The following is a 72,089-nucleotide window of genomic DNA, read 5'->3' on the forward strand; positions in this document are numbered from 1 at the left end:
TTTGGTATAATTAAATGTAAAAAAATTAGTTCTGCACAATTGCATGTCAAACGATAATTTGTGTAATTACATGTCACTGAATACGATCATTTGGTATACGCGCTCGAGAGACTTGAACCTCAGCACTGAAATAAATAGGACATGCTGGTGGGACAGATTCATAACCCAGAGGCTCCCTTCACTCTGGAATAAAATCCCAGTCCAGGTTAGGCAGAAAAATCTGGGATTCCCTGTATTAGCTTACTCCACTCATCACATTTTTTTTAACCTCTGCAGCAGAGGGATCAGAAACTCTATCCACAAGAGAATTTAAAATCTAATTTTTCACATCTTCTGAGAGGTTCTGAGAACAATCAGCTTTCTTCACAAAACAGTACCACTGGCCATAGCCCTTGAAGAATAATAAACAGAATCATACACTTTAAAGAATGAGTTGCGACCTGTGAAATGGAAGAAGCTTAACTATTTAGAGCAGATTTTTCCTCAAACTGCAGACAAAACATTCCTCATACTTTCACAATTAGTCAGAATAAAGTAACATGCAAGCCTGACAATTCAAAATTTAGAAAATTAAGTTGCAGAAGTAAACACTGCCCCCTCCACATACTTAATCTTCCCCTCATCAAACAGAGTAGGATTAGAATTAACTAAATGTTTAGCAGCAGTAGGATTAACTAAAGACATAGCTGCTATGCCAGTTTTTGGAAGGAGTGTATAAAAAGTTAAGATTAACTGACTGTACAATCTGTAACCAAACTAAAAACAAATCAGACCAACATGGCAAAGCACATAAAAGGAAAAACTATTTAACAAAACAAAACCAGTAAAACAGGTTAGAGCTTTCACAGTATAAACTGCTTCTTCAGACATGTTACATAAGAGTAAAATACACTGGATCAATCAGAAAAGCGGCATTAACCACATGTCCATTCATTCATAAAAATCTACCACTCCAATTAATGTAGTAAACGCCTGCATTTCAGGATTGGCTTAAGGGATACACGCCCATTCAGGCCTGGAAACTTATCGGCTCTTAAAGTAACAATCCATTTTAATTCAGTAATATTAACAATATCCCCAAGTCCAAGGGTCTCATGGACAGTTTCTAAGACTAAAAATTAAAAGAATGATTAGCTAGCCCCATACTCAAAAACATACTTGGCCAAGGCATTAGTCAATTTACATTTCCTGATATCATTAACGTGCTCCAAAACCCTCTCTCTCTGAAGCTGCAGTTGGCCTTGCCAACATAGCATCCACATGCAGAACAAGCAGCTTCAATAAACAATATTGTATGTGTTGCAATCTACATAAGACAAAATAAAACTTTCTATTAATGGTACTCACAAACTAGTAGTATTATGAATGAACCTACAACTTGAACATGTACAGCATGCAGATGTGCCCTTTTATCAGTTACCAAACAAGGTTTCAAAAATTATTCTTGTAGTAGAGCTGCCGTTTTAAAGAAAGGTTATTTCTGAAGCCAAAACTAGGGGAAGATGCAACTACATTAGCCACATCGTCATCAGTCACGAGGACAGGCCTATTCTTAATCACACTGCATACATTTCCTATATTGCTGGAAAAAGTTGCGCCATTCTACATGTACGATCTTTAGAATCTTGTGAAGGTTCCTTAGAAGAGTATGCAAAACAGGGATAAGCACTAGTATCTCTCAACGATCTAACAGACTTAGCAGTTGCATTAATCTCAGCTCGGGAATAACCCCTATTTTAAAAAAATCATTGGCTACTTGATCCATTGCTACACATGGCTTCACTATCATCATTATGCAGTCTCATAGTTCTAAGAGACTGACCTCTTAGAACATTCTTAGAGACATGTCGTGAGTGCATACTCTATTTCTGTAGTATATTATTCCGTGTACATGTTTTCCTATGTATAGCAGTACTATCAACCACCTTAACGGTAACATCTAAAAAAAAAAAATTAATCTAAGAACTTGAATGTTGACAACTAAACTTACGAAAACTAGTTAAACGAGGATAATCAACTGAAGAACCCGTTGCTCAGAACCTCTCCATATAAAAAAAAAAAAAAGTAAACTAAACGCTTATAACAAATGTTCTCATAAAAATTATGTACATGTTTCAAGCTCCTATTGAGCCAATACAATGTTTGCATAGGAACTGGCGCAAACTGTAGTTTGGTTATTTGTACATTATTGGACTTTTATCCATTTGAATACATCTACTTTTGAACTTATACAGTCTTGTCTTTTTTTTTTCTGGCTATCAGGAAGATTGCAGGCCATGGCACACATCCTCCAATGCTTGCAGCACAGGAGGTATGCAGAAGGTTATGGAAATTCAATTTGTAACAACTCCTAGTATTTTCTCGACTGAGAAGGCTGTGTTCTGGCCATGGAGAAAAGAAATCCTCATAGGGAGGATTAGATACCATGCTCTCCTCTGAATCAGAGATCAGAGGAAAACCCTGCATCTGTCCCTTCATCTTACTGTCCAGATTCACTCTTGAATCTCTTCAGGAAAAGAGGTATCCCTTTTTCTTTTACCAGGAACTGTCTTAAGGTTCAATAGCTTGAATTAAACCCCAAGCCAGACAAACTACTCCAGTCGAGGGAAATTTGAGCAGATACATGTTTAGTTTTCATTCCGATAGGAAAAGTGGGGCCAAAAACATCACCAATGGCAGCACCTTCCCCAGGTATGGGCACAACAGTGAAGTTTTCCCTGTCCCTCTTCTAGGACCAACAAAAGTGGTTCTCCTTTGCTCACTAAGGGGACTCCCAACAGCCACAGAAGGACATGGCTATCCCCAGTTCATAGTGGCTGTAGGTGCCACACCAGAGGGATCCTGCCTAACAGGAGTGGGTCTGAGGAACCAGCTCTGGCCACAGCAGTCATCCATCCTGTGACAAACTGTTAAGCAAACAGCCTTTGTCACCACAGCAGGTTAACTTTGTGTGGCTGGAAGTACAGATTGCGAAACCAGTCGTATGGTTCCATAGTCAAGCCTAAAATCATGCTCTTTTCCCAGGAAAAACAAGCAGCACAATCTGGTAAAAACTGAAGGGTGTAGAATGTCACTTCTTCCAGCCCTTTAATACACTGCCAGCCCCAAAAGGTACTTAAAAACTTCTCCAGAGGAAAAATGTTTTTAAACGGACAGAAAAAACTGCACTCCCATTTAAAAGCAGTTACATCAAGACAGTCAGTTAAAACAGACTCCTAGAAGGAAAACATTCGTAACCAGGAAAGTGTGATAAAACCTTCCACATTTACATTTATTGTTTACCCTTCCAAAGGAAACTTACCTGCCCAGCAACAGAACAGTACAAACAGTCAATCCTCGAAAGCCTGCAGGGGAAAACTCTTCAGGAGTAGGAAAGCTCTGAAATGCTAGATACTCATATCTGTCTCGGCTTGAGCACGTGGATAGTGCACTGAAGCTGGCTGACCGTTATATTATGTGCAGGCTATAACCCACATAGCCAAGGCTACTGCAGCAGAGATGAATGTAATGAACATCCTGAAGTGCCAGTGGCTAACTGCATTTAACACTGTAGCATAACCTGTCCAAATCAGATAGTTACATCTGTCCTTTAACTGAAAGGTAGGTAAGGGCACGACAGTACTTTGATTCCAAATATCTGCCTTGTTAAGACTTCTGTTTTGTAACAAAGTTATATTTGGACTAAAGCAAATCACATGTACTGCCTTGTGTCCAAGCTACGGCTAAACAAGGTAATTGAAGCTAATTCAGAGACTCTTCAGGACATTTAGGTCCTGAAACTGCAAAATTAAAAATGGATTATGCCCCTCAGCAAGGCCCACGTGATTAGGTAAGAGAAAGGTTAACTTTTTAGAAACTGAGAATGGGATAGATTGTATTCTTATTCCTGGAATTTACAGTGTTACAGAATATTATGCCACAAGACAGTAGAAAATTAAGTTCACTCAGCAAATCTGGCCTAGATGGATTCGTTGGTTCAGACTAGGTCTGCAGAGCTTAACTCCTTAGTGGACTACAAGTTTATAAGACTAACAAGCAAGGCAGAAGTTGGTCAATCTAGAGTTTCGGAAGGAGATTTAATAGGTCCAAGCCCAAACCTGGTTTTGCCTCAATCGTCGCTAGTACTTTGTTATGCCATTTACTGCCATAGATTCAGCAGTAGTTGGATGAAAATGTCAGTTTAAATATTTTTATACCTACAAGGAAAGAATTTTGTAGGGTCATGGGTCATTTGTTGGGCATGTTACAGTTCATATATATATATATATATATATATATATATATTTTTTTTTTTTTGGGGGGGGGTCCTACTTCAGCTGACGATCTTCCATGCAACATATCTGGTTAAAACATAAAAATTACCTGGTGGGTTATTTGCCCTAAACTTGACTATGCATCTCAAACTTGGAGAATTCGCTTCTGCTGGTTGCTTAAGCACACTACCAAAAAGAAGTCCACAACTCCAGACATTGCTGAATTAAACTGCATTTACAAATGTCCATGCATGTAAATACATAGAACCTGAGCAGAAACTAGAAATATGTTTCAGCAGTATAATGTTACACAGTTAAGGCTCCTATATGTAGTACAATTCAATTATTTTGCATGGATCACCTTCCGATTTTAAGGACATTAAGTTTTTAATTCAATAAAGTTCTTGAAGGAAAGATATGATCTTGTTATTTCAGCTCAAAGATCACTGCAGAGCTCTACACGTAATCCCAAGCACTTACTGGGAGTGCAGTGACTTACTAGCAAGGGTGGCTAATCTTAGAAAGAAAATGGGGTTCTCTTCTCATCAAACATCCATCATTAGAACCAATGTAACAGAAATACAGTACCTGTAACTCAATAACCCAGATTCCATTGTTTCTCACTGGAAAACAATGGATCACAGCTACTTTGGAAAAAGAAAAAAAAATACTGGTTGTGTTTAAACCACATCATAGGCAAATTCACAATACAGCCTGCATCAGCAAACATACCACCAATCTTTAGTTTACTGCATGTGAACAGTTTTAGAAACCCGTTTTACATAAGAGTATTGCTGAGAAAACCATGTTACTTAAATGGTTACTTTTTGAGGGAGGATGGTTTCAAAGCAAAAAACAAATGCCCACCACCAACTCAATGGCAACACCATAATTTCATGAAATTACACTAAACCGTGGGCAAGTAGCAAATGTCTAATCCCTTTGGCGTTTCATTAAAAGGCAACATGCTTTTGGAAGAAATAAATATGGCAAGGTTAGCAGTACGAGAGGCTCAATTACTAACAGGAAAGGAGACAAAAAATGGGGATGTATAACCAATCCACAGGAATAAATGGTATCCCTGTGGAAGCTAGAAGGGGAAAAATGAAAGATCTGGAAGATTTTAACAGTATTTTAAGAGGAAGAGAAGCACCAACATTCTGGAAGAAAGTGATGGTAGCTGTAATACCTAAACAGGGTAAAGATCCATCGGATCCAGCTTCATACAGGCCCATTTCAATACTAAACCATGATTGTAATGTTTATGTCTATGATGGCCAAAAGAATGACAAGAGAGAGATCTATTCATTTTGGCATCAGTGTGGTTTTGTGTAGGGGAGCCAAACATTTGACGACATTAACAGAACAATGATTATTTATAGGGAAGCAGAATGCAAGAAAATATCGTTATTGGTGGATCTTTATGCACAGAAAGCATTTGACAGAGTAAGTTGGGACTTTGAGCAGGGCAACGGAAGCATTTGCATTTCCTGAAAAAAATTAGGAGGATATAGGCGAGGCCAGAGGTCAAAATTAAAGTGGGTGGGGTCCTCTGATAATTTGAGCAGAGCCACCAGACAGGGGGTGTCCTTTATTTGCATTATATTTGGAACCACTGGCAAAGAAAATTTAAGGGACTCAGAAATTCAAAGATGCAATTGTTATGGTAGCAAAGAAAAGTTGGCTCTATTTGCAAATATTTTATACCTGATAAAACCATAAAAGGACATTAGTGTTGTGGAACATCTTAGTTTCAAATTCTTTGGGGATAAAAAATTAATGAAGGTAAAACAAAGGCTATAGCAGTAAATTAAGTACCCACACACAAACTTGTTCAACATCCATATTTATGGTGACATATAAAGTGAAGTATTTATGATTGGGAATTAAAAATAATTCTGGTGTGGCAGCCAAGGATACGTGGGAACAGACTAAAAAGATACAAAAAACTGAGAAATTGGAAAAAGTTGTCTTACATAACATTCCATCTGTGTTGTAGATTTGTTCATTACAAATAGGACTTTGGTTCCATCCTCAGAACCGATACGGCCATTCCCAAGCTCGCGACAGCCAAAAACTCAAGACCCACCCACAATGCCCCTCTCCTAGTTACACCAGATAGAGTTTGCCTGCCCCTATATAATAGAGATAGTAATAGAAAAATAGTAGAAGGCTGAGCAAATACCCTAACCAGGAGTTCCTAAAGTCCACCAGGAGTACAGGCAGGGGGAAGGAGGGCGGGAAGTAATGAATCAATAAAGAACTACAACACAGATGGAACATTAAGACATAACTTCATCTGATGTTGTAAATCTTTGTTTATTCATTACAAATTGGACCGAATTCCCAGCTACTTGAGTCCCTGCTGGGTGGCCCTAAGGAAGGATATTCCTGAGTACCATAGAACCAAAAGATGCTTGTCCCCTGAAGGCCAAATCCAATTTGTAATGAGGTAAAGGTACGAGGTCTTGCCCAAGTGGCTGCTGCGCAGATATCATCCATAGAGGCTCTGGAATTAAATGCTACAGAAGTAGCCTTAGATCTGGTAGAATGAGCCTTTATTCTGGAAGGTAAGGGTAGCTTATTCTGTTGGTAGATAATGACATTTCTAAGCCAGGAGGATAAAGTCACTTTGGAAACAGGTTTATCCAATCTGGGTCCTGCAAAGGCCACAAACAATTGATCTGTTTTCCTGAAAGATCTAGTCCTGTCCAAATAACAACGGAACTGCTAATGCACATCAAGGGTGTGCAAAAGGTACTCCCCTCTGTTAGAATGCTGAGGGAAGAAAACTGGCAGGTCAATAGATTGGTTAATGGAAAATCCAGAAAGGACAGGCAAGAAAGAAGGGTCAGTATGAAGGGACACCCTATCCATGTGGAAAATAAAGTAAGGTTCTCGTCACTCAAGGCCTGCAGTTCAGATACTTCTAGTAGCACTTAGCTCAGCGAGAAGAGTAAGGTTTTCAATGGCAAAAATATTTAAATCACATGAATCAAAGGGCTTGAAAGGACGACCTGTGAGAGACTGAAGCACCAAAGTCAAGTTCCAGGGTTCTAAGGGAGGCTTGACTGGAGGTTTAATGTGTAATCCTCCTTTCAAAAATGTCTTACATATGCAGTGACATAATCGAAGAATTATCAAATCCATTATGAAAACTGGCGATAGCTGCTAAATGTACAGTGATGGTCGATGCATAGGTTCCTGCATGTAAAAAAAAAAAAAAAAAAAAAAAAAAAAAAGTCCGGTATTGAAGGATCTGAGTAGACAGAGAAGGGATCCATGTTCTGATCTTTGTCCCAAATAGAAAACCTAGTCCATTTACTAGAATAGACTTTCCTGGTGGAAGGTGTGTGTGAAGCCAGAAGAATTTCACTAACAGGAGATGTGATGTCAGACAGCCTGGCAATCACTGGAAGTGAAGGAACCAAGCTGTGAGCTTGAGACTGTGGAGATTCGGATGAATCAGTCCCCGAGGATGCGATAATAGGTCTTGGGAATGATCCAGGATCCACGGGCTGTGAATCAGAGGAGGCCATAGAAATTGGAACCAGACTTGATGGGGCCCAATAGGGAGGGGCAATGAGGATCACTTTGCTTCTCAACCTCTAAGCTTTTGGGAGAAATTTTGGAATGGAGGGGGAAACTGGGGAAAGGCATACAAAGAGACCCGGGGGCCAATCGTGTGTTACAGCATCCCTCAAGGGTTCCTCCCGTGAGGGGGGGGAAAAAATCAGGGCAAAGTAGCTTCTGTCTGCATTTGTTGTTTAGGCGGGAAGCAAACAGATTGCAGCAAGGCTTGCCCTAGCATCAGAGGATCCGATCCGCTGTTACAGGGTTGAGGGACCACTCATGAGGCATCAGGATGTTCCTGCTCAGATTGTCCGCAATAAGGCTGGAACTCCCGGGAATGTGCATTGCTATAAGAAAAGTGGTTGGAAGCCATCCCCCAGTACCAAATCCTCATGGCTTCCAGACACAGGGGTTAACACCAGGTTCCACCTTGCTTGTGGATATACCAGACGATCGACATGTCTGACTGAATTGCAATGGTCCCAGAAGGTAGGGATGCATGGAACTGCCCTCAGTTCCAGGACATTTATGTGCAAATTGGCCTCCATGGGGGACCCGGTGCCTCGGACCATCTTTCCCTAGAAATGCCCCCCCCCCCACCCTAACAGGGAAGCATCCATGGTCACCATGGCCTGAGGAAGACAGAATGGTCAACACCAAAGATTCGTTTGTGGCTTCATCCACCATAGCATTTCTTCCTTGCAATGGTTTGTACGATGTATCATGTGGTCTAGTTAGAAACGACCATTGTGCGGAAAGGAGGCACTGCAGGATTCTCATGTGTAGCCTCGCCAGTGGTACTAACGTAATGGCAGCCACCACTGAGCCCAAGAGTTGCAGTACCAGGTGTGCTGGTACATAGGTCTGAGAGAGAAGGTCTTGGATTTGAGGTCTTATTTTTGAAAGACTGTGTGTGTGTGTGTGTGTGGGGGGGGGGGGGCTTGACAGGATGTTGCATCGAAGACCGCTCCAATAAATTCCAGTGTCTTCATTAGGAACATTTGAGATTTATCCTTGTTGATTGTAATCCCCAAGCGGAGAGAGATCTGAGTGCAAGAGGATGCGGACTAGGAGATTCCTGGTCAGAGTGGTAAGGAGCCAATACGGAAACGCCTGGAATCCTTTTAGTCGAAGATGAGCTACCACAACTGCCATACATTTGAACACTTGGGGGGGGGGGCTGTCAAGAGACTAAATGGCAGTGCCCTGAACTGGTAGTGATTGGCTCCCAGCCAGAAGTGGAGAAACCTCCGGGAGTGGTGACCCATCTTTATGTGGTAATACAGGTCTTGGAGGTCTATATAGAGCACATCCAATTGTCCCTCCCTAGGAAGGGGAGAATGGACTGTACTGTGACCATCCAGAACTTTTGAGGTTTGATAAATTTGTTCGATAGGCTGAGATCCAGGATTGGTCTCCAGTCCCCTGTCTTTTTTGGCACTAAAAAGCGAGATCTGGAGTAACTAGGAAAGGGGCATTATGGGCAGGTCTTTGCTGGGAGTTTTTGGCTGGTGCAAGCTTGGAAACTGCCATATTGGTTCCGAGGATGGAGCCGAAGTACTGTTTGCAATGAATAAACAAAGATTTACATCAGATGCGCTGTTATATGGATATCGACATTAAGGTACAAGCAGTTAATGTTTTAGTCCCTTTAGTCTTATGCACAGGTCAGGTGTATTTTTATTAACCAAAAAACTTGTGGATACCAGTTAAGAGATGAAGGATTTTATCTGGGAGGAGAAGGCAAGAGTCAAGTGAAAGAAGATTCTTCTTCCAACACAGTGGACTGGGATTACCTCATTTGAAGGGGTCTTTCAGAGTTGCACAGTTAAGGCTCCTATATGCAGCACAAGCAGAAACCTATAATTCAAAGTGGAAAGGAATGATGAAACGGGGGGGGGGGGGGGGGGCTCAAGAATCAAGGAGAGACCGATTTTGAATGCTGACTTATGGAAAACAAATCGGACAGAATATTAAAATTCATAAAGTAGCAGAAAGTATTCCAAAAACCAAGCCAACATGTGAACAGAGAAAAGGAGATTGTGCTGACAGGGGTGACTGCAATTAGGGATACAGACAATAGGCAAGAGGGGGCTGGAATTTATTGGAGAAAACTGGCAAAGGAACCAAGGTACTGGGAGCAAAGGTAATAGAATGGGAAAATGCCACAAATTTATTTGGATTGCAGGTTAGAGATTGCCTTCCCTTATCAAGAACAGTACAGGCAAAGAGAAAGAGACAGAGGGGTCTTAAACAAATGAACAGCATTGGTAGAGTTCAGTAGAATCTAAAACAGAAGCTGCTGTTAAAAAGGAATTAATAGGGCTTACAAAAAGCTGAATGAGAAACTAAATCAGTTTGAGGTTAGCAAGGATTGGGAAGAGACTAATTGCTTATCCAACAGGGGATATATTGGACTCCCAAATTTGCAACAAAATATAGAAGATTTAGGATGTTTGCTTGGAAATGCTTACACAGAGATTTTTATACCCCAAGTATACTCTAGAGTAGTCGCTCAACTGTCCACATTTTTTTCAGAATGTCGGGATTTTTGCCTCATCTTTCCTCAGACAGGCAGCAAATGTTGAAGGTGTGATGGGGAAGATAACTGGGAACATATTTTCTGGGAGTGACTTTAAAGATTCCCTGCAGACTACTCTATCAGAGATACTGGGTGAGAAAATTGGTCTAACTAGGGAAATGATTTTGGAGTTATGAATCAGAATTGTCTAGACATAGTAAGGGCTTGCTGTGTCCAATTATGGCGACTGCCCCAAACAAAAACAGCATTTACTAGAAAACAAACAAAATATATAGGAAAAAATGGAAATGTGGGAATACACAAAGGAGAGGAATGAGGTTTCAAAGGAAGAATTTGAATGAGCCGTGTAAGGTTTGACTGACTGGGTAAGATAAGTGATGTATAATGTTTACAACTAAAGTGACACCACTACAGTCTATGTAAAATGCTTGAAACTAAAAACAGTCAATAATGGTTGGTTTCTATTTATATAAATGTAGGACTGCCTAGGTCATAAGATGCTTCTTGTTAAAAGTGAATACACGAGTGACTTAATGAAATATCCATAGAACAATCTTGATAAAAATACTGATGCATTATTTTCCTACACGCATAGCTCAGGTGGCTTCTGTCATTTAACTGTAAACTGCACTCACGACAGGAGTGAATCCGACTGCAAGGACAAATCCGTAATCCTTCTCAACCAGCACTGCCTGGGATTAGGGTCCTCGGTAGGATTTTCATTGCCATTTTCCTCAGTTCAACAGGACGACGTTCAACCATCCCAAACACTAGCAGTAAAAGGGCACTGATCTAAACATGCAGCAATTAAACCTTGGTACTGGCAGGCTGGGCAAGTAACGAAACCGCTCTGGCAATTACATCCAATTCATCTCATCTAATGGAAGCAATGCTGCTGAAGAGACCACACGACACATGAACCTTCATTACAACGATTGCAAGGAAATTTGTACCGACAAAAAAAGTTGAACCATAAACTGGATTTTCTAGTATCGAGCTACCATTTAGTAAACCCACAGCCATATCGCTCAACTGTCCACATTTTTTTCAGAATGTCGGGATTTTTGCCTCATCTTTGGTCTGTTACTCATAAAATGTGTGGTTTTCTGGCAAATCATTCAGGACTGAAGTCACTAAATATTACATAGACATTCTAATTTCAGAATTTATATCCTTCAGAAAATACATAATGCAAAGCCTATTATAGCAATGTTCAGTTTATAGGAGCAATATTTAAAATTTGTCCCTATTTTTGGGCCTTTGTTACCCCATTGTTTCAGGCTTTGTCCAGATTTCTTGTTCTGGGTGGTTGAGAGGTATGCTCACAACTCAAATTTTCCAAAAGAAGTTGGTGATTCGCGTACTCATTTTTTTTCTGGACTTCACTTAACCATGTGAAAGCCTTCTGAAAGCAAAGATCCAGCACATTAAAACAATCAGTGAATCTTCTATTCATTCAACTTCAAATCAAGAGTACCCCAGGGTATTTGCACTGAAGGCTTCACTATTACACTAGAAGCTACTAGTTACCACTTGGGACCCCTTTAAACAGGAAACTCAAAACTGTTTAGCTACAACTCACTGGTGTGACGTGCCCTCTCAGCAAGGGTCTCAGTTGAAATCAAAACTCATTACCGTTTAAGTGATACCACTAGGTCCTACTTTAACTAATCCCAGAACACAATCCTTAGCTGGTCACTTACCTTGGCTACTTCTCAAATAATGTACATATATATGCTAGAGTTTGTGCTACATGTTAAATAATAAGAAATAAACCAGTTTCCTACATGGCCAGTTCTGTACCACAACAATTAATACAGAATTCAGACTTGTCATGCCCTGGCAAAGGCCCAATTCTTGGCAGAATGGGAAGTTTTGTACCATCTGATCTCTTCTGTTGGACATTACTAGAACAATGAGATTCCCTCCAACCACTCCCATCTACGGTTTTAACCTGACCATGTCACTTGTGAGACTGCGTCAGGTCACCCATGAAAGACAGGCACATGTGCATTGTGGGTTTACCCAGTAAAACAAAGGCTAAAACTGACAGTACTTCTTGTCCAGATTTCACGTTACAAGTTTCTCACAGGGTGACCCACACATGGATCTCAGTGGAAACATCCTAGAAAAATCATCCTTTGCTCACATATGCACCTACCACTGCCAAGTTCAATTAAACAGTGTTAATGAGAGCAGACAGTGGCAACCCACCACTACCACCATCTTTCATAAATGCCCCCCCCCCCCCCATTTCAGATGTCACAACTTGGGCACCCTCCTCCAATTCTACAGACATCCTTCCTCACGACATCTTCTAGATGATAAACCCACTGCAGATGGCAGAATTTACACACAAGCTACAGAAGGATCTGGGTTCAATACCCATCATCTCCTAGAGCTTCAAATCTAGGACATGAGAATTCAGCCATTGCCCCAACTTCACATGCAAAGGCACCATGACAAGGGCTGATCACAATCTTCCTGCTCCCATGTTCACCTGCCCAGAATAGGTAGCAGGTTATATCTTCAAAACTGGCCACTACCTGCCCCCCTCCCCCAAAAAGAAAAAAAGGGTGCCTCAGCAGTTGTCAGAGTTAATCATTCCTTTGAACAGTTAGTGGTGACCAGGACAACTAAGTCCTGTGTGGCCAAATATGAACTGGAAATCTACTCAAAAGAACTTGGACTTTCTTCATGACAAGAAATCCGCTTCTTAAGGGACCATACTAAATCACAACCCATACTACAAACTGCATAGGCGCACACACTGATAATTCTCCCATCCAAAATGGGAGTCTGACTCATACAACATAAAAATAACTCTTGTACTACAGAAAGAGTCAGACACATGAAACAGAATAGTTTATTAACAGAGAACAGTCAAGAAATTTTCACAACACAGGTGATTAAGACTAGACTGTGGGACATGGTATACGGACAAGGTTACAACTGGATAAAGCAGCGGTGTCTCCAACAGCATGGATCTTCCACAATACACTTCTGAGAGAGTTTAGGACTACCTCTACTGTAGTTGCAGGACTATAGACATTTCAGAACTCATCCTTTTAAATCATGGAGCCACAGGGTCCAGACTAGAGGTGGACGTTCAAAATGCAGCAAGTTTCCCAAAAGCATCCTCCAACCTCCAGTGCATACCTATGAAATACCACCCCCCAAAGATCTTGATTAAACACAACAGTCCCCCCCCCCCGTGTTGATCTGTTCACTACTTCTCTAACATACTTGTAAAGCCAGTCAAAATGGGAACGTTTCTATTTAAAATGCATCACAGACCTGTTGTGCCTTTGACACATCAGCTGATCTTCCAGGTATAGTGTACACTCCTTAAAACTGGTTCTTTCCCCACAATGGGCCCAAAAAATTATACCACAATATGCAAGCTCCAACAGAAGAGTTGTAAAAATCCAACAAGGGCACAACTATGGCAGAGAATTAGCGGTGTGATATCAGGGCTAGACAGTAAGCAGCATTGCCCCATTCTGCTACCCTGAGTAAAAACAGAATTTAAAGCAACATGATCCTTCCATCTGCCTACCAGATCAGTTCCCACTTCACCCCACCTGCAGCTTTGCACAAAGTTTTCACTGTCTTGCATTAATGATGTTAATAAATTCTGGTTTCAAGGATGCTCCACCAACAAGGAAACCATCAACATCAGGTTGGGAGGCCAGTTCTTTACAGTTAGCGCCAGTAACTGAACCTAAAATAAACAAACATTGCAGATGAAAAAAATCACTCAAAACTTTAAACATACAAACCTACACAAAGTGTTACTGTCCTAGACACATTTAATAGAAATGCTTATAAAGCTTGCTACAAAATTCTGAATTCTACATTTAAGGATGTAATCCCTCCCCACTGGAAAACCCATCCACCTGGGCCCCAAAGGAACATGTCTCCACTCTTCCCAGGTCCGGCTTGCTGTCAAAACTCCCAGCACATTGAGACATTTATAAATATGCAGATGCTAAGACATGAGAAAAGCATAGCGATTATGGTCCAAATACAGAAAATGAAAGTCACAAGTTCAGCAGATGAAAGCAGGAGATGAAAGTATACTTTTTTTTTTTTAATGGGCAAAACAAGCAACTTACCTCCATAAATGATGCGAAGACTATTAGCCACATCCTCGGATACGTTTTTCTTTACCCAATCACGCAGTGTATGGTGCACCTCTTGAGCCTGAAAGAGACAGCAGGATAAAATGTATTAGCTGCAATGGATATACAAGATACCAACTCATTTCAGACAGACAAGTAAGGTAGCCCCCATAGTTCAATGCTTCTTTAAATCATAAAATCTAAAGATACAGAGAAAGGACAAATTCACCAACTGAAAGCCAGTCGAATCAGTTCACTTCTGTGGCCTGCTGATGCAAGAAGGGACAAAATACAAACCCATTACTAGCAGGTGCCAAGAAGTAAAGTATTACTCTTTGGATGAAGTGCAATGGAGAGAGCCACACCCCCCCATCTTTACAGCTGGATTAGTGTTGCGCATAAATTCAGGTGGTCTCCTTATGGGCACTGGGACTTTGTACCTTTGCAATAAGAAGCAACAGTTTGTCATCCAGTAGTTGTCTACGGGTCTATATCAGAATGTCGACATTTCAAAATGTTGAAGCACATTTATTCGAAACATAAATGTCGAATGTGGACTTTGTCAAATGGCCAAAACAGGAGTTTGAGTTAGCATGATGAAAATTACAAAGGACATCTGCTACTGTAAACGCCAGCATTTTTTTCCACTTGTGCCTTAGTGTTTTTCAGCCCCACAGGACAACTCCCTGTTCAGCAAACAGTAATACAGGACTGTCGCCCCAGCCGAGAAAAATCAGACGATTATCTGGAATCTGTCCAGATACACTGAGCGTTGCTTCACTAAGTTCTGCAGTAGAAACTATCACTTGCAAATAACCAAGAACGCATTCCTTATGACAACTTCACAGGGGTGAAATTATGTAGCAGGAAAGTTCAACAAAACAGCAGCCAAACCAAAAAACACTCCTACTGAAGCAGTTGAACTTGCAGCATCCATTAATGTGCAGACAACTCCTTGATTAACCGAGGACTATCAGCTCCGCAGGGTACAACTCGTCTCCAAACTACAGAACAGTATGGATTCATAACCTCGTGTGTTATTCAGTTCCTAAAAAAAAAAAAAAAAAAAACTGGACTGTGAACTTATATCAGTGTTAGAATTCTGTTTCTTAGTACTCAGCACAGAATTCCAATTCAAAAGACACTGGGTCTTACCACAGGTGATGTAGATTTCTTTTGAGGACAGATGCACTACAAAAGAAACCACCACATCAGTTTTTAATCAAGGCATGCAGATATGTCACTTGCGGCCTAGCACAAGGGTGCGGCTGCAGAGATTTATAAAAATCGGCTGCAGTGAAGGCCAAAAATTAGCCACTGCACTGCAAAATAAGACATGAAAACATCAGACATTAGGTATACTGCAAAACCTCTAGGCACTTCTGCTTCTCTTAATTTGCAAAGCAAGGCCTACAAATCTACTTATAATTACAAACGCTACTATTAAATGCATCTTAGTTTATAACTGCTGTGAAACTAAAACCCTGGGGGGGGGGGGGAACAAATGCCATTCACTTCAGATTAAAGGGGAGGGGGGCATTAAATTGTTTCCTCTCACGGCTCATCTGCCCACTATGCAGACAAGCTGGATCGGTTAGTGGTACTCCGCAGTTGTGTTAAAGCTGCTTGAAGGATGGTCTATTTTGTTTTGCTGCCAAGTGAGATTTTATGACATTGTTTATGGGGACAAAACTGGCCAAACGTTGCTTTTTCCGTGGAGCCCCAGAAGAAAATTGGAGCTTCAGACTTGAAGTGACAAGAAATCCATGCTGCTTTTATGCCCTGTTAAATGTTTGGAATATGTGAACACATTCCTGTCAAGTGCTCCAACTTTACACCATCACAGGTTCGTAGGATAGCCTAGTATCATCCTATGAACCTATCTGCCCTGGGGCATTTATAAGCCTAGCCAGAGTGTGTTTGGCTTTCACCACCCTTTTAGATTTGTAGTGTGTGCCTATGAATTGTAGGTCACAGAATATAGTCCCTTTATGGTTAGATTATTGTGCCTCTGTCTAACAGGGACCCAGAAGAGATCCTGGGAGTATACTTACGATCTCCCATCCACTCGTCAAGATTTCTCTTGAAGAGGGTCAGTGAGGGGCTCTGCCTAACCTGGACTGGGATTTTGTTCGAGTTATGGGAGTCTCTGGGATATGAATCTGTCCCTCCAGCATGTCCTATTTATTTCTGTGCTCAGGTTTTAAGTCTCTAGAATGTGTAGCTCTAAGGGATTTCTTGGGGCATTGTATTCAATTATGGGCCTGATGAGTGATGAATAGAGTGGCACAAAGACCTCACTTGATCTAGATGCGAAACCTTTCATGATGAGGTGGGCTATATAGAAGGTCTTTCTAATCACTTTGGCAACGTGATTGTCAAAGGAGAGATTACTATCTACTTGGGTCCCAAAATCCCCAATTACTTCCTCCATACTTAATGTGTTACCTCCTATGTGGTAGTCTGTGGGCACTTTGTTTTTTCCAAAGGGGAGGACTATGCATTTAGCTTCAGGCCAAGACTTTGGCACCAGTTATCTGTCTGAGACCCTTTTGGAGTATGCTGGTGTCAGCCAGAGAGTCTTTACCATGTTGTGAATAGCAGAAACGAATTCAGTGTCCTATCCATTTTGAAATGGTCTGCTTTGATCCTTGTGATCCTGCAGCATATGACACAAAGTTGCTCAGTCTTTCTGAAAGTTTTCGTTTTGTCCAAGTAGAAGTGTAGCTGTCTGTGTATGTCCAAAGAATGCAGAAGTCTCTCCCCTTTAATTCTGTGGGTTTGGGTAAAAAGTAGGCAAATGGTTTGGTTAAAAAGTAGGCAAATGGTTTGGTTAAGAGCCACACTGGACACTACCTTAGGCATAAATGTTGGGTTTGCCCTTAGAGAAACCCTGTCTGCATGGAAGATAAAAGGTTCCACAGCCATTAATGCCTGTAACTCAGACTGTTCTTGTTGAAGTTATTGCTAGGAGCACAGTTGTTTTCCATAATTTTATGTCAGCTGTATTGGCTGGCTCAAAAGGATGCATTATGAGTTTTTCCAAGACAAAATTGAGGTCCCATACAGGTATTGGTGCTCTCCTTTGAGGTCTTATGTTTTTGGCCCCCCTGAGGAATTGCCTAAGCAATGGATATGAAAAAATAGGTGGGTCTGTATTGTAATGAGCTGAAATGGCACAGGCATGGATCTTAATTGATGAGGATAGGCCTTTGTCCAGTATCTCAGATATTGTAAAATCTGAGTAATATTTGGAACAAGCATGTCAATTCCTTGTGCCTGGTTCCAAGCACAGAATCTCTTCCATTTTTCCGCATAAGATTTTCTGGTGTTGGGCCCCCTGGCCTTCAAAATGACATCAATAACCACTTTAGACAGGTGTAGTCTGAATGGTTACAGTATCCTCCATGCAGCTAGATTTAGAGTTCCAAGATGGCTGTGCAGGATCTGACTGTTTTGTTGGGTCAGTAAATGAGGAATTTGAGGCAATGTCCAGGCTGGGCCTTGGGACAAGCTCCTTAGGATTGGGTACCAGTGTTGGCATGGCCTATCGGTATCATTTGTGGCCTCTCGTCTGACCTTTAGGAGTACCTTTGGAAGGAGAGGCAGTGGAGGAAAGGCATATACTGTAAGGTTGTTCCATCTGAATGACAGGGCATCCACTTTCAATGCTTGTGATAAGTCCTTGTGCAGAATCTCTGAAGTTGGCAGTTGTGCGGGGATGCAAAAAGATCTATGTCTGGGCGTCTCCATTTCCTTGTCATCACGCTGAAGATTTGTGGATCTAGTTTCCACTCGTGAGGGTCCATGAGGTTTCTGCTTAGTCTGCCAGAGCATTTGTTTTTCCTGGCAGGAATTGTGCTTGCAGGTGTACTTGGTAAGTCAGTGCTGTGTTCAACAAATTCAAGGCTTGTCTGCAGAGGGGGTAGGAATGTGTGCCCCCCTGCTTGTTTATGTACCACATGACTGTGGTGTTGTCAGTCTAAATCGGCAGCTGTCCTGGATGAAGTAGGTCCTTGAAGGCTGTCAGGGCATTTTGTACAGCTAGCATCTCTTTTTGATTGATGTGTAGATGCCTTTGGCTTGGGGGCCATGTGTCCTGAATACATTTTCCTGCCAAGTGGGCCCCCCAGGCATAATCTGATGCATCTGTTAGGCCTATGCCCACCATCGAAACTCCTGTTGCAGGCAGGGAATGAGTGAAATTAATTATTCCAGGCTGTGGCAATGTAGAGTCCAAACACTTTTTAGGTACCATTGTAGTTTCCTCATATGCAGTCTTGCATATGGAATTAGCAGAATGCAAGAGGCCATGTAGCCCAGAGCCTGCAGAATTTCTTGCAGATAACTGGGTCTTTGTTTTCGAAGTAAGAAGTCAGATGCCTTTGTCTGGCGTGAGATAAGCCATCTGGGCAGTTGTATTTAAGCTTGCACCCAGGATTATCATCTCTTGAAAGGGTACTAGTTTTGATTTCTTTTCATTTACTGTGTACCCTAGGCAAATTAGTTATCTTTTTACAAATGCCAGATGCTTTAGTAGAATGTCTTTGTCCTCTGCTTGAATAAGGCAGTCGTCCAAGTAGGGATATATTTGAATTCCTTTTGTCTGCAAAATGCAATTACTGGTCCCAGGCATTTTGTGAAGACCCTGGGCGCAGTAGATAAGCCAAAGGGCAGTGCAAAGAATTGGTAGTGCTTTGAGCCAGCTATGAATCTTGAGGTATCTTCTGCAAGACTGTCTGAATGGGACATGCAGGTATGCCTCCGAGGTCCAAAGTTAGAAGCCAAGCCTTTTTGCTCAGCATGGGCAAAAGATGCTGCAGTCTCAACATTTTGAATTTCGGAACATCCAGAAAAGTATAGACCGGTCCAGAATCCGTATCCACGCCTTGTCCTTTCTTGGTACTAAGAAAAGTCTTGAGTAAAATCCTTGTCCCTGCTCTTGTTGTGGCACTGGCTGAATAGCCCTCATGTCCATGAGGGATGAAACTTGGTTTTGTGCCTTTGCTCACCGATTGTGTGGCAGGTCTGGCATGCCTTTTGCCTTTGGAAGGGTGTGAATGTGGAACCTGTAAGCCCTGAGAGACTATATTTAAGACCCATTTGTCCTGGGTAATCATGTGCCAATTTTGTGAAAAAAGTGCTAGCTTTCCCCCTAAAGGTGCTGCCAAAAGATAAATGCTTGGCATTAGCAGAGGAAGTCATTGGGGCTGTTTCCTATATGGCTGTGATTTGTCTTCTCCGCTTTTGGAGGTAGAAGCACCCCACTGTTCGGGTCTGTATGAGCCCTGGGGCTGTTATACAGACTCCCTAGAGGCAGACCTGCCTCTGTGGCCTGTTGAGACACAGGAAAGAACCAATTCTTAGAAGGCCACTTCCTGCTAAATCTGGGTGGCTGCACCTGTAAGAAATCCTTCACTGTCTGCATAGATTTAGTTTTATCCTCCATTTTCTTCAACACCTCTTCTGTCTTAACACCAAACAAAGTATCATGCTATAATGGAGCATCCAATAATTTTGCTTTAACATGATCAGGCAGAGTCTGTTCTTTTAACCAAGCATGCCTTCTAATGACTGAGCCTGTTACAGCGGCCCTGCAAGAGGCCTCCAGTGAATCATAACCACATTACAAACTATGTTTTCCCACTTGTTCAGCTGCATGCAATAAAAATCCTGCAATTCCTTGTTCTCAGCACATTAAATGTTGACAAATTCAGAATGTTTTAACACATTAAATATTGCTGATATTTAAGCATATGAAACTGACCCCACCTGTCCAGTGCCCTAGAATCTCTATCTGAAGGGACAGGGTTTTTTGCAGTAGCAGCTTTGACCCCTTTGGGACCCTGTGAAATAGTTTCTGGGTCAGCAGCAGGGTTTTTATATAGAAATTTATGAGAATCTGGAACCCTGTAGTATCTGTCAGGCTTAACAGGTGCAGGAGGGAGGAGAGTCAGGAGACAGGCCTGACTCTGAAAAGACATCTACAATGTCTAGAACAGGAAGACTAGCAAGAGGTCTGTGCTGAGGAAGTAAAAGAAAGTCTGAGCCTTTCCTTAGACTCTGAATAATCTTGGCTCTCCCAGTGGAAATTTTCCCTCATTGTATGCAAGGTTTCCCCAAATGAGTAATCCTCAGGAGGAGAGGCTGAAGGAATGGATTCTTCAGCATCAGAATCCTCATAGGGAGGAAAAGAGTATCCCTGTTCTGAAGAGGAGTCAGAGGAATCATATTCAGTGTCTTGCCTAGGCCTCTTATCAGGAGGGGGTTGGGAGCCCCTGATCAAAGTCTTCGGCCATTTTGAGCATCCGTTTCTTAGGCATGGAAGTCTGTGGAGAATGCTGTCCTTGTTTTCTTGTCTTTAAAACGGTTCGTCTTTGATGCTGAAGTTGGCTTGATATAAAGCTGTGTAGGTCTGAAAACACCCTCAGAAGCAGATGCCTGCTCAGCGGCTCCGGACCCATCTGAGGGATTACTTTCCGAAGGCTCAATACCTTGAGTATCCAGAGGCCTAGCTGTCTCCACGTGAGAGTCGGAGGCAGCCTGTGGCTCTGAGGTAGCGGGTGTCAGGGGCTGCGAAAGCGCCTCACTAAGAACCGGCGACTGGCCTAGAAGAGGCTTCATAGTCGGTTTTGGACCTCGGATGCCTGGCCTTTTTTCCCCTGCGCTTTTTATGAACTCCGGTCGTCGGCTACTCCGACGGCATTATGTAGTTAAACCTTCGGCCAAAGTAATGAAAAGCAAAATCGAAGAGACGCTTAATAGTACGTTGGTTAAATCTAGCACAAAACCTACAACTAGCAACATTGTGGTCAGAGCCTAGGCAAGGGATACAGTAAGAGTGAAAATCCTTATGGAGGTATTTGCTTCCCACAAGAAATACAATAACTTTTTCTGACATCGGACTGGAGCAAGAAAAAAAAAAAAAAAAAAAAAAAAGCGAGTTTCCCCAACAGGGTACTTAGCTTTATTGAAGACTTCGGATCTGGAATTCAATTTCGAAAATCTCAGAGGAGTCGGCAGACTGGCACTTGCCCGAAGCAAAAGCAGTTACCACGTGGCAAGAAAGACTGAAGAAAATTGTGTCGGCTGCATCTTATACCCCTGGCACACTGACGTCAGGGAAGAGGTGACAGCAACAGACGCCGGACCAAGACTTTGGAATTCAGGTCGACTGCGGGTAGCCTGCCAGCAGGATAACCCAAGAGTAATGACTGCAACAGTGAAACACGATGATCATCAGGTAATCTGCCCCTTGTACGAAATGGCAGTGATTTTCTAAACTACTGAGGTGAAGGAGTCAAAGTCTCATCAGTTGTTTATTAAAAAGTTGCACTTTATGCAGAGAGGGACAAGCCATATCCTAGATTTGGCATTAACACATTAAAAGGCAATTGACAAGCATACTTTTCTTATGAAGGAATACAATTCTCTTGTGACAGAATATGATACATTGCAGGCTAACTTGTGTTGGTGTAAAACTTTAGAGGTGAAAGTACAGTTGTGTACACCTACCATAAATGTAGATGTTAAGAGTGTCTTCACTGTTGCAGTCATGACTGTAGGGTTCTCCCCTGCCGGCAGGCAGTCCTCGGTCGGCCAGAATCCCAAAGTCTGGGTCCGGCGCCGGCAAGTTCTACCAAGCTCTCTGACGTCAGAGTGCCAGGAGTATAAAGCTGACAGCCGACACCATCTTCTCCAGTTTTTCTTGCCCCAGATGTCAGGAGTCCCAAAATTAAAAAAGGTCCCATAACCTTTGCAAATACACCTCAGAAGAATGGTGAAAAAAGGAACTACACAAAAGTAAAAATAAGAGGGGACAGGAGGGAGGGAGGGAAACGCAGACTGCAACAGTGAAGACACTCGAACATCTACATTTATGGTAGGTGTACACAACTGTACTATGTTCATAGTGTTTCACTGTTGCAGTCATGACTGTAGGGTAGAATCCCAAAGCTGAAAGAAAGGGAGGTGGTCAGAGAAGGGGAGGCTAAAAGGCCCTTCAAGACTGCAGAGGCAAAGCCTGCCCTAGACTTAGAGTAGAGAGGTAGATTGTAGTGCTTAGAAAAAGTATGCACTGAACTCCAAGTTGCAGCTCCCAAAATGTCTTTGGTAGGAACTCCCCTGAGGAAGGCCGCAGAAGTGGCAGCAGCTCTGGTGGAATGAGTCCGTATACTCCCTGGGATTTGCTTTCCATGGTGTGAATAACAATCTGATTCCATGAGCAATCTATTTAGAAATGGTCCGTTTTGAAATGGCTTTACCTTGGGAACTTGAAGCATAGGAAACAAACAATTGTTCTGATTTTCTGATGTCCTTGGTTCTGTCCAGGTAAAAACGTAGTTGTTTGTGTACATCCAAGGAATGCAAGATCCTTTCCCCTTTATTTTGAGGAGTGGGGAAAAAGGTTGGCAAGTGGACAGTTTGATTTAAAGCCACTTTGGAAGCCACCTTAGGCATGAAGGTAGGATTAGTCCTCAAAGATACCCTGTCTTGATGAAAAATAATATAAGGTTCCACAGCCATAAGAGCTTGTAACTCTGAAACTCTCCTGGCAGAGGTTAAGACTAACAAGATAGCGGTCTTCCAAGATAAAAACTTGATGTCAGAAGAAGCGGCAGGCTCAAAAGGAGGCAAGGTTAGTTTTTCCAAAACATAGTTGAGATCCCAAGCAGGAATGGGAGGAGATCTAGGAGGTCTTAAGTTCTTAGCTCCTCTGAGAAACTGTCTCATGAGCTGGTGGGAAAAGATGGGAGGGTCTGTATTATAATGAGCAGAAATAGCAGAGGCATGTATCTTAATGGAAGAGAAAGAGAGACCCTTATGTAAGGGATCTGTCAAGTAAAGTAAAATTAAGGTAATGTTAGGAAGAGGATCAGAATCCTGAGCCTGCATCCAGGAACAAAATCTTTTCCATTTTCCTGCGTAAGATTTTCTAGTGCTAAGACGTCTGGCTTCTAAAATGACATCCATAACCTGCTTGGGTAGGAAAGAAGAAACCAAAGGCCCTGGATTAACCAGGCTGCGAGTTCTGACATGAGTGTGTAGAACCTGACCCTGACGTTGGGACAGAAGGTTCGGAGACGGAGGTAAAACCCAAGGGGGCTCCAGACATAGGTTGTTTTTAGAGTTGGATACCAAAACTGCTGAGGCCAATTTGGAGCCAGCAAGATAATCATCTTGGGCTTGTCATGTTTTATTTTCAATAAGACCTGTGGAAGAAGAGGAAGAGGCGGAAAGGCATATCCCGAGAGGTTCCTCCAACTGAATGACAGGGCATCCTCTTTCCAAGCTTCTCTGTGGAAAGTCCTGGTGCAAAAATTCTGTAGTTGATGATTGAGATGGGATGCAAAGAGGTCTATGCGAGGACATCCCCAGACTGCTGTTATCATCCTGAATATTTTGGTGTCCAGCATCCACTCGTGTGGATCCGAAAGGTTTCTGCTCAGACTGCCAGAAGTTTTGTTTCCCTGGTAGAAACTGAGCTTGAAGATCCAGATTGCAAGCTAGAGCTGTGTTCCATAGATCCATGGCTAGTCTGCAAAGAGGGTAGGAATGAGATCCCCCTTGCTTATGTACCACATAACTGTGGTGTTGTCTGTCCGTATTAGTAGTTGTTCTGGTTGTAAAAGATTCCTGAAGGCCAATAGAGCTTTCTGAACGGCTAACATTTCCTTTAAATTGATATGCAGGTGCTTCTGATCCTTTTGTCCAAAGGCCCTGCAGACAGTTGCCCTGAAAATGGGCTCCCCAAGCATAATCAGAGGCGTCCGTGGTTAGAATCTGAGTGGCAGGAGGCAGACGGAAGGGTTTCCCTTTGTTTAGAGCACATGCCCTCGACCACCAAAGAAATTCCTTTTGAAGGCAAGGACGGACGGAGATCAGTACGGAGATCAGTACGTCTAAACTGTGGCAATGCTGAGACCATACACTTTTTAGGTACCACTGTATTTTCCTCATGTACAGTCTTGCATATGGTACGAGAAGGATGCAGGAGGCCATGTAACCCAAAGCCTGCAGGAATTTCCTTGCAGATAGTTGAGTTAAAGTTGCCAAGGTTTTGAAAGTTGAAGCCAGCTGTAATTGTTTTTCGGATGTCAGAAATGCCATCTGGGTTGTGGTGTTTAGAAGAGCACCCAGAAAAGTTATCTGTTGTGATGATGTCAAATTTGACTTTGTTTACAGAGAATCCCAGGAACTTGAGGAGGGTCTGTACAAATTCTAGATGTTGGAGTAAGACATCCTTGCTGTCTGCCTGAATTAGACAATCATCCAGATAAGGGTAAATTTGAATTCCCTTGAGTCTGCAGTAAGCTACTACTGGAGCCAGGCATTTGGTGAAGACCCTGGGCGCAGTAGACAATCCAAAGGGCAGCGCAGAGAATTGAAAGTGCCTCGATCCGGCCTTGAACCAGAGGTATTTTCTGCGATCATGCCTGATGGGAATGTGTAAATATGCCTCCTTTAAATCCAAAGTTACCATCCATGCATCTTTGGACAGCATTGGAAGTAGCTGCTGTAGAGTAAGCATCTTGAATTTTGGAATCTCTAGAAAGGTGTTCAAGACAGACAGATCCAGAATGGGTCTCCATGAGTTTTGCTTCCTGGGGACTAGAAAGAGCCTTGAGCCTATGAACCTATGAGTAAAAACCTTGTCCCATCTCTGAAAGTGGAACCAGTTCTATGGCATTCATAGCCAAAAGAGCTTCCACCTGGTTTAAGGCCTCCGTCCATTGATGTTTTGGAAGGTCTGGCCATCCGCTTGGCCTTGGCAAGGTACGAAAATGGAATTTGTAACCTCTTAAAACCACATCCAAAACCCACTTGTCTTGGGTTATTTGAGTCCAATTTTGATAAGAGAGTTTTCCTCCGAGAGGGGCTTTCAGGCAAGAAGTTCCTGTAGCCCAACAGGGAGTCATTGAGTTTGTTTCCTTTGAGTTTGTGACCGGTCCTCTCCTCCACTAGGGGCGGAATCAGTCCACTGTCTTGGTCTATAAGAAGCTTGTGTTTGAGGCCTTCCTCTGGAGCGTCTGAAGTGGGAAAGGACCAATTTTTTGAAGGCCAATTCCTGCTGAATCTAGGTGGGTGTACTTGTAAGAAATCTTTAACTGTTTGCATGGATTTCGCCTTATCCTCCATCTTTTTAATCACCTCTTCAGCTTTTGATCCAAACAAAACATTATGCTGAACAGGAGCATCCAATAATTTAGCCTTTACTTGTTCAGGCAAATTTTGTTCCTTTAGCCATGCATGCCTTCTAATGACTGCGCCGGAGGCAGCAGCCCTACAAGCCGCCTCCAAGGCATCAAATCCACAGTGTAAACCATGCTTCCCAACTTGTTCAGTGGCATGCAATAAGTCATGTAATTCCTTATCATCTGCACAGGCAGAAATGGAAGTAAGCTTTTGTTTTAAAACAAACAGAAATTGCTGGTATTTCAGCATATGAAACTGACAGTTTAAAGCCCTAATGAACAAAGTAGTAGAAGTGTACACATTTTTGCCCCATCTTTTTAAGGATTGAGAATCCTTTTCAGTAAGAATGGGATTTTTGGCAGAAGCAGCCTCGACTCCCTTAGGATCCTGAGAAAGGACCCTGAGAAATGGTTTCAGGGTCAGCAGAAGGGTTCTTGTATAAAAACTGATGGGAATCAGGAACCCTGTAATATCTAGCAGGCTTAACAGGAGCAGGAGGAAAATAGTCAGGGGTTAAGTTAGCCTCCGAAAAGGCATCATCCACAACATCCAAAACAGGAGGAATATCCAGGGGTCTATGTTGGGGAAGAAGAGAGTCCGAATACTCCTGTCCTTCCCAGTGGAAATGTTCCCTCATTTCATGCAAAGTTTCCCCAAAAGAGAAATCCTCTGGGGGAGAAGCTGAAGGAATGGATTCCTCAGCATCAGAATCCTCATAAGGAGGGAAAGAATATTCCTGGTCAGAAGAAGAAACAGAAGCCTGATCAGAGGAATCATAATAAACATCCTGCCTTGGCCTTTTATCTGGAGGGGGATGTGAACCCCTAATCATAGTAAGTAAATCTTCCATCTTGAGTAACTGTTTCTGTGACTTGGGAGCCGGTTCAGAAGAGGCCTGTGTTGCAGTCTTTGATTTGGAAGGAGTCTTTGGCTTTGTCTTTATTAGAAGCCGAGTAGGCCTGAAAACCCCTTCGAAAGCCGGTACCCCTGCACAGCGGCTCCGGACCCATCCGAAGGAGCATTGTCTGATGGTCCTGCAATAGAAATATTTAAAGGCCTGGTTGGCTCCTCATGAGAGTCCGTTTCGGCCATCGGTTCTGAAATGGCAGACTACAGGGGCTGCAAAAGCACCTCACTGACGGCCGAACCTGAAGCTGGCTCCGCTTGTGCGCTATCATCAGATTTGGACCTCTGAGGCCTGTCTTTATCCTTGTGACGTTTGTGAACTCAGGTAGCCGGAACCGTATCAGATGACATTTTGTAATTAAAGCACCTACCGAAGTAATGAAAAGCAAAATCGTACCTTCGCTTAATTGTACGTTGATTGAATCTAGCACAAAACCGACAACTAGCTGCGTCGTGGTCAGGGCCTAAGCAAGGAATACAGTAAGAATGAAAATCCTTATGAGGTATTTGCTTCCCACATGAAATACAATTATTAACTTTTTCTGACATCGGAGTGGAGCAAGAAAAAAGTTTCCACAACGGGGTACTTAGCTTTGAGTGGAGAAGAAAATCTTCGGACTGACGTTTCAGAAAAAATAGTCAGGAGTCAGCCGACCGGCACTTGCAAACTGCTATCACCGCACGGCAAGAAAGAATGGAGAAGATGACGTCGGCTGTCAGCTTTATACTCCTGGCGCTCTGACGTTAGCGAGCATGGTTGAACAGCCGACGCCGGACCCAGACTTTGGGATTCTGGCCGACCGAGGACTGCCTGCCGGTAGGGGAGAACCCTACAGTCATGACTGCAACAGTGAAACACGATGAACATCTTCAAGATTATAAAAAGAGACTGCATCACCTAGAAGAATGCCTAGATACCTTTGTTTAGTAAAGCAGAGTAATAAACCGCAGGTGTCAGTAATGTGGCCTTTTTATTAGTTACATTTTAGACGACGAGATTGCTAGTCAGTTGTCCAATGACGTTTCAAGACTGAGATGAAAGCACTCACTATGTTCAAATTTCCACTTGTGACAAGGTGCATCCAAGGTACATTCCTTCCTTCAGCTCTTAGAGAACGAATGCATTGCAGTGAAGGTGTTCTCTGCCATATTCCATGGTAACAGTGTCTGATGCAAATAGTGGATTGCTTTCACAATTTCATTCATAAGCACCACCCCTTAAATAGTATGCAGCATGGAACGGACAGCAGTCGACACCCCTTAAATAGTATGCAGCATGGAACGGACAGCAGTCGACACCCCTTAAATAGTATGCAGCATGGAACGGACAGCAGTCGACACCCCTTAAATAGTATGCAGCATGGAACGGACAGCAGTCGACACCCCTTAATAGTATGCAGCATGGAACGGACAGCAGTCGACACCCCTTAAATAGTATGCAGCATGGAACGGACAGCAGTCGACACCCCTTAAATAGTATGCAGCATGGAACGGACAGCAGTCGACAAGACTCTGCCCCAACATGAGGACTTGCTGCCTCCACCCCAGAGTTAAAAAGCTCATTTGGATTTAAATGTATTACAGGACAGAGTGAAGGACTTGTTCCTATAGCTTATAAAAGAGGTACTGTTCACTTCAGTAGACATTTCCAACATGAAAATGCTGACAGAGCAGCTTGTAACAGCACCAAACCAGTCATTTCAGAAACATCCAAAATGAATGTGATAATCTCAAAAAATGTTAGCCTATAAGACACTGGAGAAGAGAGGGAGGGAGGATTTCTGCCTAATGTACAGAAACTCAGACCCTAAATGAACGTGATCATCTCAAAAAACGTTAGCCTACAAGACACTGAGAAGAGAGGGTGGGAGGATTTCTGCCTAATTTACAGAAACTCAGACCCTAAATGAACGTGATAATCTCAAAAAACGTTAGCCTACAAGACACTGAGAAGAGAGGGAGAGAGGATTTCTGCCTAATGTACAGAAACTCAGACCCTATCCTGTCTATTGCAAATTCACAAGTCCAAATGGGCATCAACACCTACAAGAGATCTAACTTAAGCAAATGAAACAGAGGAATACGAATCTGAGAATACCTCTTCCCTGGAATAGACTTCCTCCAGAAAGTTCCTTTTCTTACTCTATTCAAACGTAATACGGGCAAATGGATAAGTGCAAATTCATTCCTGGTTTAAGCACCCTTGTCCCTCATGGACAGAGGCAACATAAAATGTCTTGCTCATTTCTGGGTTATTCACACAAGAGCTAAAAACTTCCAGGATATTTGGAAGCTTAGCTAAACATTCAGTGATCAATAATGTATTACGTACCCAGGAACAAATGCCACTTTATGGAAAACAGTTTTGGTATCAAAGTGGTCAGACTGGCCACTTAGTAGTAGAGTCCACACTACAACCTACAAAAGATCAGTGACCCAGTGGGTGCAGAAGTCAGACGAGATAGAACTGAATGCAAAACGCCAGCTCACAGATCTGGGTGGGTGATGCACACTTGTCCATAGCACCATCATCTTACAGAAGCGTCTCAGAGCAATACTGGCTAGACATGCATGTTCCACAGAGTACAAATTCTCTATAGCTGCGATTCACATATGCACACTCAGGGACTGTAGCTATACAAGGACCACCTAAGGCAAGCAAGTCCGCCTGCCTTTTACCAAAGACTGCACAATTCAGCAACTCCTCATTCCTCAATGGGGTCTGTAGCCACACAAGACAAGCAATGCAGGGCATCAGTGGCACTAAAAGCATTTTGCAACCTGCAAGACACAGATGACCATGGTGCCTCTTTTGCTGGGACTGCTTATCCTTCCTGACTTCCAGCAACTTTCGCTACATTAAGAGTAGAGGCCAGAGAGAAGATTCAGGCATCCTGTGACTATCATACTATTGCACTGGGTATTTTCCCATTTATTAGGAACTCCAATATGTCAAGATTGCCCAGTGGTAAACCGCACATCATTTGAACAAAAGGGGAACATTGTCAGGATACCCCATCCACCTTTGGCAGATCTTCAATTCCCCTGGTCTTCATCAGGATCACTTCCACGCATCATGGACATGCACCCTTTTCCTCCACTCACAGAATGGACAATGCCCATCCTTTCCTGCCAAGACATCAGCCGTCAGAGCAGGTAAAAAAAAAAAAAAAAACTGTTTCAGGCCCGTGACAGCCATCTGAGCCAGTAAACCAAACTTTAGTTACCAGGGTTGTATTCAGGACTTCCTCAAAGCTAGAGGCCTGGCTTGAGGCTGGATTTTGTTGTGGTAATCCGGTTTCATTTGAGCCTTGTACATTTCTAAGAATACTCTGTGTATAGTATCTATAAATCCCAACTAGACTGAAGTCAAAACGCTCACCCACCTCAGATGCTAGAGCCATTCCAAAAGCTGTGGGTTCCATCACCAGAGCAACTGGTTGTTTAGTTTTGTACTGCAAACAAAATCCAATGACACAGTATTTTTTTTTTTTTTTTTGGGGGGGGGGGGGGGGGTGGACGGACACTCCCAAGATGCAAATAATTAGATAATAGACCTACAAGAATCTAAAATGGCTGAACACCTTACTGTTAGTAAATGCTTTGGGATACTATCCCTTGTGTCTGGCCAAAAAGGCCAGTAAGAGAAAACAGTACAGTTACAAATACATACCTCAAGTTTCCCCACAGCAGGGCAGACAAATGGCATTGGGCAATATACAGTCAGCAAGAATAAGAATGTAACATTAGACAATTTAGAATGCAGATATAATGTTTTAACAGGGCAAAAGTTAAAAATTACAGTCTCAAAACAAAAGCAACTCCACGAGCAGAGCCCCTAGATCATACCTGCTGTGGTGTGGCAGTTTTTCCAGTTCCAATGGCCCAGACTGGTTCATAAGCCAGAACAACGTGTTCCCAATCCTTTACACGAGCTTTCAAGATAAGAAGAGATTAAGTTACCACTGCGGGTGAGAACAGAGTTTAAAATCAGTGACATACAAAGGTGCCCCTGCTCCCATGTCCACTCTTAAAAACTTGCATCAGAAACAAAAATACAGCCAAGACTACAAAGTAGTATTTTATCAAGTAGAGAAATTCAGACTGTCCAAATTCCCATGAAGACTAAAGGAGCAGAGATTAAAGCCAAAGCTTCAGTGGAAAGTTCAATGCTGTGATCAGTTATGTAGTCTCAACAGGTAACCACACTGACTCGGAAATTCCATTCAATAATTATCCAAAAAGGTCAGATCATTTTACTTTAACAGGTTTACAAATTTGATTTGTGTATGCAGAAACGTACCTGCCACATGGCTTCACAAGCAAGCATTAAACAATTATAGCAGCAGTTCTACACCAGTAAACTGTCATTACCAATAAGGTGCTAGGGTCTGCAGAAATTACTCTGGCTTAGCCAGCAGTATCCTATCCCACAGTTTATAAAATGCAGTGGATAATGAAGTTCCTTAGACAAAGGCTGTGGCCCCAGTTGCACTGTTATTGGTGCATGTACTTTGGCTAGGTTTTTGATGAGTTTAGAACTAAAATACAAACACACCCACCCCTGCTGACTTGGTTTTATGAACCAAGACACCAGCCACGGGGGGGGTCACCATCAATCCTCCATGTCCAAACCCTGAAACTTGGTGGAGGGTAACAAATAACTATTAATTTATGGCAGACTGTGTGTCTAGGTACAGGATACAATTATCCACACGGATGATATAAATAAATACGTCTCAGGCATTAAATTTATACAGATGCCAGCGACCTGGGACCGGCAACAAAACACAAAGGGGCTACTGGCCATAATCTGGAGGAGGGGTTCTGGGAAAGCAAATCATCCCATGTACAATGGGCTTGGCCAAGCGACAGTGGCGATTCTTTTCCGAGACTTGATCATAGTATCAGCAGACCAACTATAATCAACTCTAGAAGAGACACTGGAGATTAATGGTAGTCTTGTTTGTCCGTCATTCGGCTTTTCCCGGGTAGGGGTCGCCACAATGGAACGCCGGTACACTAATGACTGGCAGTAGATTTTCACGAATGCCGAGGTGCCAGCTTGACGTCCAACCTTCAACGAAGGCACATCCATTTACTACAGTAAAAAAAAAAAAAACAAAAAAAAAAAAACCAACTACTTTGTCAGCCAAGGACAAGAAGCTCTGGGTGCTAGTCTAGAAGTCCAAAGCAGTCGTGCAGGACAAAAAGCTCTAAGACAGGACCTCAGAAAGCTGGGCAGAATGGGATAACGAATTCATAAAAATGTCAACATATCCACTGTAAATAAATCACTGCTCTTCACCATGGAAGAGCATACAGAACTGACATTTATTTTTTGAAGTCTCTGGAAACGGTGAAGGACAATCTCAAGTTTTTTTTTTTTTTTTTTTTAATTTAACCCCCAATTAGACAAGCATTTAAGGAATAGAAAAGTAAAAACCAGCAAGTACTTCAGTGTTTTTAAATTCAACTCCTAGTATATTTAACGGAATTATTCCAATAGTTAAAATGCCAGAGAAAAAATGAATAGAGATAAGGAAAAAAAAAAAAAGAAAGTTCACGTGCCCTAAACCAACAGCTTTAAAGTTTCATCTGAACAAGATCCCCCTGCTCATGAACTGAGCAAACAGACACTCCAAATGCAAAATACAAGAACAACGTGAAAAGGAAGAACTCATCGGTGGTTAGACTAATTCTCTAGAGCCTTTTTCAGCCTAGCCATTCATGCCACAATTTTCCCCAAATTACCAATACCCAGGGATTAGAACAGCTTTGGTATATACCTGTGCCTTGGGTAGCTCCACAAGAAACGCAGGCAACAAAGCCAGGGGTGAATCTGCAATTTTCCATCCATTAGTCCAAACTGCATTTCAACAGGCTTAGGAAGAGCTCGATCACACGAAAGGAAAGTCTGTTCCAGAGAAGGGGTAACCAGAGATAAATACCCGACCCTCCAACATGTTTGTCACAGACAAGATCAATATCCTTCGAATGGGTAATTCTAGTGCCAGGTGCTTTGTAATGAGTAGCAGATCCACAGCTCAAGTCAACTTTTTCATTAAAGTTTCTTTTGTATACAAGCAATGCTTGTTCCCAGACAGGTGGGAATCTTCGTGAATTCTGCAGTTTAACTTTAGTGAATTTTTCTACTTTTGTTTCCTCAGTAATCTTAAGATTAGCTACCCTGCAGGTTAGGCAGGACGATATATTAGCATCCTTCAAATATGACCAGAATTACCCTCAAAATCTACTCCTTGATAAATAAAACACAGCCAATGGGTTGGTGGCACACTACAAATCATATGAACAGCAGCCAGGTACATCAAAACAGAGGGAGGGACTGAAGCAGCCTAATTGTGTACAGAGCTGTCCTAGCACCTACTGGCTGTTGCAAAGAATTGACCTCTTACTAGAAGAATGTTGTTCACTCCAGCCATAGCTAACTGCCATCAGCAGAGTCCTGAAGACCCATCCTTACCACTACATTCACTTTCCCCCAGTATCCATCCGGTTTTCTCCTTCAGACTAGGGCACCACAAAACATGGCAAGCAGTTACAGGAAGCATGCATAAAGATAAAGGCATCTTGGCACACTGCCATCCTGACAGCTGTAGAGGGCGTTTGGAAAAGCTTGCACTGTCCACCCAACTTCCAACATACACCGCACATGGTATATATAGCTTCATTGCAACCTCCCCCTCAGAAGAAACTGGCGACTATGCAGAGTTATACACCAATGCTTTATACAGACACCCGTATAACTGCAGTGATTCGGCCATACCTGATGGGACCTAAATAAGCTCAAGGAACAGCAACCCTGTCTGGTGGACAACTGCCGCTAAAAGGCTTTACAATAAGAAGCAAATAAGAAAATCGCTGTTTAAGAGTAAGATGGGCAAAATCCCTAAACTGGAAACAATCCCTCCTCAGCTTAAAGCGGCAAATAAGACCTTTAGTGAAGCCCTCCAAAGCAAGCTACGAATCCAAATCAGTTTCCTCAACTAAGGACAACCATAAGGCGTTCTTTAGTTACATCGGTAACCTAAAAGGAAAAGTCCAGATAGCACCACTACTGGGTACTCTTTTCAATCAGTCTAAGCACTGGCTTCATCCCAGGTGAATGGAAAACTGGCCACAGTTATTCCCTTGCACAAAGGGAATGCTTCCACTGACTCCAGAACTATAGACCTACAAGCTTGACTAGTCTTCAATTTGGATTGGTCAAAGGGAGATCATGCCTGTTAAACATGGTGGATTTCTTCCAGATAGTCACCATGGCCCTGGAGGAGGGGAAATCTGTGCATACAACCTACCTAGACTTAGCAAAGGCTTTTAACACTATCCACCACTCAGGCATCATTGACAAACTCACCCAGTTAGGTATCAGCAACTGAATACAAGGGTTAACTGGCTCACTGATCGGGAAATCCACCTCCAAGAGCAGACCTGTAACCAGTGGTATTCTACAGGTATCAGTCCCTGGACCGCTACTGTTTGGAATCTATTTCTCTGAAGTACAAGCAAAAACCAAAGGTCTGCAGCTGACTACAAACTGAGAACAGTCACAGAATAGCCAAATGATATTAACATCCTACAAGTGGGTCTTAAAATGATTGCTGCCAAAGTCATGGTCTTAAACTCAATGCAAAAAATGTATCATCCCTTTCGGTAAGAGGGGATGTTCCTGCTACCACATCAAAAACTACCATATCGGTAAGAGGGAATGTTCCTGCTACCACATCAAAAACTACGAAATCAACAACACCGTAAGTAAGCACTCTGGTGAGAGACCAGGGCACACAGGTTGATAGCAACCTTACCTTTAATCATGTCTATACAGTGAGAAGGGCATTCTACATTGCTCATTTAACAAGTAAGGGCATTGCCTCCAGAAAAAAAAAATAAAATTGCCTCCCTGCACTCTTCCCTCATCAGGCCAATAGTTGGAGTAAAACACCCCTTTTGGGATGTACCTTTTCAAGCACCTGCAGTAATTGCAGAAACCATAAAGGGTCCTAAAGGAAAATTCATGGTCTTCAACACCTGTCCTATGTGGACTGTCTGAAATTACTCTGCTTCATACAGGATTACTCAGAGGCGATCTCTGCCTTGCATACAAGGCAATTTGACCCGGCTTTATTAGAAATGCTGCATATCTGGAAGTCAAATGGTACACAAATTGATTATTCATTCTAGAGACCTTAACCTGGTATGGGACATTAATAGAACCTGCTGGAGGGACATATTTGTCTCCCAGAAGTTACCACACTTTTAGAACAGACTCACACTTCATGTCAAACAGAGCACCTCATTGGCCTTTCAAACTTAATTGACGACTGGATAGATAACTAAATTCACTCCGGGGGTTCCACCAGTGTCACTCGAACAGGGACATTGGGTGCTGATCGTGGAAACAAGGGTAGAACTTGGCTAGGCTTATAAGGGCCCTAGGGCCATTACCCTAGTAACCTCCTGTGATTGTATTACATATGCATACATCTATATTGTCACTGGTTTTCAAATTACGGAGAGTGTTTGCCTACAAATTGTACCCCTCCTTCCTGGGGCAGGACAGCTACCAAAAAGGTAGCACCTTTGGGATGCTTGGACTTGTTAAAACTAAACCCAAGTTGCCTGGGCTTCAATTGAGGTCCATCCCTTTACCACCACAGGGCAGTCTGCAGCAGACACTGTAGTGTTATTCTGACCAGTTTTTAGAGATACATTTGGGTGATATATGCAAAGAAGAAGTTATGTTCTTACATAACGTTCCATGTGAATTGCTCATCTCGCCTTTGTTCTTACACACGGGTTCGGAGCCAATCCTCTTCTCCGAGTCTGTCACATCACCAGCTCTGCATCTTTGAGAAAGCTCGAGGCACAGTAATATCCCATAATCCTCAGGTGCTAACCCCTCAGATCTACTTTGCTATACCAGAAGAATCCCTCTAGAAACTGTGTCCTAAACACTTAGAACAAACACTACACACTGTCCGTTACCCTGCCATCAAATAAAGGAGAAAAGATGCCATTCCTAATGCATAAGTAATAAGCTGAATGCTAACAATGTCTAGAGAAGACTGAACAAGAATTCAGTCGAACCCGTTCTCCCAGACCGCAGGACGGGGGATGGAGGGGGGAAAATGTAAGAACAAAAGGCGAGATGAACAATTCACGTGGATTATGGTAAGAACATAACTTCTTAATGTGAAATTGTTCGATCTCGCTGTTTGTTCTTACACATGGGTAGCGTCCCTAGCTCCTTTTTCCCGGGTGGCTCAAGGGAGAACATTCCTGAGTACAGTGGAACCAAACGTCGCCCTATCCCTGGAGTTTGTCTAGTTTATAGTGGGCGATAAAAGTATGTGGTTTTGCCCAAGTTGCCGCTGCACAAATGGTATCTAAAGGCAAATTAGCGGTATGGGCTAAAGAGGTAGCGATCGCCCTTGTAGAATGAGCTCTGGGTTTGAAAGGGAGTTGTTTCGATTCAGCATATACAAAATTTATGCAGTCTGAGAGCCATTTGGATAAGGTAACCTTAGTTACCACCTGTCCTTTCCGTTGGTCAGCATATGAGACAAATAGCTGGTCTGACTTTCTGTATTCTTTTGTCCTGTGCAAGTAAAATCTCAGCTGCCTGTGGACGTCCAATTTGTGCAGCATGTATTCTAACTTATTGGAGTGGTTTTTGAAGGTAGGTAGTTCAATAGATTGATTGACGTTTTGAATCAAACAAACCTTCGGAAGGAAGGACGGATTTGTGCTCAAGGTTACTATATCTGGGTGAAAAATCATGTACGGGGGTTGGATAGATAGAGCCTGCAACTCTGAAAGTCTCCTGGCAGAAGTGATGGCAACCAGAAAGAGCGTTTTCCACGACAGAAATTTTAATGGGGTTGTGGCGGCTAGTTCGAATGGGGGCAACATGAGTTGACAGCATGAGATTAAGATTCCAAGGGGCTACTGGATTACGAAAGGGGGGACGGAGGTGAAAAGTACCTTTCATAAAAGCTTTACAAAGCCTGTGGGACATGAGAACCATCTCCCCGACTAACATGAAAATTGGATATAGCAGCCAGCTGTACCCTTATTGTGGACGCTGATGCAACTTCTTGAAAGAAAGAGTGTGGTAAGGAAATCTAGTATCTTGTGTACTGGAGCCCCGGATGGATCTATACCTTGTTTGGAGGCCCAGTACGCAAAACGGTTCCATTTGCTGTTGTACAATTTCCTTGTAGATGGTTTGTGAGAAGATGCAATAATGTGTTGTACTGCAGGGGATAGTAAATCTGCCCTGGCTAAGATGGGAAGCGGAGCAGCCAAGCTGTCAGTTTGAGGGACTTGAGGAAGGTATGAGGAACTCCCAATGAATGTGTCAGCAGGTCTGGCTCCGGGACCAGAATCCACCTCCACTTGAGATTGAAGGAAGGGAAACCAGATTTGTCGAGGCCAGAATGGGGCTATCAGTATTATGGTCCTCTCCAGACGTTTGGCTTCCTGCAAGAACTTGGGAATTAGTGGAACAGGAGGAAAGGCGTAAAGGAGACCCGGGGGCCAATCGTATACTAGTGCGTCCCTGGGGACACCCCCCAGAGGGGGTAACAGGGCAAAGTAGCTTCTGCATTTGGCATTCAATGGGGATGCAAACAGGTCGCAGCAAGGCTGGCCCCATCTGCGGAAAATCTTTTCCGCCACTTGAGATTGAGGGACCACTCGAGGGAACAGGATAGCTCTGCTCAGCCTGTCCGCGATTATGTTGGATGTCCCCGGGATGTGCGTTGCTATCAGAAAGCATCCGGTGGACTTTGTCCATTGCCAAATTCTGAGGGCCTCTCTGCATAACGGGTAAGACCTGGTTCCCCCTTGCTTATGTACCAGACTACTGACATGTATGTCTGAACTGTCACTGTTCCCTGAGGTAAGGAATTGTGAAAGTGTTGCAAAGCTAGGAACACTGCCCTCAGCTCTAGGACATTGATGTGCAGGTTGTACTCCAAGTTGGACCATTGACCTTGGACTGTTTGTCCCTGAAAAAATCCCCCCCACCCTATCAGGGAAGTGTCCGTGGTTAGAGTTGCTACCAGACTGAGTAAGACAAACGGTCGTCCTAGTGTTAGATCTTGACTGCGTATCCACCACAAGAGATCCTTTTCGCAAGAGTTCGTGATCAATATCTCGTGAGATAGTGGAAGCTGTCGGTAAGACCACTGAGCGAATAGCATCCACTGAAGAATCCTCATATGCATCCTGCCTAAGGGGACTACAATAAGGGAGGCTGCCATCAACCCTAGTACTCTTAATATTTGTCGCGCAGGGACTCTCTTGCTTTGGAGAAGGACCGAAATTTGATATCCGAGGTTTGATACTCTTGGTGGGGGGGGGAAGAGTAACTCGAGCCAGGGAAGTGTCTAGCTGTGCTCCTATAAATAAGATACGCTGTGACGGCGATAAGACACTTTCCAAAATTTACCGCTATGCCTAGAGAGGAGCAGAGGCTGATTGTGTAATCCCTGGCTTGCATAAGACGATACTTGGTGGTGGCAGATAGGAGCCAGTCGTCTAGATGAGGAAACACCCGGAATCCCCTTCGTCTCAGGTGAGATGCTACTACTGCCATGCATTTGGTGAACACCCTGGGGGCTGAGGCGAGACCAAAGGGCAGAGCGCGAAACTGGAAATGACTGGCTCCCAGCCGGAGGCGCAGGTGATCTCTGGACGCCCTGGCCATCTTGATATGGTAGTACGAGTCTTGAGATCTAGAGAGCACATCCAGTCGCCCTCCTGCAGAAAAGGAAGGATTGACTGTAGCGTGACCATCCAGAACTTTTCCTTTTTCACGAAGGCATTTAGTTTGCAGAGGTCCAAAATTGGCCTCCAGTCCCCGGTTTTCTTTGGAACTAAAAAGAACCTTGAGTAAGTTCCGGATCCTATTTGGTCCGCCTGGACTGGTTGGATGACTGTTTGAGCAACCTTATCTCTATGGTTGCCTTGTCTCGCAGACTGGGTGGAACGTCTGGGAGCTTTTTGGGGTTGGGTGGCATTCTGATGAATGGAATGTTGTAGCCTCTGGTAACTATGCTTTTTACCCAGGAATCTGATGTAAGATTTAGCCAGGCCTCTGGGTATAAAGCCAAGCGACCCCAGACTGCCTCCAGAGTAGGACAGTCAGTCCTGCACTCAGGAGTGCTGGAAGAGCTTTCCAGAGAAAGTATCTGTTGCCCTGATTTTGCGGACCCCCTCTGCCGGCTAGGTGGCGTCTTCCATTTCTTCCCCCCCTGCCTCTGGAGGGGGCCTCACTTTGGGTAGGCTGAAAGGATCCTTGAGTCTTTCGGAACCACATTTTTCCACCTCGTTGCCCTTTTGAGGTAAGGTCTAGATGGGGTGGAAAAACTGACCCCTACGGCAGACAGTGTCTTCCCTTCTTGCTCACACCTCGTGAGAGTCTCCTTTACTTTGGGCCCAAACAAGGAGGCACCAAAGGGGGCGTTGGCAAAGGAAGACTTGAAGGCTTCCGCAAAGGAGCACAAGCGCAACCAGGATTGCCTCCTTAGGGCGATCGCTGAAGCTGCCGCTCTACTCGACCCTTCGGCTGCGTATGAAATAAGCCTCATGGACGAGTTCACTATGGAATTTCCTCATGGACGAGTTCACTATGGAATTTAGGGTGTTAAGTTGCGCTGTCACTTTCTCGGCGACAGCAGCATCTGTGTTTCCCTGGAGAGCATCTCCCAGTTCCTTAATGAGATCTCTGTAAACGCGTGAAATGCATAAGGTAGTTAAGCGATTGGATGGAAAACGTTGCAGAACTACACGCGCTTCCCATACCTGTCCATTGTCCTGGAATCCTTATTAAAGGGATGGGCAGAGAAGATGATTCAGACATCTCCTTCGTAGTGGCCGCCGCCACCACCATAGTATCCATGGGAACTCCTTTTGTAAGGTAAGGTTTGTCCTGGGGGGCAGTCACGTATTTGTTTGGCTTGCGGGGGGGGGGGGGGACTGGTTCCACTGTATCGGGCGTTTCCCAAGCCTGCCGGGCTATTAGATCCATGAGTTAGTCACATGGCGGGGTCACCCAGGAGGTAGAAGGTTGAGCCCCAAATGCCTTCAGCAAGACAGATTCATCCACAGAAGGGGTAAGGGTTTGCCAGTCTTCCCTCTGTTTCAGGATTTCCAAAATTTTGGCAAACAAGACATCTTCAGAGGGGGACCGTGGGGACCCTTTCTGCTTCATCCAAATCGGTATCAGATGTGAGAGATTGATTCCTGGGGGGAATCAATGTGCCTCCTCTTGCACAATCGTTTCCCCGGAACATCCTCAGCGGGGGCTTCTGACGATGCATCCGAGGAACCAGGGTCGCCCTGTGGGGCTGTCTGAGGCATTGGGTCTCGACACTTGGTAGGGACCGAAGGCACAGAAGCAGAACGCGGTCCTTTTGGGGAAGGAGAAGAAGAGACTGATTATGTATGTGTCTGATCAGACAAGACCTTCCTCATGATGTCGAAGGCACTGGTGCCCAGATCAGAGGATCCAACCCGATCCGAAGATGGTAGTTTCTCCGGAATCGGGACCATGGGCTCCGACACAAGGGGACGGATCCGAACTGATCTGAGCCGAGGCACCAAGGGGAAGAGTCGGAACAGACATCTGTTAGACTGTCCCCCCCGGAACCCAGGAAAGATCTTCGGCTCCGAGACTCTCCGGCTGGTTCCGAAGGAGTAGAGGTCAACGGGGCCGATAGTGCTACTGGAGACTTTGGCACCGAAGGCTCTACGATCATCGGTTCTTCGATTCCCAACTCGAATGACTCGACGGGTCTCTGAGGAGGAAGTGTCGAGGGGACAGGAATAGTCTTGAGTTTCGAAACCAGCTGGGACGAAACCTCGATTAGTTTGGACAGAGCCGAGTTCTCCATTAGCTTCTGTACCACCCGGTCCACATCTGAGTCGGAAAGCAGCCTCGAAGAATGGGTCGAAGAAGTCACAGAGCCAAGACCAGAGTCTCAGATACATGCACTAGACGCCTGGCACCAAGGTCATAGGAGCCAGCGTCCGAATCTGGAAAGAGGTGCTCGGAGCAGATGACTTGGGCTCGACACTCGAATACCTGGACACTTGTTCAGCCGTGTCCAGGGCCTCTTGAAATTCGGGTTTAAGCAACCCTCTTGTCAACCAACTTCCTGCGTCTTTCCAGCATCACCCACCCACTAAAGGAATGACAAATGGAACAGTCTTCCGGCAAGTGGAGAGGGCCAAGACAGTAGACGCAGGAGGAGTGGTCATCACTAATGGACATCTTTCCACACTGACATCTCTTAAAGCCTGATTTGGCTTTCTCTGACATTTTGAATATATACACACACACATATACATATAATGTCCAAAAACACAGCACATAAATATATGTGTAAGTTTAAATGTCTATAATAATCCAACAGTTTAACTCTAACCTACTATATTATAGAAATATCCAAAACAAAGTACTATGTAAAATACTGTCAATCCTGACAGAAAAAACCCGCAGGCCTTAACTAGTAAAATATTAAACTATCTATTCTACCTAAAAATACACTCTCAAATAACACTCCTACACTATATTACTTATAAAATCTATTTTAAACACTAAAAACTAACTAAGTCGGCTAGATGAAAAAATATAGAAAAAAAATATACTGGCCCAAGCCTCTCATATGCGATCTGCTGCTAGTGGCAAACTAGATCGGAGGGTTAGCACCTGAGGATCATGGGATATTACTGTGCCTCAAGCTTTCTCGAAGATGCGGAGCTGGTGATGTGGCAGACTGAGAAGAGGATCGGCTCTGAACCCGTGTGTAAGAACAAACGGCGAGATTGAACAATTTCACATCAAACGTTTCCTAAAAATAGAAGGACCTAGTCACTGCTGAATTATACCAAAGTCTAATTAGTTTTAAAAAAATAAATAATGCCTAGATAGGAGCAGAAAATTTAGCCTGCAAATGTTAACCATCGCTTGCCCTCAGTAGTATGTTTAACCAAGAGAGCAACTTCACCCTTCTGTCAAAATCAAGTGACAAAAGTAGATTTTACAGAAGGTTTTTGTAAGCAAGACTGCTTTCACCAAGGACTTCTTTCAAGCTTTAAAATACACATTACCATCCATTTCTAGGGGAAAGGAACAAGTGAATCCCCCGTGAACCTCTAGAACACAGAAGCCGCCCAATGAGGACATTCTACTCTCCAACGTCTCACACCAGTGCACCTTTTCCTTGGCTCCCTCTACAGAGGGGCAGTTCCCAAACCTAGAACTTTGTGGCAAAATACACAACACTCAACTGCTAAAGAAATCAAGGCTGTGCATTTAATCAGCCCGCACTTCCACTTACTGATCCATAGAAGAAACACTGTACAGCCAAGACCGAAATGAAGGCAAAGAATGGCTGCAGCTTATTAAAGGTTGGGTTTTAAACCAGAGCTACAGCTCAAAACTGAAAATAGTGTCCCATGCCACAAAACTGGGATCTGGGCAAAATTTGCATTAAAATTCTTTCAAAAACTGAACATTTGCACTTTTGTTCACAAAGCAGCAAGAGGAATAAAAAGATCCTGCATTTTCCAGAACTATACAAGCGTCTCCACCTGTTAAGTGGAGACAAGTAAAATGAAATGCAGTATTTTTGTTGTAGCCCAATAATCTCCACTGTAAGCAATATGGCACAGCCAGTCGGACAGAAAACTTACCAGCAATGGCCTTCGTCTGCTGAAACACAACCTGCTCAGTTATGCCAGCTTCTCTCTCATCCAGCTTTTCACCAATGCATGCGATTACGCCAAGATTTTCTGACAGTGCATGTTCCACTTTCTGACTGATCAACTACAGAAAGAAACGGAACATTAGAACAATTCCGATCTATTAGGCCTTTTAAACAGGCCTGTTTCATAAGATCAAACATAGGGAGCAGAGATCTGGTACAACAAAAAGCAATTCTCTGTAAGGCTACAGTCATTCTAAACTAAAAGGACAAACCGGGAAAGGATGGGCAGCACCAGAGTCCACTTATTTTTGGGGTAAAAAAGGAAGTGACAAATAAATATAGCCATTACCCCATCGTAGTCAGTCACATTCAGACACCCACACAAACTTGCCTTTGGGAAGCTCTCTCAGTATAAACACCTCACTTAAAATTAGATAATCACCGTCCCACTAAAATGGGCAGAAGAGGGTGCATTTCATCTTTTCATATGTTAATTTAAATGACTATACCTAATCTAGTATTACCAGTTACTGCGGATAGTGCCTGAATATACAACATCCAACACTGGAATACTTTCACATTTATAGTAGTAAAGGTTTTCTACTTTGGGCCCCACTCAAAAACAGGTTACCACCACCAAGCTGGACTTTGCTTAAATAAAAACAGAGCCATAATCATGCAGTCTAGCAGGCCACCTGTGACAGATTCTTGATCGGGGGGGGGGGGGGGGGGATTCAAATGAAACAGTATTTAGTGGGACAAAAGTGCTTTGCCATTTCAGTGTACAAACAGACGAGCCCCAACTGCACTGCAGCAGATGTCTGTCTGTCCAAAATGCAAGCAGTCAAGGCAGCAAACAGTTAAGGGGATAAATGTGTACTTGAGGGAGTACCCATCTGGTGAGGTATGTGGCCTCACTGCTTTAATGCCACCTACTGGCAGACAGGCAATGGACAGTACTTCACCCCCTAACCATAGTATATTGTAGCATAAAGAACCCAACTGCTGCCCTGCTTTGTCAGGATGTCATCCATACGCTAAAGACTAAAAAACTGGTACCACATGCAGACAAAAGCGCCAGCCAAAGAGGCTAATCCACAAAACACCAACACTCATACACCCAGCTGAAAAAGGAAGGTCTGGGGAATGAAAGCTTCACCATGGTGCTAGATACTTTAGGCTGGGGAGGGGTAAAGGTCTTTTAGCTGGAAATTTTCAACTTGCAAGTAAAAGGACTCTCAAGGTATCTCCCCAGTTTACCATCTGGTCAACTCACTACAGAAGCATAGGACACTAAAGCAAACCCAATCCTTAAGGTCCTAAAGTAAAATCTGCAATGCCAGCACAGGCTGTGGGGACAAACACAAAGACTGGCATCATACCTCTCAACTGTACAGACTTTCACAGAAGGTCCAGATTTCTGCCTCATTTTTGGTGCATTTTTCGCAAGTGTGGTTTTCTGGCAAATCATTGACAATTAAGAGTTTCAGACTTCATACCCATCAGAAAATTCACGCCAATACAAAACCTGTTATTCTATCAACTTTCTAAGTTGGTAGGAGCAAAACTGTTACCCCTCCCCATTATGTATGGATTTGTCCAGATTTCTTGCTTTAAGAGGTCGAGAGGTATGACTGCATTCCACAGCATGGCAAAGCTGCAGGATGCTTTCTATTCATAAATATTACCCCATAAAACCAAACCAGTACACACTGCCAGCCAAGTGACCTTTCACAATTTGAAGATCAGGACTTAAAAAAGCTAGACCACTGCATACAATGCCAGCCAAAGACCTAGAAAGAGCCAGACAAGGAAATCAGAAGCCACACTTGCACAGCCAAGACATCATGCAGGGGTAACTGCAGCACATGTATCTTATTCTGCAAGGCACTCCCCGGAGTCAGTAAAGGCAAACAAAAGGAAGCACTATTACTAATCACAGACATATGTATCTATCATCTCTAATAGCTGCATTGGTTTATTGGGGTGTAAGAGAAGCAAGGCACTTTCCAGACAAAACAAGCCAATATAGACATTAACAGAAAACAGGGCTGCTGCTTAGTGCAACAGTCAGGAACCAGTCAGTTATGGGTATGACTGATGGAGAGTGAAGACTGACGCAATAATCAAGACCAGATTTGACAAGTCTGGAAATGCAAATGGGCTCACACCACGATTACAGCATGCATCTGCTTGGCAGTACATCCTGCAACAGACAGGAAACCAGACATGTGCCACCCTATCCCCATCACTAGAATTAGCTGCAGCAAGGGACGCTAGTCCAACCCAAACACGCTTTAAAAAAAGTGGAAAACAAAACCACAAGACACTGAGTGAGGAAAACACAAACCAAAACACGCACCCAACCCACCCACTCAACGGTTGCATGATCTGGGAACTAGTAAGTCTACAAAAGCAATTACCTCATCAGACTCTCCAAAGACGTGACGCCTCTCAGAGTGCCCCAGAATCACCCAATTTGCACCGCAATCTTTGATCATTGCTGGGCTACAGGACAGAAAAACAAGAACTTATGCAGCATAGTCACAAAAATACTAACAATAATGCATCTAGGTCAAGACAGGTATTAAGCTATATCAAGTAGAAGAAAACTGGGGGTGGGAGGGCAGTTTTGAAAAAGTGTCTTCTCATGAGAATCACCACTATCCAGTAATGGTTTTACTGGGACCGGACACACAAAAAAAGTCTACACCCATAAATGTATAGTCCTCACAAAATTCCTTAAATTGCAAACATGGGGGGGACTGCAATGCACATTTAATAAAATGTCTACTTCTGATTTGCCCCCCCCCCCATCTGCATTCATTTAATCTACTACCGACAGTGGATTCTCACAGGACCCATTTCAAGTACTACTCGGGGCAAAAGTAGTAGACAGCTCAAGCTACTACAGTGCAATAAAATGCAGCTCTTACCTCCTCTTCTGGCACACGTTGCAAAGAAGCCCCACTATGTTCAGAAGGGCTGTTCAATGACTGCCCAGTCATATGTACACAGGCCACATGGAACAGAATGGACACCAAGAACATGCACACATTTACCTGCTCCTCAGACGGGCCTAGTTTGCATCTAAATACACCTACTCACCTGATCTCCCCAGTAAAGGCTCCCTTTGCCACTTTGTAGCAGTTCTGTGCAGACACTCCAATTTTGGGATCCAGCATTTCTCTGGCATATTGAATGTAAATAGCAGGTGCACCACAGACAACCTCTGAGGAAGAGAAAAATATGCACACTTTTAGAAAGCACAATTCAATTCTCACCACTACCCCAAAACCCACATCCCCAAAATAGCTCTGGTTTCATTACAAAAATGACAGGCACTTCCTTACTTGGTGTGGCGCACAGAATAATGTCAACCCCCCCCCTTTTTTTTTTTTTTTAATATATACATTGCTTATTTCCCTCAGACACACACAAGCAGAGAAAAGATCCTTGAACAAGGTAACCCACCAAGGAGCTCTCAAGAATTATGACCTGCAAACATGAGAATGAATTAAATACCTATATTTTTTTAGTAGTCATCAGTGACACAAACCATTGTTGTGGTCAGACAGTGTATTAAAATATTTTGTACAATAATGTTAAATAGAATACACAATTTTGCCCTAATCACTTATTTTATTACAAAATCTATCCTGAACCATACCGTTTGGACTTGGGGCGCACTTGAGGGCTTCATTCAGGTAGTGTCTACAGCTCCAAAAATCACAGCTACAGCTACAAATAAAGTTAATGTTTTAGGAGACTGTAAAATCCCCCCTGAGAATGCCAGTTTGCAACGCACACAGAAAAAGTTGCTGAAAACCACAAAAATAAATAAAACACCACCACCACACACGTATCTTAATTATGCATTTAGAGTGCAGCTCCCTGCATTTTTTAAAGGCATTTTCCACTTGTATGGAAAAAGCACCTAAAGGGGTCACAGCACTGCAGTAAGGGCAACAATATAAACAGTAAATCTAAAACAGTGCCTGCTCCACTTCCAACAGTAGTAATTACTGTCTATAGGAATTAAACATGGGATTCTACAATTGTGACAGCTGGACTGCCTCAGACTTTTCAAGAAAAGGTCAAATTCTATTTAGAGGACAGAATAAGGACAGTGCAGGCAAACCAACTGGAGAATCCACAAATTCACACCCTCTGGAAATGTCAGATGTCACTGCACACTAAAGTTACTCAAGGACACGCTCAAAACAGAAACACGGTAAGGTCAGGTCAGAAAGAAGAAACTCACAAGTCAATTCAGGCAGCACAAGGATATATTTGCACACAGTGCTAATTTAAGCCATCCAAAATAAGTTTTACTGTACAGAGACATTTAATATAGACTTGTTCATGACTTGAGTTATATAATGTTACAAGACCCAATTAATATTGTGCACAGCACAGAGTATCTCTGCTTTTAAGTTCTCGCTTTGAAAAATATCTGGGTGTAGCTGTTAAGATGCAAGACCTCTTAAAATCCTACAGACTTGAGGCAGATTAAATTCCAAAAGGGGACTGCAGTACACAAACCAGTTAACACCCTAACCCAGTTCCAACATATGGAGGAGAGTGGAAAGTACTGTGCTCAAGCCGAAGACATGACAAGCCAATAAACAGTTTTTCCTCTGGTGCCTCAGTAAGAAGAGTCAGAATGAATAATTTCCTCTTCAGCCACTAACATGCCTCTTACGAAACTGCATTGTAGGATGTCACCAGCCGCCTGACTCTCAACTTCAAACCTTCAATAGTCACAGCTTCTAAATGTTAACGTTTGGAAAAAGAAGTTCACAAAATGCTTTTCAGGTCTCTGAGGGGGAAACAGCACACCACTTAACAAAAAAGACTGCCTATTCCCCAAAGCAATCTTTTTTCCAGCACGTATTTGCCAGAAGTGATAACTACAGATTTTGGATTCAGTCTCAAACATTTACTCAGGCAGCGTAAAACTCAAAATTATGATGAAAGGCCATGGTATAAAGCCCTGCTTACCAAAGACAGGCCTTCACATACACCAGACTTTACGTACAGAAGTTAGACTAGCACACTAACTCAGTTATAGATTTGTACACAAATTGCACATACTCTAAAAGAATTAAGGAAAACTGTCTTTAGAAAGAAAAGCAAAGCAAAACTGTCTTTAGAGAGAAAAGCAAAGCTGTGTGATGATGGGGGAGGAACAACTAACAGTTCTTGTACGTGTGGGACGTGCCATGAGCTAGTAAGAGAAGTCAGCAAGCACAGGAAGACATCCACACCATTACACCGATGAAACACTACATATAAAGAGAAAAAGCAAAAATTAAACACCATCAAGGTCAAACTAAAACTGTCAATTCAGATGTAGCCATTGACACCCGAATTCCGCAAAGAGAATTAAATGAATTACATATATTCCTGGACAAGCCTTATGCAATGCCCAGAAAAGAAAAAAAAAATCCACACAAACAGGGCCATCGGAACCAAATATATCCAGACAAATCAGGCTAAAAATGTCAGATTAAAATTACCATTTAGGTTTGCGATGGGGAAAAGGATATCCAGTACAAAGTTCTCAGCTTCTTTTGCAGCTCTCAAAGTCTGTCATCTAGATAAACGTCAAGGACTAAACCTCATGCAATACACACAAAGCTGATTTCCAGAGATATGCTTCCACCAAATGTCAGACACCATGACCTCCAATTGACCAACATCAGACCAACAATTTTTCCACCAACAGTTAGATACCATGACCTCCAAGTAACCATCAGTCCAAGTCTCACTGAGCAAGCAATGATGTGCAGTGGAAGTGAGAGAAAGGGGGATGTCCAGACAGTATTAGACTCTACATCACCCATACCCAAAATCATGCCCTTCAGAACACATTACTGGCCCAAACAAACAGGCAAAGGAATTTAAGGTCATTAGCATGCATATCTTAATGGCCATCCACAGGCAACTCCTGCCAGCCCAGCATCTGCACCACAAAGATGCAAGTGGGTCCATGCAAAGGTCAAAATATAGAGTGGAGGGGGCACAAAAGATCAGCTAAAATTAAAAGTTTTAAGAGGGCACCATTAATTCTATTTACACATTCACTAAATAGCAGTGAGAATGAAAAGAAAACCCTTTATAACAAAGCATTAAACAATGCCTAGCAAGTGACAGTTATAACAATTAAGATTGACAATGGCACACTTGCTGTTCTCAATAAAAAGTGCAATGACCCAAATAAAGTCGACACTTTTGACAAAAAGTGTAGTAACAGGACTAACAGATTTGCTTCAGAGATGCTTTTTTCCTGGGTGTCCCCCAAAACTAATGCAAAGAACACTAGTTCTGCCCCTATCCTATAATTTCTGAATGACAAAGATGCAATGTAATCATAACTCAACCATCTCAAAAAATGTGTGCACCACTTACTAAAAACGTTATAAAAGTCCCTTGTTAATTAAATATGACCCAGCATTTGCCATGTTCAATTAAAAAAAAATCATAAATATGGGATAGACTCTTTCAGTGTGGGGCATGGTACATTTGAGGATCAAAATGAGGAATATTTCTCATAATGAGATACAGTTGAGAGGCATTCCCTTAATATCAGCAGATAACGTTGAACAGACATCATCACTACATTCATACTCTCACCTTACTCAAAGGTGGGCTCCACAGGAAACACCCCTGTGTTCTGTGGCTCTTTACACACGGCTAGTTTCAAGAGAAGTCTACGAGTATCACAAATCACTGGAGTGCAGAATGTCTGTGTGTGTGCGTGTATATATATATATATATATATATATATATATATATATAGAGAGAGAGAGAGAGAGATATTTCATATCAAAGCAGCGGCAAACACTACATCCGGGAAGGAGACACTACTGCAGTTATTCCCAAACCAGCCCCAGTGGGCACACCTGGATAAGGCAGCACCCCAAACCAGAACCTAATCTGCCAGGTATTTTGTTTCTGCATTTTCAGAGCTTTGATCGCAACAGTCTGCAATGCTTCCTAACAATACACGTTAAAGTACAACCCCTTAGACAATCAGTGAAAATATATAATTCCAAATAGTGTACCTGTTTTAGGATCCAGCGCAGCCCCATTTAGAGACTTTATTAAATCTCCCAGCTCTTTCTTATTGCCATTCATTTTCCAGTTCCCACCCACGAAAAAGCGCCTAGGATTTGCCATAGCTGTAGTTTACCTGCACTGGGCCTTATATGCAATTAATGGCTGTCGCCGCTTGAAGGTCAGAACAAAACACCCATCCAGCAACTACTCTTATATCTCCACAAAACTCCGCCCACAACGCCTGAACGTCTTCTGTCAAGCGATCTTTACACCCGCCCATTACTTGTCTTTCATTCACAACACAAAAGACGGTGCGCAGATAGCCGCGCCTCATAAAATTATTGCGTCATTCGTAAACGTAGCGAACGTATTGCAGCGCCATATTATGCAGGTCTTGGCGATTTTCCGCGGTACAAAGTTCAAAGGTAAGATTACAAGCACAAAGTGCAATGATGATTGTGTGGTGCTAACAGATGTACGTGTAGCCGACCATAATGGAGAACTCTGGACACAGCGTAACTCGTGTCTATGAATACGAGTTACGTTCAGTAAAGTTCGATGTTCTTTATTATCACCTATTGAAGTCGTCAGCACCGTGGAATGGCTGTTTTTCTGGGAGAGGATTAATATTGAATTAAATAGAGGAATATCCCTTACAGATATAATAATCACAAATAATATTGTTTATAAAATTGTTTTAAATAATATCTAACGGTGTTTAATTCAGTAATCAGTGTTAAACTCACATATGCAGTTAAAAATTATTAGTAGGTAATAAAATATATATTTCTTAAATCTTATTTTCTATATAACAGTTGTCGCTGGAATAAAATAATCACGTAATTATAGCGCAACATTACATTTTATTTAAAGTATTTTAGATGCTGCCACAGCGGTAATGGAGAATACCATCCACCATGATTTAAAGTGTTAGAACAGCTGCATGCATAAGCAAAACGACGTGGTTTGTATAACTTTTAAAACGTCTCAAAAAGCACTGCCACGGTCCAGTGTCCTCCATTATCACCGTGTTATGAATGTAAAGGGGAAGTGTACTTTTTATGAATTATTTTTCTTTAAATTGTATAATCACAGTGAAAAAAGTAACGGAAATGTTTATGAAAACGAGTGAATAATGCATAATGTATGTACAGGAATTAAACAATATATATAACCAATAATATTGCTCATCATTGTTAACAGTAGGCTAACTGGACACGTATTCTCTTTTCAGTGGCGACCTGGTAGCAGTGACTGGTTAGGCGATTTGCTCAAAAATCACACATGGTATCCCAACCTGCAGCCTCAGCAGTCTGTGGGACAAAGTTACAAATTCGATGTACTGTAAGGATAACGGCCAAGAATGTCACATCCTGGCTGCAGCTAAAGTAGCCAAAATAAATAAATCCCTCTTTCCAGAGGGGTAAAAAAAAGACCATTTAAGTACATTTTTCAACAGTAGATGAACATTCTTGTCTGCTGCTTAATCTTTGAGTAAAGATCTGTTTAATGACTGGACTGTTTTTTTTCCTTTGGAAAGATCCACCATTTTGAACAGTTATCCTTATTCCTAACCTTTTCTGAAGGTTGGGGGAATCAAACCCAGTACCACAGAAACTATAGGTCACAGTCATGAGCCTTTGTGCTATCTGCCAGACAGACCTGTTAGAACACCAAGTCATTGCAGTCATATCCGCAAATTGTATTTGTTGTTCTAACACACAGACTGAGAGGACAGGCATCCTCTTAATCCCAGCCCGGTATGATAGTGCACAATTAGATCAGTCCCCATCTTCCACTCCTACCCCACCCTGGTTGATTGGGAAAATGCATCCCAAACCATGAGCACTAAAGTAATCAGATTTGGCAGTGCAAAGGATTAAATCTATGAGATGTTTCCTGTAGTGCAGAGTTTGGTTCCATCATCCTGCATTTGCTTACTGTGAGACTCTGAGAAATCTAGTTATAGGTTCATACTAGGCTATCTGCCCTAGGGCATTTATAAGCCTAGCCAGAGTGTGTATGGCTTTCGCCACCCATATTAAATTAATTTTGCTATGCCCTTTTTCAAGGTTAGTATACTGTGCCTCTGTCTACCAGTGATACCCGGGGTAAACCTACGATCTCCCATCCACTCATCAAGATTCCTCTTGAAGAGAGTCAATGAGGGACTCTGCCTAACCTGGACTGGGATTTTATTCCAGAGTGAAGGGAGCCTCTGGGTTATGAATCTATCCCTCCAGCATGTCCTATTTATTTCAGTGCTGAGATTCAAGTCCCTCGAGCGCGTAGCTCAATGGGATTTGGATTTCCTGAGGTGCAGCATGTCCATTAATTCCCGGTTGGACATGGCTTTATACGTCAGGCACAGATCGCCTCTGAGCAGGCGGTATGCCACTGAGTAGAGCTGGAGTTTCTTTAACCGGGCAGCATACGGCATCTGTTTGAGCCCCTTGATCCTCTTGGTGAGGTACTTTTGGGGTCTTTCCAGTTGCTGCAGGTGTCTGGTAAGGTACATCCCAAAAGGGGCATTGTACTTAATTATGGGCCTGATGAGGGATGAGTAAAGAGGCATGATGACCTCCCCTGATCTAGATGTGAATCCCTTCATGATTAGGTGGGCTATATAAAATGTTTTTCTAACCACTTTGGCCACATGGTTGTCAAATGACAGATTGCTATCAACTTGGGTCCCCAGGTCCCTAATTACTTCTGTACTTAATGGATTACCACCTATTATTGGTGACTTCATGGTCAGATATTCTGATTTTGGTAGTACACACCAGACTCATAAAGGGCAGGGTGACCTTCAGTTGTCGGCGTCTTTCTGGCAGTAAGATTAGGAACTTCACAAAGTCATACAGGACTTAAAAAAGGCCAAAACATGAGTATGGCCTTATTGTTGCTTATGGTGGTGTGAACAATCTCAGGCAGTCCATCTTGGAAATGATGCAGACAGGACACGGTGTCACTCAATGTGTGTGTATAAGGAAGAAGAAATCTCTTGTGCAGAGAAGTATTCTGCCTTTACCTAAAATGTTGAAAAAAAAAACAAAGGAAATTAACCATCACTTACTTCAGAGATTGCTATGTAAATGGTGTAATTCTAGGATAGATGAATTTGTGACCAACATGGTAGACAAACCTCCCTGCTTCTCCTGGGATAGGCTGCACCAGATAGGCGAAAACCTTTTCCACCCCTTAGTGTCTTTTTTGACACAGAGAAATTATTAGGCACTCCAACTTGACAAATTCTTATCTGCCAGGTGTGAGGGTGACCTGACCTGGAAACATTCCTTTATCTGGAGAGTACACACACCGGCATAGCTAATGAAACTTGGTTTCAGCCTACAGAAAGCACTCTTTCTGTTCCAGGGTTCACTGCCTTTCATTTGTTTATATCAATGTCTCTTAGAGAACACTTGCCCATGCAACTTAGCCTTCATTTGGTACAGCTCCAAATCACTTAAAACAAATGTCCTGCTGTTTCAGCAACTATAGTCTCTTTAGTATGACTCGGTGGAGCATAAAAACATAGCTAAAGATGCTCTCCTAGGTAGAAGTCAAACCAAATATCTTTTTATTAGGTGATTTTAATTACCAAGACATTAACAGGTCCACCTACACATCCAGCAATTGTTATGCCCAGGCCTTTCTCAACATGAACAACTTTAGATTCATGGAATAGTTACTGTCTTTACTTGGAAGCCCAAACTTTCGAGAACATTTTTTAAATAATTCCTCTGTCCTCTGTTTAGCACTAGAAGTATTCTCTTCCCTAATTAAATCAGATGATTTAGGTATCACCTTTTGCTTCAAGGCCAGCCTTCCCAATTCCAATAATCCATCTACACTCAAGAGACTTCAGCTAAACCAACCTATTAAATTTTATCAACCTTTTGTAAAACATAAATTGCCCAATCACCCTGAATCCTTGAACACTAATGCCCCATATCTAACCAAGGAATTTTACAACCTATTAAATCACTCTGTATTGAAAACTCTTATGTCATTTGAGAATATTAACATGATTTTTATAGAAGTGTAACAAATGGAAATACCGCCAGCACAGCTGTCTAGAATTTTGTTACAGCTGTATTAGAAAGTTCCCTATTAGAGGGCCGAAGATGCATTCTTTCAAATGCGTCTTGGTCGAACTCAAAAGCCTGAAATGGCAAAATATCGAAGCGGCTTTTAAGCAAATTCTTTCCCTGGGAAAGAATTTGCTTGGCCGCTTCATTACTTTGCCATTTCCAGCACTGTAGTGTGGTCTCGGAGTTGGTATATTTAAGTAGAGGGGTGTGGGGGCGAAGACACCCACTTAATGTAATGTTTAAAGTATTTTTTTTTTGTTGGAACAGCGATTTTTTTCCCCTAGGAAAAAAAATCACTATTCTGACAGTTTGAAATTGTAAACTTTCGCTTACATAGGGTCGATTAATCACCGTTCGCTTTTTTAAGCGTTTGGTGATCTAATATAGACCCTATTAGAACTGTATGTCATATTGTACAGATGTGTGCTGAAGAGATATTTTGTAAAATACAGAGCAGAAATGTATATACACTATTGTAACAGTTACAATAGTGTACATACATTTCTGCTCAGTATTTTACAAACTATCTGTTCAGCACATCTGTACAATATGACATACAGTTCTAATACATCTGTAACACAAGCATCTTACATGAAATATGTTGACATTCACAAATGACACACAACCACTTACAAAATATAAGATAGCTCCTTCTTAGGTTCATAGGTAGTTACTAGGCTATTAGCCCCAGGGCCTATATAAGCCTAGCCAAAAAGGTACCCTGGCTTTCACCACCCAAGAAAATTATTTTCCTGTGCCCCTGTCGAGCAGAGCCACAGAAGTGATCCCTGGGGTGAATTTCCTATTTCCCATCCAATCATCAAGATTTTTCTTGAAGAGTGCTAATGCGGAGCTCTGTTTGACATAGATAGGTAGTCTGTTCCAGAGTATGGGAAGTCTCTGGGACAGGAATCTATCCCTCCAGCATGTTCTGTTTATTGTGGTGACAAGGTTTTGGTCCCTAGAGCTTGTAGCTCGGAAGGATTGGGATTTCTTTAAGTGGAGCATGTCCAACAGCTCTGGGTTTGACATAGTTTGTATGTTAGGCAGAGATCACCTCTGAGTAGGCGATATGTGACAGAGTAAAGCTGGAGTTTTTTTGAGACGGTCTGCGTAGGGCATCTGTTTGAGGCCAGTGATCCTCTTTGTGAGGTATTTCTGTGGCCTTGCCAGTTGTTGTAGATGTCTTGTGAGGTACATACCAAAAGTGTTGTACTCTATAATGGGTATAATGAGTGATGAGTAGAGGGGAACAATGACCTCTTTTTTTCTGGATGAGAAACCTTATGTGATGAGGTGAGTCACGTAGAAGGATTTCCTGACCACTGTGGTGATGTGATTATCAAAGGAGAGACTACTGTCCACCTGTGTCCCAAGGTCTCTTATCACACTTTCGGCATTATGTAGATTACCACTTATGTGGTAGTTCATGGGTACAGAGTTTTTACCAAAGGGGATGACAATACACTTTTTGGCATTGAGCTTCAGGAACACTTCTATATAAATCATATTAATATTCACAAATGACATACAATTATTTACAAAATTCCAGATAGCTGGGTTGGCAGTATCTACTTTCATGACAGGTACTATCCATACCTAACATTGTGCCTAATAAACTGAGCTCGAATTTGACTTCACCTACTGTATTCTCAGTTCCCTACATGAGGTCAGGCTAAACCCTCAGTCATCAATACTGACCACATTTTAACTGCAGTCTACTTCTTTCGGCTGTTCCCGTTAGGGGTCGCCACAGCGGATCATCTGTTTCCATTTCTTCCTGTCCTCTGCATCATGCTCTTTCATACCAACTGCCTGCATGTCCTCTGTCACCACATCCATAAACCTTATCTTAGGCCTTCCTCTTTTCCTCTTACCTGGCAGCTCCATCCTTAGCATCCTTTTCCCAATATACCCAGCATCCCTCCACAGCACATGTCCAAACCAACACAATCTCACCTCTCTTGCTTTGTCTCCAAACTGTCCAACCTGAGCTGACCCTCTAATATACTGATTCTTAATCCTGTCCATCCTAGTCACACCCAGTGCAAATCTTAACATCTTTAACTCTGCCACATCCAGCTCTGACTCCTGCCTTTTCCTCAATGCCACCGTCTCCAACCCATATAACATAGCTGGCCTCACTACCCTCTTGTAGACCTTCCCTTTGACTCTTACTGGTACTCGTCTGTCACAAATCACTCCTGACACTCTTCTCCACCCATTCCACCCTGCCTGTACTCTCTTCTTCACCTCTCTTCCACACTCACCATTACTCTGAACCATTGATCCCAAGTACTTAAACTCATCCACCTTTACCAACTCTACTCCCTGTATCCTCACCATTCCTCTACGCTCCCTCTCATTTACACAGATATATTCTGTTTTAGCCCTGCTGACCTTCATTCCTCTCATCTCTAAAGCATATCTCCACCTCTCCAGGGTCTCCTCAACCTGGTCCCTACTGTCACTACATATCACAATGTCATCTGCAAACATCATAGTCCACGGGGCCTCCTTTCTGATCTCATCTGTCAACCTGTCCATCACCACTGCAAATAAGAAAGGGCTCAGAGCTGATCCTTGATGTAATCCCACCTCCACCTTAACTGCATCTGTCACTCCCACCGCAGTCCTCACCAATGTCACACTACCCTCGTACATATCCTGTACCACTCTTATATACTTCTCTGCCACTCCCGACTTCCTCATACAAAACCACAACTCCTCTCTAGGCACCCTGTCATATGCTTTCTCTAAGTCCACAAAGACACAATGAAACTCCTTCTGACCTTCTCTGCATTTCTCCTACAACAATCTCAGAGCAAATATTGCATCTGTAGTGCTCTTTCCTGGCATGAAACCATACTGCTGATCACCAATCACCTCCTCCCTTCTTAACCTAGCTTCCATTACTCTTTCTCATAACTTCAAGCTGTGACTGATCAGTTTTATCCCTCTGTAGTTACTGCAGCTCTGCACATCACCCTTATTCTTAAAGATAGGTACCAAAACATTTTCTCCACTCCTCAGGCATCCTCTGACTTTCCAAAATTTCATTAAACAATCTGGTTAAAAATTCCACTGCCATTTCTCCTAAGCACCTCCATGCTTCCACTGGTATGTTATCTGGGCCAACAGCCTTTCCATTCTTCATCCTGTTCATAGCTGTCCTTACTTCCTCCTTGCTAATTTGTTTCACTTCCTGATTCACTATCCCCACATCATCCAAACTTCTCTCCCTCTCATTTTCTTCATTCATCAGCCCTTCAAAGTACTCTTTCCATGTACTCAACACACTCTCTTCACTTGTTAGTACGTTTCCCTCACTGTCCTTTATCACCCTTACCTGCTGCACATCTTTCCCAGCTCTGTCCCTCTGTCTAGCCAATCGGTACAGGTCCTTTTCACCCTCTTTAGTGTCCAATCTCTCATACAACTCTCCATATACCTTATCCTTAGCCACCTCTCTCTTTGCCATGCGCCTCATCTCCTTATACTCATGTCTACTTTCTTCATCTCTTTGACAATCCCACTTCTTCTTCGCCAGCCTCTTCCTCTGTATACTCTCCTGTACTTCCTCATTCCACCACCATGTCTCCTTGTCATCCTGCCTCTGTCCAGATGACCTACCAAGCACCTTTCTAGCTGTCTCCCTTACCATCTCTGCTGTAGTTACTCAGCTATTCGGTAACTCTTCACTGCCTCCCAATGCCTGTCTTAACTCTTCCCTGAACTCCACCTCACAATCAACCACATTTTAACTGCAGTCTTCAAAACAAAAACAAAATAATGAAAATAAAACCTCCATAGTGTCACACAACATACTCATTCCTTACTAGTAAGCTTAGTGTTACTTGGCCAACAAAACATCTACAGTCAAAGTCTCTCTACTGGATATATATATTTGACAAATGGAAAAATCCTCATCCCCTGCCATAAGGGTGGCCCTCAGCTGACCAAGGTAATTATATACCCATCAGTCTCACTCGCTTTTCTGTAAAGCTGTTGATCATATTATTGTAGAATTAATCAATAAGGACATGCAAGATCCTCAAATTCTAGAGCCTTTCTAGGTCAGCCTTGTCAAGGTCAGAGCATGCTTTCTTAATCTTGTTAGCTTCTTGAAAAAGTTACCAAAGCCTCAGATAAAGAACTTCCCATCTGCACGGTTTATCCGGACATAGACAAAACATTCCTGCTCTGGCATCTCATATAAGTTAACCCAACTAAACACAGCAAATTATACTGCACTAAGCACATTTACGTAAGTAGCAACCATATGCAGGATGTGTGCAATTCAGAAAAACAGGCTACATGATGTGGCTAGCCCAAATAGTGTGGCTAGTGTTGTTATATGCTAATGACTGTATAATGAGGTGCCTTTAATATGACAGTGAGGCAAAACAAGGTGATGGAGTGATTCAGAAACATTTAACTGCAGCGCAGTGGAGCTGCTCATGCTGTATATTTGAATTTGGCCGTATGCTTGTCCTCAGAGACTGAGAAAGTTGTGGAATAATGTTGGAGTTGTTGCAGCCATAATAAATGTGTATATGGGAGGCACCCATTGTAGCTGCTATGTCTGATGGTGAGCGATATCGTCTGATGGTGAGTGATATCACCCCTGAAGATGTAGGATCATCTTATGGTGCTTAACATAGGATCATAGGAGGTTACTAAGCTAATGGCCCTGGGGCCCTTACAAGCCTAGCCAAGAGTTTATCCCCAAAACGAAGCCTCAGTCAGCATCTGTCACCTCTGTCAATGATGGACACAGGTGGAACCCCTGGGACAAATTTGTGGTTTCCCATCCACTCATCAAGGTTGTGCTTGAAGAGGGTCAGCGAGGTGCTCTGTTTGATGTGTATGGGAAGTCTGTTCCAGAGACGGGGCAGTCTGTGGGAGACAAACCTGTCTCTCCAGCAGGTTTTATTGATGTTGCATATTAGATTTAGGCCTTTTGACTGGGTAATGTATGAGGAGTGAGACTTGTGGATATGGAGCATCTCTAGTAGGGCAGGGTCCGAGATTGCCTTGTAGGCGAGACACAGATCACCCCTGAGCAATCTGTACGATACCGAGTAGAGTGATAGTGATTTGAGCCTGTCTGCATAGGACAGGTGTTGGAGGCCATGGATTCTCTTTGTGAGGTATTTCTGTGGCCTTTCCAGTTGGTGCAGATGTTTGGAGAGGCACATACCAAACAGGGCATTATACTCAATTATTTGACTAATGAGGGAGGAGTATAGAGAGGTAATAACCTCCTTTTTTTCTAGATGCAATCCCTTTACTTATGAGATGAACCAAGTAAAAGGCTTTTCTGACCACTGCCGCTACATGCTGGTCGAATGTGAGGTTATCAATCTGAGTGCCCAGGTCTCTCAACACAGGTTGTGTGCTTAGGGGTTACCATTGATGTGGAAATCAGTAGGGGCCATGTTTTTGACGAATTTATGATGATACATTTTTTTGCATTTAGCTTGAGGCCATGACTTTGGCGCCAGTCATTAGTTGCTGTGAGACCCTCTTGCAGTATGTTAACATCATTTGGGGAGTCAAGTGACAGCACCCAACTTACAGTCATCCGCAAACTTGGTCAGCCACAGGCCTTTTGTCTTTGCCTAGTCCTCTGAGAAGGAGAAACCAAACAGTAGGGATCCCAGGAGAGATCCTGACTGAGTAAGGAGAGGGTTACAGTGAGCTGCCTGTCGGGCGCTAGAATCCGCCACATAACGCAAGCACTCAGGTCTCTCAACAGCAGGTACAAATACGACTCAGTCATTGTCCACGCTGGTGTAAACGACCTGAGATGTACCTCCTTGGACTACATGAAAAGAGACATTGAGGAGCTCTCTGATTATGTAGCCCAGGCAGGTATGACCCTGACCTTGAGCAGTATCCTACCTTCACCAAGAATGATGCCACAATACAGAGATAAGATGATCAGCTTTAACAATTGGCTTAAACTCTGGTGTCATTCAAAGGGGATCCAATGTCTGTCTGCCTGGGATGACATGCTGGACAAGCCACGCTGCTTCGCAAGGGACGGCTTGCACCTGTCACCCCTGGGATTCCGGATATTGGCAAAGGCTCTTGCCACCCCATAGTGCCTTTTTTAGGCAAGGCTCAAATTTTAAACCTACCACCCTAGAACACAAAAAAGGAAAAAAACTAAGGGTAATGCTGCTCAATGCCAGAAGTCTCAATCTCAAAATGCACGCACTCGAGGCCCTTCTCAGTATGGAGAACATCGATGTCTGTGCTGTGACAGAAACCTGGTTCAAGGCTCCTGAGAGCACCCCAGCACTATCAGGTTTTACCTCATATCATGCATTCCGGCCCCAAAATCCGGACAATACCAAGAAAGGAGGGGGGGTATCCATATTCATCAAGGACACCCACACCTCAAGATTGGTGGCAACGCACGATGCATCGGAGACCATCCAGGTGCAATTAACCATAGGCAAGACTGCTCTGCAAATTGTAGCATGTGACAGGCCACCCTCACAAACTCCGGAACCTCACATGGCTTTCCTGAAAACACTGGAGGGGATAAATGCATCTCCAAACACCATCATACTAGGTGACTTCAATTACCCTAATATAGACTGGGAACACTACTCAAGCCCAAACACCCTAGCCCAAAAGTTCCTGGAATTCATAAACTCAAATGCCATGGAACAACTAGTCACCATCCCCACAAGAGGAGAAAACATACTTTATCTCATCATCACGAACATGGGAGCACAATGTTCAACACCGGAAGTATACCCCTCACTGGTGAAATCAGATCACAAACTAATCTCGCTGGAGGTCCTCATCCCACCCCCACCTGAAATAAAAAAGACCACAGTAAAGAACTTCTCGAAAGCCGACTTCACACTTCTAAAGACTAGTGTGGTCTCCTTTAAGGCCCCCGAGCCGGCGGAAAACAGTACTCAAGCCGCTGAATCACTTACATATGCCTTCTACCAGCACCTGCAGGACTGCATGGATAAGGCAATCCCAAGCAAAACAAAGACTCTTTGTACCAAAGGCAAGCGTCCAGTCTGGTGGACCCCAGCCATAAACAAACTCTACAACAAAAGGAGGAAGCTACTACAAGATAGAGCAAAATCCTTAAAAGGTAAGACACCTTTGATCACTATAAGTAAAAAACTAAGAGCTCTCATAAAATCATCCAAAGCAAATTTTGAGAGAAAAATAGCTAAAGACTCAAAAGACAATCATAAGGCCTTCTTTAGCTATGTTAGAAACCTGGGAGGAAACTCCCAGATATGCTCAGAACTAGTTCAAAATGATGTGAAGATTACTGAACCTGTCAGCCAACATACTGGCTGACAGGTTCAGTGCAAACTTCTCCCCCCCCTCCCCCCCAAAAGGAGAGATATCTATACCAAACGATTGCAGCCCCCCAAACATCTCTAACGCCCAAGTGAGAACTGCTCTCTCCAAAGCAAAAAACACAGCATCCATGGGACCTGATGGTGTCCCTGGCTGTGTGCTCCACGAACTCAACGAGGAATTAAACCCACAGCTAGGACAGCTGTTTAATCATAGTCTCATCTCTGGATACGTACCCGGGGAGTGGCGCACTGCGACTGTGGTCCCACTTCACAAAGGCGGTGCCTCTACCGACCCTGGAAATTACCGGCCCATTAGCTTGACAAGCCTCATCTGCAAAGCCATGGAGAGGATCATAATGGATCTCATAAATAAAGACATAGGGAATTTGCAGACTTTGGATCCAACCCAGTTTGGCTTTGTCAAAGCCAGATCATGCCTTTTAAACTTGGTTGACTTTTTCGAAACAGTCACCAAAGCCATTGATGAAGGAAAGGCAGTCCATACAGCCTACCTCGATCTGGCGAAAGCCTTCGATACAATACCCCACTCGGGTATCATTGAAAAACTCATCAGCTTAAATGTTAACCCATACATCACAAAATGGGTTGCAAACTGGCTGAGTGACAGAACCCACAGGGTCAGGGTTGCTGGCGCCATGTCAGACTCAAAGCCTGTCACAAGTGGTGTCCCACAGGGCTCAGTCCTGGGCCCACTCTTGTTTGGCATCTACTTTTCCGAAGTACAAGCAAACACAGGAGGGTTATGGCTGACAAAGTTTGCAGATGACTGCAAACTGGGTGCCGTAGTCGAAAACACATCTGACACAGATATCCTTCAGAAGGGTCTCACAGAAACGGATAACTGGTGCCAGAGCCATGGCCTAAAGTTAAATGCCAAAAAATGCACAGTCATACCCTTCGGGAAAAACAAGGTTACCCCTAGCTACCATATAGGTGGCAATCCATTGAGCACAGAAGAAGTTATCAGGGACCTGGGGACCCAGGTTGACAGAAGCCTGTCATTCGACACCCATGTAGCTAAAGTAGTTAGGAAGACCTTCTACATTGCCCACCTTATCATGAAGGGATTCACATCTAGATCAAGGGAGGTCATAGTCTCCCTATACTCATCACTCATCAGACCAATGATTGAGTACAATGCCCCATTCGGAATGTATCTGACCCGACACTTGCAGCAGCTGGAGAGGCCACAAAAGTTCCTCACCAAAAGGATAAAGGGTCTCAAAAATCTGTCCTATGCTGCCCGACTGAAAGAACGCCAGCTCTATTCAGTCGCTTACCGCTTGCTCAGAGGTGACCTGTGCCTGACATACAAGGCCATGTCAAACCCAGATTTGATGAATATGCTTCACCTCAAAAAATCTAGATCCTTCAGAGCCACAAGGGCGGGAGACTTAAACCTCGACACGGCTATTAATAGGACGTGCTGGAGGGATAGATTCATCACCCAAAGACTCCCTATGCTGTGGAACAAAATCCCGGTATATGTGAGGCAGAGCACCTCGCTGGCCTTGTTCAAGAGAAATCTTGACCAATGGATGGGAGATCGCAGATATACCCCAGGGATTACCTCAGTGTCACTGCTCGACAGAGGCACAGCAAAATAATGGGTATAGTTCCCCATACTAAAGGGGTGGCGTAAGCCACAAAACTGTGGGCTAGGCTTGTAAATGCCCTCGGGCAGATAGCCTAGTATGAACCTATGAACCTATGAACTCTACTAGTGACAGGTCTGCTATCAGAGATGGAGGTATGTATTTTGACTTTCAGGGTCCTGTCGGTGAGCCAGTTGGCCACCCAACTGATGAGATAGGGATTTACGCCAAGTTGTGTTAGCTTTTTGATGATGCCCGAGTGGGTCATTGTGTCAAAGGCCTTGGCCAAGTCAAGGTAAGTTGTATGCAGTAACTTTCCATCATCCAGGGCCTTGCTGACAGTCTCAAAGAAGTCAACCAGGTTTAATAGACAAGATCTACCCTTGATGAATCTGAACTGGGTGTGGTCAAGTGCTTGGAGATTGCCTGTGTCATTGTTTATGAGATCCATAATAATACGCTTCATGGCTTTACAGATCAGATTTGTCAAGCTAATGGGGCGATAGTTTCCAGGGTCAGTAGTGGCACTGCCTTTGTGCAAGGGGATGACAATGGCAGTTCTCCACTCTGCTGGAATGAAGCCTGTACTTAGACTGTGGTTAAATAGGGTGCTCAACGGTGAAGGCAGTTCTTGCTGGAGATGGTGCAGAATACAGTCTGGGATACTATCTGGTCTCATGTAAGCTGTGTTCTTTGCCTTGGATAGTGCTTGTAACACGATCTACGGAGATGTGAGGTGTGGGACAATAATCAGGGATGTCGAAAGGGTCTTTGGGGAGGCAGGGGGGTGAAGTTTGTGCTGAACCTATCTGCTAGCAAGGTGGCTAAGTCAGCAGGATCAGTGTAAGTGATACTGTTAAGTACTAATTCGGAACAATCCTGGGCTTTGCCATGTAGGTTTCTGACGTAACTGAAAAAGACTTTGTTTCAGAGGCTAGTTTCGATTCATAAATGACCATGGAGGCTTTCACTAGTGATCTAATTGCTTGTTAAGGCTAAGAGGGGACTTTTTCCAATTTGGAATTTTTTCCTTTTTACCCTTGGACAATAGTTTCTTCCTTTTGTTGTAAAGCCTGTTGATAGAGGATGTCCACCAAACAGGTTTGTGCTTCCTTGAGTAGTAGGTTTTAGTTCTAATGGGTGTGGCTGAGTCCATGCAGTTGTACAGGTGCTTGTATAGCATAGTTGTCTGCATCCTCTGAGGGGGGCAGTGATGTGAAACTACATATACTCTCCCTTATTAGGTTGTAGTCATCTTTTGAGAAGGTTTTTTTAGCTTGATTATGGCTGGGGGGGTTGGGTGGGATAGAAACTTCGAATGAGACAGTCCGATGATCCGATCTCACCAGGGAAGAACATACTATTGGAGTGATGCAGCGGTCACCCATGTTCATGAGAATCAAGTCCAGAATGTTATCTCCCCTTGTGGGGATGAGACGAGTTGGTCTATTGCATTAGAACTGATGAAGTCAAGGAATCATTGAGAGAGTGCATTAGTGCAAGAATAGTTCATGCAGTCTATGGTGGGGTAGTTGATGTCACCAAAGATCAGGGTGTTGGGAGGGGTAGTTTGATGGAGTCAAGTACATCCAAGTAAGAGAAGTAGGTGCCCTGAGTCATGGGGAGGGGTCTACAGCTGGCTATAACTTGGATGGGTGTCTTGACAACTGTCAGTTGCACCTGGAGTAGTTCCAGTGCATCATGCTGGCAAACCAGTCTGGAAGTGTGCCTGAACTTAATGAAGATAGTGACTCCACCACCCTTAGTCTTCCTGACTTCATTTTGGGGTCGGAATGTATGGAATGAGGTCTAGCCTGGTAAGGCAGGGGTGCTCTCCGCAGCCCTGAACCAAGTTTCCATGACTGCACAGACGGCATCTTCAAGTGCAAGGAGAGCCTCCAGTTAGTCCATTTTCAGGTAAAGCTTCCTAGCATTAAGTAGCATGACCTTCAATTTGCTTGTTGACCGTTCTTTTATGTTGGAAGGTTTGTCTTTGGGACATTGCTTAACAAAGGCACAATGAGGGAGGTGAGAGTCTTGGTGAGGATCTGGAAACCCAGTGGTGTGACAGGTGGATGCCATCTCTGGCAAAGAATTGAGGCCTGTCGACCATGTCATCCCAGCCAGACAGATACTGGATCCCCTTGGAATGACACCAGAAAAGTACAGTTTTGTACCTACCATAAATGTAGATGTTCGAGTGCTAATACAGCTGCAGTCATAACAGATGGGTTATCCTGCCATCAGGCGGGTCCTCGGTCAGCCAAATTCCAAAGTCTAGGTCCGGCGTCGGATGTCGTTGCTTCTTCCCTGACGTCAGTGCGGCAGGGGTATAAAAGAACCAGCCGACGCCATTTTCTTCAGTTTTTCTTGCCCCAGATGTCAGGTGCCCCCAGAAGGAAGGCAAAACATAAACTTATGTAATAATGCAATGTAATATAATCAAAAAACAGTAGTTGCAAGCAAATACACCATAAAAGAATACCCCAATCAGGTTGTATGAGGAGGTGTTTGTTATTAGGCCTGTCCCAAGAGGGGAAGGAGGGAGGGAAACCTGGACTGCAGCTGTATTAGCACTCGAACATCTACATTTATGGTAGGTACAAAACTGTACTATGTTCATTGTGCATACAGCTGCAGTCATAGCAGATGGGTAGAATCCCAAAGCTGAAAAGGGGTGGCAGGCACTAAGTGGAACTAGGAGGAGCAAGGATGCCCTGCAAGACTGCTGTGGCAAATCCCGCTCTAGATTTAGAGTATAGTGGTAGGTGATAGTGCTTGGAGAAAGTGTGCACAGAACTCCAAGTGGCTGCTTCCAAAATGTCCTTGGTAGGAACCCCCCTGAGGAAAGCTGCAGAGGTAGCTGTGGCCCTTGTGGAGTGAGATCTGATGCTTGTAGGTACAGTTTTACCATGAAATGAGTAACAAAAGCGTATGCAGTGGGCTATCCATTTTGAGATTGTCTCTTTGGAAATAGCCTTTAATTGAGCACCTGTAGCATAGGACACAAAGAGTTGCTCTGATTTTCTGAATGGCTTTGTCCTGTCCAAATAATAACGAAGCTGTCTGTGAATGTCCAAGGAATGTAGTAGTCTTTCCCCTTTGTTTTGTGGGTTAGGATAAAAAGTAGGTAAGTGGATAGTCTGATTCAAGGCTACACTGGATACTACCTTTGGCATAAAGGAAGGGTTGGTTCGTAAGGAAACTGTCCTGATGGAAAATGATGAAAGGTTGCACAGCCATGAGGGCTTGTAGTTCCGAAACCCTGTGTGCTGAGGTGATAGCCAGAAGGAAGGCTGTTTTCCATGACAAATATTGCAGTTCTGTTGAAGCAGCTGGCTGAAATGGAGGCAGGGTCAATTTTTCTAAAATAAAATTGAGGTCCCAAGCAGGTACTGGTGGCTTCCTTGGGGGTTTTATATTCTTAGCCCCTCTGAGGAACTGTCTTAAGAGAGGATGAGAGAATAAAGGAGGATCAGTGTTGTATTCTGCAGAAATGGCTGAAGCATGGATCTTGATGGAGGAGAATGAAAGTCCACTGTTTAGCATCTCAGCTAGGTACTGTAATATTTGAGGTAAATTCAGTATCCCAGGATTCTGTCCCTTTTTCTGATTCCAGACACAAAACCGTTTCCATTTGGCGGAGTAGGCTTTTCTAGTAGAAGGCCTTCTGGCCTCCAAGATGACATCCTGCACCTCCTTGGAGAGGAGGGTCTGTTGGGAAATCAAGGAATCCTCCATGCGGCTAGATGGAGGGTTTTCAGCTGACTGTGAAGAGTTTTGAAGTTGTGCTGGGTCAACAGAAGAGGCACTAGAGGCAGGATCCATGGTGGGGAATGCGTCAGGCTCCTCAGGAGTGGATACCAGTGTTGTCTTGGCCAGTCTGGAGCAATGAGAATCATCTTTGGCCTGTCTGCTCTGGCTTTTAATAGAACTTTGGGCAGCAGAGGAAGAGGTGGAAAGGCATAAACTGTCAATGTTGTCCAAATGAAAGAAAGTGCGTCCACTTTCCAGGCCTGTGGATGATAGGTCCTTGAGCAGAATTTTTTCAATTGGTAATTTCTGTGGGTAGCAAAGAGATCTATGTCTGGCCTTCCCCATGCCTGAATTATCTTTGCGAAAACTTGAGGATGCAACCTCCATTCATATGGATCTGTCATATTTCTGCTTAGGTTGTCTGCCAGCGTGTTTTCCTTCCCTGGCAGGAATTGTGCTTGAAGTTGGATTTGCAATTCCAGAGCAGTGTTCCAAAGAGACATGGCTAGTCTGCACAGGGGGTATGAATGAGTTCCTCCTTGTTTGTTTATGTACCACATCACTGTGGTGTTGTCTGTCCTTATCAATAGCTGGCCTGGATGCAGTTGGTCTTTGAAGGCCATAATAGCATTTTTCACTGCTAGCATTTCCTTTAGATTGATGTGTAGGTGCTTTTCTTTTTGGGACCATTTGCCCTGAATGCACTGATCTGTCATGTGCGCCCCCCAGGCGTAGTCCGAGGCGTCTGTTGTGATGATTTAATTTGCTTGAGGCATGCAGAAGGGGAGACCTATGTTTCTTTGGCATGCTTGAGCCCACCACAGAAATTCCTTTTGGAGACCTGGAATGAGTGGTATAGTTGTTTCCAAACTGTGGCTGTGTTGAGACCATAAGTTTTTTAGGTACCATTGAAGTTTCCTCATATGCAGTTTTGCACATGGGATTAGCAGGATGCAAGATGCCATGAATCCCAGAGCCTGCAGGACTTTCCTTGCAGTCAGCCTGGTGAAGGTTGCCATTTTTCTGAAGTATCGAGATAGTTACCCTTGCTTCTGTGGCGTGAGGTAGGCCATCTGGGTGTTTGTATTCAAGCTGGCACCCAGGAAAATTATTGCTTGAGAGGGTATTAGTTTTTATTTCTTTTTGTTGACTGTGTATCCCAGGAAGTTCAACAACTTTATTACAAACGCCAGGTGTTTCAGAAGTATGCGCTTGCTGTCCGCTTGGATCAGGCAGTCGTCCAGATATGGGTATATTTGTATCCCTTGAAGTCTGCAGAAGGCAATTACTGATGCCAGGCATTTTGTGAACACTCTGGGCGCAGTAGATAAGCCAAAGGGCAATGCAGAGAATTGATAATGGATTGAACCTGCAAGAAATTTGAGGTATCTTCTGCAATCTTGTCTGATAGGGACATGCAGGTATGCCACCTTGAGGTCCAATGTTACCAGCCAAGACTCCTTGCCCAGCATGGGAAGAAGCTGCTGTAATGTGAGCATCTTGAATTTTGGTACGAGTAAATATGTGTTTAGGATGGATAGGTCCAAAATAGGTCTACAATCTTTGTCCTTCCTTGGTACCAGGAATAGTCTGGAATAAAAACCTTGACCCTGTTCTTGTGCAGGTACCTCTTGAATAGCTTTCATGTCCATGAGAGCTGAAATTTGTTTTTGTGCCTCTGCCCTTTGATTGTGTGGCAGGTTTGGCATGCCTCTCATTTTTGGAAGGGTGTGAAAGTGGAATCTGTAACCTCTGTCTATAATGTCCAGGATCCATTTGTCTTTTGTGACAATATGCCAATTTTTTGAAAATAATGCCAGTTTTCCACCTAAAGGTGCTGCCAGTAAAGCTTTGCTTGGCATGCAAAGGGGAAAGTCATTGTGTCTGCTTTCTGAATGGCTGTGATCTATCCTCTCCACCTCTTGGTGTAGGTGCTTGCCATTTTCTGGCACTAAATGATCCTTGAGATTGCCCTCTACCCCTCGGGAGCCTGTATCTACCTCTTTGAGGTCTGTCTGTGGCTGGAAAGGACCAATTTTTTGAAGGCCAGTTTCTGCTGAAACGTGGAGGTTGTACCTGTAGGAAATCTTTTACTGTTTGCATTGATCTTGCCTTTTTCTCCATTTTCTTTAATACCTCCTCAGCTTTAACACCAAACAATACATCTTTTTAAAGAGGTGCATCTAGTAATTTAGCTTTGACGTGATCTGGTAAGGTTTGCTCTTTGAGCCAAGCATGTCTACGTATGACAGACCTTGTAACAGCAGCTCTATATGAGGCCTCTAAAGCATCAAAACCACATTGCAAGGTATGTTTACCCACTTGCTCTGCACTATGCAACAGATCCTGCAACTCCTTCAAGTCTGGTTGTTTAGGTTATGTCATTTTGCTTTTCAACTGAGATAACAAAAACTGTTGATACTTTAACATATGGAACTGACAGCTTAATGCCCTCATGGTTAAAGTGGCTGAGGTGTATACCTTTTCCCCCCACCTTTCTAAAGCTCTGGAATCTCTCTCTGAAGGTAATGGATTTTTGGCAGTAGAGGCCTTAATTCCCTTGGGACCCTGTGAAATAGTTTCTGGGTCAGCAGCATGGCTTTTGTATAGGAATTGGTGTGAATCAGGAACCTGGTAATACCTGTCAAGTTTAACAGGAGCTGGAGGTAAAGAATCTGGGTTAAGGCTGGCCTCTGAGTACACATCATCTAGTATGTCCAAGACAGGAGGGATAGCCAGAGGCATGTGCTGAGGAAGCAAGAGAAAATCCCTGAGCCTTTTCTTGGAATCTGAGTAATCTTGGCCTTCCCAGTGGAAGTGTTCCCTCAAGGTATGCAAGGTTTCCCCAAAAGAATAGTCCTCAGGGGGGGGAGACAGAGGGAATGGACTCCTCCGCATCAGAATCTTCAAAAGGGGGGTATGAATATTCCTGGTCCTCAGAATGTTCTGAGGTAATAGAGGCCTGGTCCGAGGAAGGGTAGTCTTCCTCCAATCTGGGCCTTTTGTCTGAGGGGGGTTGACAACCCCTGATAAGAGTAATCAAATCCTCAGCCATTTTGAGCATCTGTTTTTTAGGCATGGGGCCTTGAGAGGGGCTCTGTGTAGCTTGTCTTTTAGTTTTCATGGCTGCTTTAGATTTTGTGAAAGCCTTAATGGAAAAAGAAGAAGGCCTGAAGACACCTTGAGAAGTGGCAGGCCTGTCTAAACTCTGAGTTTTCCCGCCAAGAGTGGCGTCGGTATCTGTAGTCGGGGTGGGGGCCGAGGAGCCTGCGACCTCGGGCACAGAAGACACCGCTAAAGAAGCATCACCGGTACTCAGGGGCTGCGTAGGCGCCTCACTGAGAACCGGAGCACCTGAAGCCAGCTTTAGCGTGGTGTCGGTAGAAGTCGCGGACCTCATATGTCGGTCCTTATCTTTGCGTCTTTTACTCAAAACTGGAGTCGGAGTATCCGACGACATAATGTAATTAATTTTTTTTACCAAAATAGTGTTGGGCGAACTCCACCCGACGCTTAATAGTGCGTTTGTTGAATCTAGCACAAAAACGACAGGCTGAGACGTCGTGGTCTAGGCCTAAGCAAGAAATGCAGAAGGAATGGAAATCCTTATGCGGTATTTGCTTCCCACATGAAATGCAATTATTAACTTTGTCTGACATCAGTCTGAGGCAAGAAAAGTTTCCCCAATGGGGTACTTAGCTTTCAAGAAGACTTCAGCTGAAAAATATTCGTAATCTCAGGAGCTGGCCGACCGGCACTTGCAAACTGCTTCTGCTTCAGGTACTGCACGGCAAGAAAGACTGAAGAAAATGGCGTTGGCTGGTTCTTTTATACCCCTGCCACACTGACGTCAGGGAAGAAGCGACGACATCCGACGCCGGACCTTGACTTTGGAATTCGGCCGACCGAGGACCCGCCTGATGGCAGGATAACCCATCTGTTATGACTGCAGCTGTATGCACGATGAACATCTAAGCTAGTTGTTGAAGTCAATTATTTTTTTGTTGGTACTGTGGTATCACTCTTGATGAAGGTAGGATGCTGCTTAGGGCTAGGGTCATACCTACCTGGAACACATACTCTGAGAGCTCAATCATGTCACTCTTCATATAGTCCAGGGAGGTACATCTCAAGTCATTCACAGCAGCACTGACAATGACAGAGTTGTACTTGTTGTGGAGAGACTTAAGTGCACGCATAATGTGGCGGATTCTGGCACCAGACAGACAATTGACTGTGACCTTCTGCTTGTCGAGCCTGGTGAGGAGGACATTGGCGTGTCTCACAATTGAGTCACCAATGACTAGTATGTTTGGTTTATTGTTATGTCTTGTGGGCTGTGATGGTTTGTTGTTTTGTCTTATGGGCTGCGTTTGTGAGACACTGGTGTGTTGTCTGCTGTGTGTGATGTGTTTGGTGTTGCGTTTGGAATGTTTTTGAGTCTGTTTTGGAGGTCTCTGCTATTTAGGTAAGTTTTTATTGAGGATCTTTGCATAGGTGGGTGTATGTGTGTGTTGTGCTTGGCTATGTGATGTGAGTGGTGTGGTGTTTGTGCTGGCAATCTCCTCTTTGTCAGGAGCACTGACTGTGGCACAATAGAGCATGGACTCCAGGTTACTGATATACATGCATTTCTCGCAGGTGGAAGAATTATGTGCTAGGAGAAGAGGACTGTCAGTAAACATGAGGCAGTTGCTACACTGTCTCGGTATGCCCATGTCGACCAGGCTGGCAGGAGAAACTGATGGGAATTGTACTGACATAGTGGTCTGAATGCTTGGTCAGCAAGAGTGTTTAGATAAGGGTTTGTCCACAAGAGTATAGACCACTAGAACCTTTTTAAATGTAAAGTAACTGGCTAAATGACCTGAAGCACAAGTGCTCAAACCAAAGCTAAGATGCTTAGAATAACAGATAAATTTAATCAGGCTATTAACAAGCAGTAATAAATGCAGCAGAATAAAAGCACTTGAACACTTAAGAGCACACAGCAAAAATAAGGTAATTGAGTAGGAAGAACACAATTACAGTAAAAGCATTTGAATAAAGTGTTATTTTTTTAAAGTGGAGAGGGAGTAAAAACAGAAGATAGTTCAAGATTAAGGAACTAAAGGGGATGGCTTTCCCAAATGCTCTCTCTGTGCCCAGTACACTGACCTGATGAGATAGGACAGGGAGGAGTGTCCAAAGTCCAAAATCAAATAAGCAAGGGGGTAGTCCTACTCAAATGATCTCACTGCACTAAGTTGAGTGATCAAATGAGATTGGACTACGAGGAGTGACCAAAATCAGATTTACAGCAGGGGTGGGCAATTCCAAAACAATCAAGTTTAAGAGTACAACAACACGAGGGAGGGAGGGAAGGAAAAACAAATAGTGCAGACAACAAAGGACAGAAAGAATAAGGCAAATATATAAATACAGTACAGTGCAAATCAAGTGCAAAAAAAGTGTACGTATCAGTTTGGTATATCAAATGGCTATAAAATCTAACACAGCCAGGAATTTAGCTCTGCATAAATTCACAGAAATGAAGTCTGTACTAGAAGTACAACACAGAAAATACACCTCAGGCAATGGCTAACACCTAAGATGGACTGGCTCAATAGAAAGCAGAAACAAACCCTTTCATGGACTTCATAGCCTTGACACTGTGGATTGGTACTGTGTTGTAAGGGACACCAACCAACAAATCATGGAAACATGTGTGCCTCATCTGCAGCCCCATGGGGGTCACAGAGTTCTTATCTCAGTGGATACAAAGGTATGTGTGGGTTTACATATATTAGAAACATAGACCTTTTAGTGACCTACTAGGGGCACATTGGGGGCATTTCAGTCCTGTGCTGCAACAATATTGCATCACTTTTTTTGA

General features: G+C 43.4%; 1 protein-coding gene across 1 annotated transcript; it reads right to left on the minus strand.

The window, feature by feature from the left end:
• Positions 1–13,218: 13,218 nt before the first annotated feature.
• TPI1 (triosephosphate isomerase 1) lies at positions 13,219–49,593 on the minus strand. The gene is made up of 7 exons (XM_044079603.1): positions 49,405–49,593; positions 45,443–45,566; positions 44,758–44,842; positions 42,321–42,453; positions 30,444–30,529; positions 14,487–14,574; positions 13,219–14,092 (listed from the first exon to the last, which is right to left on the minus strand). Exons 1-7 carry the CDS (start codon positions 49,517–49,519, stop codon positions 13,974–13,976), a joined length of 750 nt encoding a protein of 249 aa, XP_043935538.1. The 5' UTR covers positions 49,520–49,593; the 3' UTR covers positions 13,219–13,973.
• Positions 49,594–72,089: the final 22,496 nt, after the last annotated feature.

This window comes from Protopterus annectens, chromosome 8.part0 (assembly GCF_019279795.1).
Source record: "Protopterus annectens isolate FY-2018-M chromosome 8.part0, PAN1.0, whole genome shotgun sequence".
NCBI lineage: Eukaryota > Metazoa > Chordata > Ceratodontiformes > Protopteridae > Protopterus > Protopterus annectens.

Coding starts and splice junctions, on each gene's coding strand:
- TPI1 (XM_044079603.1), bottom strand. CDS start 49,519: ATGGCAAATCCTAGGCGCTTTTTCGTGGGTGGGAACTGGAAAATGAAT. Junction 30,530..42,320: donor GCAGACGAAGGCCATTGCTG/GTAAGTTTTCTG, acceptor TTATCTTGAAAG/CTCGTGTAAAGGATTGGGAA. Junction 14,575..30,443: donor AAACTGCCACACCACAGCAG/GTATGATCTAGG, acceptor TGTCTCTTTCAG/GCTCAAGAGGTGCACCATAC.